This window comes from Eschscholzia californica, unplaced genomic scaffold, assembly GCF_041429995.1.
Source record: "Eschscholzia californica isolate CP2 unplaced genomic scaffold, dmEscCali1.0.p SCAF_6, whole genome shotgun sequence".
Classification (NCBI taxonomy): Eukaryota; Viridiplantae; Streptophyta; class Magnoliopsida; order Ranunculales; family Papaveraceae; genus Eschscholzia; species Eschscholzia californica.
Genome location: NW_028238483.1, coordinates 19,448,320 through 19,520,408, shown reverse-complemented (window position 1 = coordinate 19,520,408; position 72,089 = coordinate 19,448,320). Strand labels below are relative to the sequence as shown.

Here is a 72,089-nt window from a genome sequence, read left to right as displayed (position 1 = left end):
GAAACCTGGACAAGAGAAACAAGTAATTTATCAGAGTAACTGCTCGAAATGGACTAACTAACCCAGTTTAAGAGATTCAGATGGGACATTTTCATGTCTCATCACAGTGTCTTACGCCCAGAACTGGAGAGGCAGTACCGCCAAGCGACCTACCGACTTAATCCCAAAACTTCCAGAAAGATCTCAGTCGGCTACACATCTTGAAGTGTTTAACCCAGTTTGGACTTCACGTATCTAAAGTAGGAAACTTCTCCTTTAGAGTCTATCACATCGGCAAGATATCTACGAAGAATCCTTGAACTTAGGAACTTCCACTTATCAAAGATTCGAGATAGACTCTAAGAGAAACCCTAGATTACTCAAGAGAGGAAACTTCTCCTTCAGTTTGACGACAACCGCCTCACAGGGCCGTGATTGAGATTTTGGAGGCCCAGTGCCGAATTTGATTCTGTGCCCTTCCTACAATAAAAACTGCAAATAAAAATTAATTAAAAAGCAAGATAACTTAACAACAGATAAATGAAAATCATAGATGAATTCAAATGTATTGTGAATAAATTAGTTACATGAAAAAAATTCATTTCAAATTCTAAGAATCCGCAATTACTTGTAAACAAAAATTATGTGTTTATTATACCTTAGATTATATATATATTTATAACCACAAATAACACAACGAAGTTTTAAACTCGTATAGATTGTTTGTATTTAATATAATATTGAATATTTGGTTTAGAAATTATTAAACATGACAAAGTATAATTTATTGATGTAAGACAATTAAAAAAGTGTCATAGAGAAGAAATGAGGATTTAGTTAACCATTGTACCACAAAAGGTAGGTTGATAAGAAAAACGAAAATTTGGAGGACAAGGGATTTGAACCCAGGTCCCTAACATGGATAATAAGATGGCTTACCAAGTGAACTAAGGAAAATTAATATACTATTAACACAGCTCTACCTATTTATAGGCTTATTGAAATCTATAAGAGAAGTGGGCCCGTGATAATGGGGGGGCCCAGTGCGACCGCCCTGCCCGCACTGGGCCTTCCACGGGCCTGTCGCCTCACCACCGCCACTAATCACAGTCGGCCTAATATCGCATATAAAAGGCCCCCCACATCGTCCTTCACAGGACACGATCTCTTTACCCGAAAAGATCACAAGAAACTCAGAATTCTCATAACCCCCCCACCTCCAAAAGGATCAATCAATATTCATTCTTTTACTGCAAAGAGCACCCTGACTGGCTCGAGCGTCAGAGCAATTTTCGAACCCTTTGCAGGTTTTTCCCCTCGGGAATAGACGAACAGGAGCTGGAGCATGGGCGAGGAGTAGGAGCGAGGAGTAGGAGCGAGGAGCTGGAATAAAGAGAAGCAGTGCAGGAAGCAAAGCTGGAAGCAGGAACACTAGACTGAATAACACCCAACATAACGGAATAATCATATATAACGGAGGATGTCATGCATCAACTTCATTGTTCAAGCTGATCTAACGGAAGGCCAATTTTTTACATCAGCAATATGTATTTTTTTTTTTTTTTTGGGGATTGGGCCAAAGACCCAAAACCAAACCGCTAATAAAAGGATAGCCCATGCAGAGGAAAAATGAGAGGCAAGTCCACTTAATCAGATATTATGTTGAAAAGACGAAAAAGGGCATAAATTTTTTGGGAAATCACGAAACTACCATCCTTAAAGATTGTACTAAATCTAAAAAAATCTTGAACAAACTGACTTGTGAGTGAACCGTCCCATCTCATCAATTTTCTCTTACCAATTTTTTTCTTTTCTTCCCAAACCCACTTCCTTTACTGTCATTATTGGAAAAGTTTTCCAAAGCTTTCAAAAACCTAGATTTCTTACTCATTTCGCCTGGATCTGGTTGTTTAACTAGTATTCGGTAAGGAATTGCGGGATCTGGTTATTTACAAATCTAAACTTTTCTCCGACGAAATTGATTTTGTTCAGAACGGTGAAGATTTTAGAGTTTGGGTCATTGTGATCTTTTATAACTCTTTCTCTCTCTCTCTCTCTCTGAAATTAGGACATTGTTAACTTTTATTTATCTTTAAATCGAGCTGATAATGTGTGATTTCTTAGAAGAGTTTTTTGAGTAAAACAAACTCATTTGGGTCAAAAAAAATTTAGAGAAAGAAAGACTTATGTAGGTTGTTTATTTATAGTTCAGGAATTTGCTTGATTAAAAAAATCTGAAGGCATCAATTCATCAAACAAGTTCTATTGTTTGTTTATAGTTCAAAAATATCAAAGAAATGAATAGAGCAGTTGGAATCGATTATTCTCCTTGATTTCATTGAATTTGGACAAAATCAAATATGGGATTTCATCATATATGGTAGAAGAAGTTCAAGATGTGCAGATTAGAGAAGTCAGAGAAGAAATCTGATTTTAGGGTTGATAATAAGGAGAAAATATTATGGGTGGGGTTTAAGTCATTTGGAGAAGGTAAAGATGAAAAATTGAAGAACTCGGTTACTTCTAGGTCTATAATGAAATTGTAGATGATTAGAGAGACAACAATGGTTTTGTTATGGACTTCTGTAGTTCAATTAACAACATTGGGTGAATTTTGGCGTCTTAGGGTTTTGAAAGGATTGCCTGCTACAGTTTGCGACAAAGACTACACCTAGAAATTTTAAGGAAATTGATTTGTGTACATGAAATAAATTTTTGTACAAGAAATATGTTTGTATACATGGAAGAAAGTTGAGTACAGGGAAGAATGTTGGATTTAGAGGGGAATCCTCTACTACAACTAGAAATGCGCTTTCAACTAATATGTATACCGAATGTTCCATTTAGGGAGCAAGATATTATGTACTAAGATAGACAAACTTACATTCGTCTGGACTAGAATAATATGTATACCAAATGTACATTTTTTAATTTACTATACATAAGAAATGTTTAGGAAATAGATTTGTGTACGTAAAATTTGATACTACAATCATATTTGTGTACAGTGAACGTAGCCGAGAATTTGGGGGCCTGGTGCGAAATTTTATTCGTTGGCCCTCAATACTATAATTGAGAAATGAAAAAAATCTCAACAAAACAACAAGAAATATTACATCTAATGAGATTAAATTCATATAAAATAACGATTTTAACACAAAATTACCGTATGAAAAAAGTAATTTTCTATCTAATAAGGCAATATAACATATATATATATATATATATATATATATATAATACTATAGGTATTCATCGTTAGAATTATATAGCTGAGTTAGAGAAAGAAACAAACTACACATACGACACATAACATATTAGCACATGAAACATTACAATTAGGCCAATTAATGTCAAATATTAAAGAACGTTGGAGTGTAAGAGTCTTGGAGAGAATATGATGTAGGGTTTGGCGGAAGCGTAAAATTAATAGAACTCTTTGATAAAAACTAAGATTAAACAAAGAATGACTGAAATAATTAAAGTAAAAGATGCAATCAAGGTCGATTTGTATTTGATGATTCAATTCAATGTTTAACAAGACAGACCGGACTTCTCTTATATAGGGATTAGGCTTTCCTAGATAGACTCAAATAAAGAAAGAGGATAACTACTAAAGATACTTTCCTTGATTGCTAAGATACTAATACATAGAAACCCTAAATACCTAAACCTGGAACTATACTAATGTGGCGACTTGGTCGTTACACCCGTTAGCGCTCTGGTCGGGAGGCCCACTATGATGATGGTCGCCATCATACTCCCTCGCTGCGGAACAACTTGCCCCCGAGTTGGCGTTGTCATAAAGCAGATTGTCCGGATAATGCGGATATATCTCGGCGACGTTGAAGGTGTTGGAGAGATTGAACTCTGGCAGAAAATTGATGACAAATGTATTGTCGTTGATTTTGGTGACGATCTTGAAAGGACCAAATTTCTTCTGACCGATTTTCTTGGACATGCCGACTGGAGTTTGTTGCGTGGAAGATTGATGACAAACGCATTGTCGTTGATTTTGGTGAGGATCTTGAAAGGACCCAATTTCTTCGGACCAATTTTCTTGGACATGCCGACTGAAGTTCGTTGCATGGAAAGAAAGACCATAACTAAATCGTCAACTTCAAAATCATTAGAGAAAGTTCTTCCGGAATCTTTCGAAAAAGAAAAGATTGGTGGTACCACGTACAAAGATTTCACCGAGGCAATCCTTAGTTCCCACTTTGCGCCAGAGTTGCCGGAAATTTGAAAAAGACAAAGAAAAACCATAGCACCAACTACAATTCGTAAACCATGATGTGAAGGATCTCGAAAATCAATTGTAGGAAACAAACTTCCAACAAATTTCTACATCTCCCGTCATCTTGTAGTTTCACGAAAAAGACCACAAACGTCACATTCTTTTCAATGGAAAAAGCAACCATAAATATCTTCCAATCTAAAACCTTTTCTGCTTCTTCCCTTTCATTAACGACGTTGACTAACATCCCGCATTCTTCTTTTGAAAGTCTAAGGAATATCGATTATGGTGGTCGAAGGAATATTGGATAAAATTATGTTCGATTCAATTCGAGATTCTACATAGGATAAGTATTCATTCGAGGGCAGAAAAGCATACCTGAAGATACTTTTCTGTTCATCCCAATCGTCTATGAACTCTTCCTTGATTAACGAGTCTCCATTGCATCTCGTTGAATTTTTCAAAGACTCCTGTAGACAAGTGTTATTCAAGAATAAAACCCTTATCTTCATCACGAACCTCTTGGTTTATAAACCAATCCTCCATTTGTTGAATCCAAAAATCTATATGATATTGACAATTAAACATAGGGCTTTTAGAAACGACATTAATTTTGTTTTGATCTTTTCGATCAACAGAGTTGTTGTGCATCTCTAAAAGGATCCCAACCTAAACGTGGAAGATTTTTTCGACATTCACGATAAAAGGTATCTAAAAACAATTATCTATTCCCAGACTCTCGAGGCTCTGAATACCAGCTGATGTAGGGTTTGACGGAAGCGTAAAATTAATAGAACTCATTGATAAAAACTAAGATTACACAAAGAATACAGGAAGAATAAATGAAATAATTAAAGTAAAAGATGCAATCAAGGTTGATTTGTATTTGATGATTCATTTAATGCTTAACCAGACATGTCAGACTTCTCTTATATAGAGATTAGACTTTCCTAGATAGACTCAAATAAAGAAAGAAGATAACTACTAAAGATACTTTCCTTGATTGCTAAGATACTAAAACATAGAAACCCTATATTCCTAAACCTGGAACTATACTAATGTGGCGACTTGGCCGTTAGACCCGTTAGCGCTCTAGCCGAGAGGCCCACTATGATGATGGCTGCCATCAGAATATTAGAGCGAAAGTACAACAATACCTATTGCATTAAAAAAAAAGTAGAGATATGGAACTAAAAAGGAACCGCATGAAACTTAAATGGTGAGATTACTAATTTAAATACTCTTCTTCCACTTTTTTTTATTGAGATACTCTTTTTCCATAATAGTAGTCTGTTTTTTTTATCTTCCCTTGTTGACCTTAAAATTTTAAAATCCTACAAGGATTCAGGTAATTTGTTCCGAAAGTTCATAAAATACTGTATGTTTCAATTTCACCCATCTAGCATTTAATGCGTAATCAGTGCCTACTCTAGGGAAGGCAAAAAAATTAGAAGCAGGTTCATGGAGTCAGAGACGGAACCTAAAAGATGGGAACAACCCTGAGAATTTTAGAATTTACACTTCGTGCCATTGAAAAGTGCCAGGAAAATCTGACAGTTTCTGAAAAAGAATCTCACGCCTCTCCCACCAGAATCTTATATTTTCCACGAATTCACGGAATTGTGATTGCAAAATTTACCGACTTGTCATTTACAAACTTTATCTCTCTACTCTTTTACTTTCTGTCTCTAATTTTCTTTCCAGGTTTTCCTTTTTCCAGATTTATACTTTCCTCATTTTTGGTAGTTTCTCATTGATTTGTTGCATGATTACCCCGTTGATTTGCTTTCTTGTTTACCAAGAACAAAAGATAATCTTTTACACAATTTTTAGTGAAATGGTTTCATAATTCTCTCCATATATTTTTTCTTTTTAAACAGATTTTCTCTCTCCAATCGTAACTACTTTCCTTCTCTCAACGATATTTTCTTTTTTTTTTCGAATGAAAATGTATAGGATATTTAGTTGTTTACTGGACATTTTTTAACGTACTGGGCATTTTGTTATGTACTGGACACTTTTTGAATAGAAAGTATATGAAATTAGAGGGAAACTAAATATAATAAACCATATTCAAAAAATTTCATAAAACATAACATATCTAAGAAATTGTAGATTTTATTCACACATCTCTTAATTAGAACACAAATAATAACATATCATAAATAACACAACTCTTAATTAAGAAACCTTAGATCTTGATTTTAGGATTTTAAGATCTATGAATCCAGAAAAATCAAATATTTCATTCAGAAATCTCTTAATAAGATCTTAAGCATACGAAACCGATCATAAATCATCAACGATCCTTGATCTTCAGAACCATATGAAGTCGATCTTTGATTTTCTTTTAGAGAGATAAAAAACCAAATATATCTATCTTGAAAAATAAAAATTAAAGAAAACTATTAAACCTGAAAAAGAAGAACCAAAAACTTTTAGATGTTTAAGACCTTTGGATGTATAAATAAGAAGGAATAAGGAACTGAAACAAACTAATGGGTGGGATCGCAAAATTTCGGCCAAATTTCGGTCAAAATTGTGAAAAAAATTGTGCCACAAATCAAAATTTGAGAGAGAAAAAGATGAAGAAGATAAGATTTGAATGTTTTAGAGAAGGAAAATATCTCAGATTTAGCAGAAATTTCAGATTTTTTGGGTTCTTGATCTAATTTTGTTCTGATGATTGGATGGGAATTTAATGTTCTTGCTGTTACCGTGTCAGATTGTCAGAAATGCTGGAAATGTCTCGTCCAAGGGCAAGAGAGGAAGAAAAAACAGGAAAAGTTGTACTTTCCCTGACATTTGGACATGTTTCGAATTTTTTGTCTTCCCTGGATTGGGTTTGAATTCCCCCTCCATTTTTTGGACCTCCAGCTCATTTTTTGAAAAAGAATTAGGGCTAGAAAAGCTTTTATGGCGGTAGAAATTGAAAGTTAGATCATGTTAGAATAGGTTTTTTTATTGTGGGCCCCACCATGTACTGTTGGTATTAAATTTCCTTCCGAACGGATACAACAACAAGAGTGGCGCATGGCTTTGAGGATTTTACGAAGGTCTTAGTGGGTTTTTTATTACCGAACTTTTGTATTGACTGGATTTTTGTTTTTTCATTTTTTTTCATAGAGGTGCCTTTAGTTAATTGAAATTTAGGGCCCTTTCACAAATTGAGGCCCAAAGAAGCCGCTTTGTCTGCTTTGGGCCTGGGCCGCCCCTGGATCGAGCTCATACCTTACTGTATGAGATCGAGGTCATTGAATCAGATCTCTTTCCTATTTCATACATCTAGCATTTAATGCATAACACTGCAAAAAGGAATCGCATGAAACATAAATGGTGGGATTACTGATTTAAATACACTTTTTTCATTTGTTTTTTGTCGAAATACATTTTTATCATATCAGTAGTCTAATTTTTCTATCTTCTCATTTTGATGTTAAACTTTTACTTAAAATTTTAAAATCCTAGAAGGATCCAGGTAATATGTATACCAAATGTACATTTTTTAATTTACTATACATAAGAAATGTTTAGGAAATGAATTTTTGTACAGGAAATTTGATACTACAACCATATTTGTGTACAGTGGCGTGGCCGAGAATTTGAGTGTCCGATGGGAAATTTTAATCATGAGTCCTCCATACTATAATTGAGAAATGAAAAAATCTGAACAAAACAACAAGAAATATTACATCTAATGAGATTAAAATCATACAAAATAACAATTTTAACACAAAATTACAGTATGAAAAAAGTAATATTAACTATCTAATAAGACAATATAACATATATATAATATTACAGGTATTCATCGGGAAAATGATATTGGTGAATTAGTGAGAGAAACAAACTATACACATAACACATATAGTATTAGTACATGACACATAACACATAATTAACACATGACACATTTGAATTAGGTTAATTAATGTCAAATATTAAAAATGTTTTTAGAATTGATCCAAGTTAAAGAACATTGGAGTGTAAGAGTCTTGGAGAAAATAAGAGAGAGAAAGTACAACAGTACCTATTGCATTAAAAAAAAGTAGAGAGATAACAAAAGTTAGAGAGAGAAATCAATACTACGAAGGTACTATATATATTCCCTTCTTGTTACTCAGTAAATATTTTTGGTTAATTGACCAAAAGATAATATTTGGGGCCTGGATAAAGTGGGGGCCTAGTGTGGTGGCACCAGACGCACCCCTTTACCCACACCCCCTGAAGACCATAGTTCGAATCTTATTATTTTAAGACTTTTATCTTTGGGTTGTGGACATAATTTGGTGGTATTGAGCAGATGTTGGAAAAACATTTTGGTGTTGATTCTTTACAAATGCAGAATTTGGGGTTCGCGTATGAAGAAGGTTAATCCTCTCAATCCGTCATCACCACCATCCATGCCTGCAACTCTTCTACGGGTGGTGTTCCTCTTCGAGACTACGATGACAACTCTGATACCTCTCTCAAGTTGGGGTAGGTTCACACATCATTACCTTATCTGGTTAGGGAGGTGTATGAAGCTAATGCAGAGATGATTTTATAGGATGACGGGTTTGTAGTCTAATTTATGTTGGTTACCCTTTTAGCTGAAAATGGAAGCAGTAAAAGTGATTGTATGAACAAGACACAGTGGCGTGACCGAGAATTTGGGGGTCCGGTGCGAAATTTTAATCGCGGACCCTCCATACTATAATTGAGAAATGAAAAAAATCACAACAAAACAACAATAAATACTACATATAATGAGATTAAAATCATATAAAATAACGATTTTAACACAAAATTACCATATGAAAAACGTAATTTTAATTATCTAATGTGATAATATAACATATATATAATATTATAGGTATTCATCGCTAGAATTATATAGGTGAGTTAGAGAGAGAACGAACTACACACATGAAACATACCACATTAACACATATCACATTAACATATGACACATTATAACTAGGCCAATTAATGTCAAATAATAAAAATGTTTTTAGGATTGACCCAAGTTAAAGAACGTTGAGTGTAAGAATTTTGGAGAAAATAAGAGAGAGAAGAAGTACAACAACATCTATTGCATTAAAAAGAGAGAGAATAAAGTAGAGAGAGAACAAAAGTTAAAGGTACTATATATTCCCTTCTTATTACTCAATAATTTTTTTTAGTTATAACTATTGACCGACAGATAATATTTGGGGTCTGGATAAACTAGGGTCCAAAGTGATGGCACCGGAGAGACACCCCTTTACCCACGCTCCTGTTTGTGTAACATATTTGTATTACATTCTAGCTGCTCCTACTACAATCAGAACTGTTCAGGAAATATGTTTGTGTACAGGAAATATGTTTGTGTAAAGGGAAGAAAGTTGTGAACATGGAAGAAAGTTGGGTTTAGAGAAGATTCTTCTACTACAACCCGAAATGCACTTTCAAATAATATGTATACCAAATGTTCCAGAACAAGATACTATGTACTAAGAAAGACTTACACCATTATGTGTCCCAGACGCTTAAATTTAGGCACCCTACATTACAAGACTTATACCATTATGTGTCCTAGACACTTAAAAATGCAGAGTACAATTTTCTGCTTACCAGAAACCGAGTAGTTTACGGTTCATTGGTGTGTGTCAGGCAAATATTTAAACTAACTTAACATACTCGTAAAACAGATACTAAACACCATTAAAGCTACAGTTTTACTCTATCGTATCCGATCAGGTTGAATCCTTCTTGTTGTTGGTCCACAAGCATCAGACGAGGTAGAAATGGAAAATTCTCGGTGCATCCTGCAAAGACAATGTCAAATTATATGTTACTAAAACAAATAAAACATTTGTATGTATAGACCACCTTTATGTTTACCAGAAGCTGAATAGTTTACGGTTCATCGGTGTGTGACAAATAGATAAATTGATGTAGATTGTTGCGGAAGCATAAAAGTAATGGAATCCACCATTATAACAATGATAAAATACGTAAATAAACTGATAAAATACGTAAATAAACTGATAAAATAAAGAACAAAACGATAAACCTGATTAATAATAAACTCGATTGATAATATTCTCTGATCTGAATGACCAAGACAAACTGGACTTCCTTTTATAGGAATTAAGACACTTCTAGATAGACTCAAACTAGGATTCCTAAATATCAAAGATACTCAAACATAGAAACTTCTAAACCTGAAACTCTCAAATCTAACCCTAATAGACTCGGTCGTGAGGCCCAATGACTTGAACGTGAGGCCCATGATGATGGCCTCCATCATACTCCCCGTCCGAGAACGAACTTGCCCTCAAGTGAGACTTAACAATGCGATCCTTAATTCCCACTTTGCACGAAAGTTGGCGAAAATCTGAAGAAGACAATGATGGACCAAATCAATGACATAATCTCATATTGCAAAGAATCTCGCAAAAACAAATGTAGGAAAGAAACTTCTAACAAATTGCGACATCTCCCGTCGTCTTTTAGTTTGATGAAGAAGACCACGAACACCACATAATTCACTATGGAAAAATTAACTATGAATTTCATCATCCACTTCATCACTTTCTCTGTTTCGTCCTTCTCAATAATAACTTGAATAATCTTCCCTCGTTCATCTTCGTGAAGTTTATAAACTCTAAGAAACCTAATATCGAACAGGTGATAGGCATCAACTTCTACACCTTTGTTCATTGTTTCTTTGAGAAAAGAAACTCCTACAAGAGGGAGCATGAACTTCTTGGTACTAATATCTCGTGAAGGAAAATCACTTTCATCTTGTTCCTCGGTCATTGATAGAATTTTGTTCCGTTTGTCAAGAACTTCTTCAATATCATCGATCCCGGTGACCAAAGTAACGTTGGAGAACTGTCTACTTGATTCAATCATTGTTTCAGCATATGACAAATATTCACCCAAGGGTAGAAAAACATACCTGAAGATACTTTTCAATGTCGTCCAATCGTCTATGAATTTTTTTCCTTCGTCAATGAGTCTCCATTGCATTGCATTGAATTGTTCATAGATTCTTTCGGACATATGTTGTTCCACGACAAAAACCTTATCTTCGACATGTACATCTTGATTTATGAACCAATCCTCCATCTGTTGAATCCAAAAATCTATATGATATTGACCGTCGAAGAGAAGAATTTTGGAAACATTATTAATTTTTTCTTGATCTTTTCGATCAACGTAGAATTATTTAGAATCTCGAAAGGGATCCCAACCTAAACGTGGAAAAAATTTCCAGCATTCAAGGAGAGATGTATCCATGAAAAAAAAATTCATATGTTCCCAGATTCTTCAGGCTCTGAATACCAGCTGATGTAGATTGTTGCGGAAGCGTAAAAGTAATGGAATCCACCATTATAACAATGATAAAATACGTAAATAAACTGATGAAATACGTAAATAAACTGATAAAATAAAGAACAAAGCGATAAACCTGATTAATAATAAACTCGATTGATAATATTCTCTGATCTGAATGACCAAGACAAACTGGACTTCCTTTTATAGGAATTAAGACACTTCTAGATAGACTCAAACTAGGATTCCTAAATATCAAAGATACTCAAACATAGAAACTTCTAAACTTGAAACTCTCAAATCTAACCCTAATAGACTCGGTCGTGAGGCCCATGATGATGGCCTCCATCATAAATAGTAAGCAATCATAAAAAATCGTGATTTATGTCTCACCAATGAGGGTGTCTTCAAGCAATGTTCCCAGATACTTCTGATGTATATATATATATATATATATATATATATATGTATGTATAGACCACCTTTATGTTTACCTATATATATATATATATATATATATATATATATATATATATATATATATATATATATATATAGACCACCTTCTGGTAAACATAAAGGTGGTCTATACATACTTCTGATGTATACATATATATATATATATATATATATATATATATATATATATATCGATTGAATCCTCTCGAAACAAATATATGTACACACTGCATATTGTTACAAACTTGTTATGCATATGAGAATGTTAGAACTAAAAGTCGCGGAAGCTATCGAACCTATCCTAGAAATTGATCCGATTATGAAGATTAATCGAAAAGCTAAGCCAAAATCAAATATGCGAACAGAATTTAACGAGGTTCGGCTTTAAAGCCTACGTCCTCGGGCGAACAAGAAATCTTTATTGAAGGATAGATGAAGACGACTCACACAACCCGCAAGTTCGTCCCAAGATGGTACCGTATAGTAATAACCTTCTATACTAAATCTTCGACGACCGAGAAATTTAACACCGCTCAAAACTATGAACAAAAAATTTCTCTCTCACTTGCTCTCTCTCTTTAGCTCTCTCTAAAGAAGAGTTGTTGTTGCTTGTGTTGATGTTTTTAATAAAACACTCAAGCCCCTATTTATAATTATATAAGCCGACTTCAATTTGGGAATTAGGAAATTGGTTTTAGGCATTGGTTTCTAAATCTTTTAGAAACCATCACAAACTGCCAAAGTGAAACCGCCTATTGCCAATCCAAACCGCCTCTAACAAATTGAAACCAACCGCCTCTTACAATTCTCCACCTCGTACACAATTTGATATACTTCAAATTTTGGACGAACACCAGGATACTCCTTGTAAGATATATCTGCTTCTTGTAACTTCTTCCGACTGCACCATATGACCATGGTTGCCTACGTACCCTTTTACAGGATCAAGCCTACCGTAGTTCTACCAATCCTTCACATAAAGTTTATCTTGTCGACATTACGCCCTTTCGGGCAACTTAACACGAGCCGATTTGCAGCAATTCCAGACAATGTTGAAACTTGCTACACGTCACCACTTTAGTCAACATGTCCGCGGGATTCTCATCTGTGTGAACCTTCATGAGAGAAACATCACCTTCTTCTATGACATCTCGTACAAAGTGATACCTGACATCGATATGCTTAGTGCGAGCATGGTGAACCTGATTCTTCGCCAAGTGGATCGCACTTTGACTATCACACCATACATCCACGCACTCTTGCTTAATCCCTAGATCATCCAGAAGACCCCACAACCACAATGCTTCCTTCACACCCTCGGCCATAGCCATATACTCGGCCTCCGTAGTAGATAACGCAACTGTAGATTGTAACATCGATCGCCAACTAACTGGAGCACCATGTACCTTAAATACATAACCAGTAGTAGATCGTCTTCTATCTAGATCGCCAGCATAATCCGAGTCAACATAACCGCTTACCTGACATGTGTCTCCACCAAAGCACAAACCCGTATCAACGGTACCCTTCAAGTACCTCAAGACCCACTTCACAGCTTCCCAATGTGTCTTCCCCGGGTTTGCCATAAACCTACTAACCACACTGACCGCTTGTGAAATATCCAGACGAGTACACACCATAGCGTACATCAAACTGCCAACTGCACTAGCATACGGTACACGATCCATATGATCCTTCTCCACCGTAGTAGTGGGAGATTGTTTTCCCGAGAGCCTGAAGTGTGGTGCCAAAGGTGTTGACACCGCCTTCGCATTCTGCATCCCGAATCGAGAAACTACTCGTTCGATGTAACCTTTCTGATTCAAGTACAGTTTCTTACTTGACCGCTCTCTCTTAATCTCCATTCCCAGTATCTTCTTTGCAGCGCCCATGTCTTTCATCTCAAACTCTTGACTGAGTTGAGATTTCAACTTATCTATCTCCACCATGCTTCGAGAAGCAATAAGCATGTCATCCACATACAAAAGGAGATAAATAAAGTCACCTTCGCAAAGTTTCTTGATGTATACACAACAATCATAGTCAATTTTGCGAAAACCATGCTTTAGCATGAAAAAATCAAATCGTTTGTACCATTGGCGAGGGGATTGTTTCAATTCGTAAAGAGACTTCCTCAAACGACATACTTGATTTTCTTTACCCTCAACCTTGTATCCCTCAGGTTGAGCCATATAAATTTCTTCTTCCAAATCTCCGTGCAAGAAGGCGGTTTTAACATCGAGTTGTTCCAGCTCAAGATCCCTGTGAGCAACAATACTCAATAGCACCCGAATAGAAGTATGTTTCACGACCGGTGAGAAAATCTCATTGTAGTCGACCCCTTCTTTCTGTGCATAACCCTTGGCCACTAGTCTTGCCTTATACCTTGTACCCTTGATCTCGGAAGAATCCTCTTTCTTCTTGTACACCCATTTACAACCAATAACAGACTTACCTTCGGGCAATGGGACAACCTCCCATGTCTGGTTCTTGTGAAGAGACTCCATCTCTTCTTGCATAGCAACCAACCAACTCTCTCTTTCTGCCGCGGCAATAGCTTGTTTGAAGGTGACCGGCTCGTCGTCTTCCACCGAGAGTGCATATTCAACCAGATTTGCCTGCCCATAATGCCTAAGAGGTTTGTCTGACCCTAACCTCTGTACCGGCTTATATAACCGTTTCGGCCTAGTGTGTACCGAAACATCCTGCTGTTGTTGTTGTAAAACTTGTGTACCTTCCCCTTGAACCTCCTCATGATCGGGTTCATCAATTTCCTCATCCTGAGTATTATCCTGATGCTCCACCTGATCATGATTCCTAGAAACCCGTTGGTCTTCGGCTTCTACTTCCACTACTTGAGCTTTAGTAGACCCAACATCACCACAACTAGGCACCGTAGCTTTCGCCATAGCTACAATAGATGACTCATCAAACACCACATCTCTGCTGATTACAAACTTCTTGTCTTCCGTACACCATAGCCGATAACCCTTGACTCCTGTAGCATATCCTAAGAAAATTGCCTTCTTTGCTCTATTGTCAAGTTTGTTACCTTTAACATGGTAATAGGCCGTACAACCGAAAACCCTAAGTCTCCCGTAATCTGCATGTTCACCTGACCACACCTCGTAAGGTATGCCGCCATCTAAAGAAGAATGTGGAGACCTGTTCACAATATAACAAGCTGTAGCAACAGATTCTGCGCACCATTCTACGCCTAATCCCGAATTGGAGCGCATACATCTAGCCTTCTCAAGTAGTGTACGGTTCAATCTCTCTGCGACTCCATTCTGCTGAGGTGTGTTTACTACTGTCCAGTGCCTCACAATGCCTTCCTGATAACAAAACTCCTTGAATGCCCCATCCGTGTACTCGGTCCCATTATCCGACCTTAACGTCTTCAGCTTTCGACCAGTTTTGTTCTCAACCATTGCTTTCCACACCAGGAACGTGTTGAATACCTCATTCTTATGCTTCAGAAAATAAAGCCAGACAAATCTCGAATGATCATCAACGAATGTAACAAAATACCTGGAACCACCCTTGGAAGGTAACTTTGCCGGTCCCCAGACATCGGTATGTACGTAGTCTAATACCTCTTTGCTCCTGTGCTTGCTTGTAGAGAACGTCACCCTGTGTGCCTTCCCGAACACACAATGCTCACAAAACTCCATGCAAGGCTTCTTCATGTCCTTCAACAAGCCTTTCCCGCACATCAAAGATAGACCATTTTCTGACATATGCCCAAGGCGCATATGCCAAAGCCTCGTACTAGCCGTTGGATCCCTTCCACTGATTCCTACTGCTACATCTCCCGTAATTGTTGTCCCCAAAAGTTTGTATAAATTACCGTAACGAGTACCTCTCATTACCACCAAAGAACCCTTAACGACTTTTATGGAGCCATTCTCTATAATTATCTTACAGCCGTTCCGCTCCAACACACCAAGGGAAATTAGATTTTTTCGCAAATCGGGTATGTGTCTTACGTCCGTCAATGTTCTCACCACTCCATCGTGCATCTTGATCCGTATTGTTCCGAGTCCCATAGTTTTACATATACTATCATCACCCAGTATAACTGTACCACCATCTATACTCCTATAGGTAGTAAACCACTCCCTATTTGGGCACATATGGTGTGACGCCCCTGAATCAAGCATCCACTTATCGAAGATCTTCTCAGACACCTCTGTCACCGAGAAACATTCGTCAGCCTCTTCTGACACATATCCCGCCTCTTGCATCTCTTGTTTTTCCTTGTAGCCTTCGTTCTTTTGCTTCAACTTTCTCTTTGGACAAGCCGCTTTAAAGTGTCCAAGCTCACCACAACTAAAGCACGTTTTCTTGAAAGAGCCTCTAGATTTGGATCTAGATTTCCCGCCCTTTCCCTTTCCCCTTTCATTACTCCTCCCCCTCGTTACAAACAACTCTTGTGCTTGTTCTTTGTCTACTCCACCCGACGCCATACTGCTAGTAGCAACCTTACGAAGGTCATCCGCTAATAGCGAATTTCTCGTCTCTTCCATGCTTAGACTATCACCAACAAGCATCAAAGTTTGAACAAGGTTCTCATAGGATTTAGGCAATGAAAGTAACAATATGAGGGCTTGGTCCTCATCCTCAACCTTAACATCAATATCCTTCAAATCTCAGATAATCCTGTCAAACCTATTCACATATTCCTGAATAGAAGAACCCTCTTCCATTCTACATGTGAATAATTTGGATTTTAAGTAGACCCGATTCGTTAAAGTTTTCGTCATGAAACTGCTTTCTAGCTTTAACCACACACCCGCCGCCGTTGTTTCTCCGTCTACTAGGAACGCCACGTCCCTCTCAAGACACAACATAATGGTAGCCCGTGCTTCGAGATCTAACTCCTCCCAATCCTCATCTGACATATCTCCTGGTTTCTTTCCCGTCAACGTCTTGTGTAATTTCTGCGAGATTAACAGATTCTTCATCTGCATCCGCCAATAAGAAAAATCGTTTTTCCCATTGAACTTCTCTATCTCATATTTCCCTGATTTGACCGTACCACTTCTCGATCCCATCTTCTCTTCGTTCAATTTCAACAAGGCTCTGGTACCAATTGTTATAACTAAAAGTCGCGGAAGCTATCGAACCTATCCTAGAAATTGATCCGATTATGAAGATTAATCGAAAAGCTAAGCCAAAATCAAATATGCGAACAGAATTTAACGAGGTTCGGCTTTAAAGCCTACGTCCTCGGGCGAACAAGAAATCTTTATTGAAGGATAGATGAAGACGACTCACACAACCCGCAAGTTCGTCCCAAGATGGTACCGTATAGTAATAACCTTCTATACTAAATCTTCGACGACCGAGAAATTTAACACCGCTCAAAACTATGAACAAAAAATTTCTCTCTCACTTGCTCTCTCTCTTTAGCTCTCTCTAAAGAAGAGTTGTTGTTGCTTGTGTTGATGTTTTTAACAAAACACTCAAGCCCCTATTTATAATTATATAAGCCGACTTCAATTTGGGAATTAGGAAATTGGTTTTAGGCATTGGTTTCTAAATCTTTTAGAAACCATCACAAACTGCCAAAGTGAAACCGCCTATTGCCAATCCAAACCGCCTCTAACAAATTGAAACCAACCGCCTCTTACAGAGAAGGTATACCTATAGTAAACAAAACAGGCTAGGATTAAGAAATACATACATTGGTGATGCATAATCTGAGTAGACATGAAAGAAATATATATTTATCTAAAAGAACAATGAAAGAAAAGTTTATTTATAAAAATAAAAATTATGGTCTCAAATAAAATATCAATATTGTTTTTTTTTTTTTTTTTTTTTGAGGGTAAATGTTTAATAAACCAAATGTAATACATCTCTTGAAACAGAGTATTAAAAGTTAACCTTAATGGGTCAAACCACAAACAAATCAAATGTAGGGACTAAACTCCACTCGCCAAAGAATGAGCCAGCTGGTTGCAGTAACGTGGAGTGAATGAAATGTGGACATGGCGGTTTGTGAGTCTCCCACGCAAGTCCTCAATCTCAGCCGTTAAACGCCAAGGTGTCTCCAGGCCGTCGATGGATAAGAGATCCACCAAAACCCTACTGTCCCCCTCCAATATAAACTCCTCTAACCCTAGATCGTCGGCCAAATCTACTCCCAACCGAAACCCTATTAGCTCGCTGTGAAGTGCCGATTTTGGTCTGAATCTCATCTTCTTTGTCCCAATGATTACTCCACTCGAGTCTCTAGCAACCGAAGCTGCTGATGCTCTAGTTTCCATGAACGAGCCATCACAATTTATTTTAATCTTACCTGTAGCTGGAGGGTTCCAATTTTCTGTTCCAGAAGTTAGAGAAAATGATGAGGGATTTGATTGAAAGAGAGATGGAACATACCTGAGTGCCTCTTTCGTATTCCACCAACAGCGACTGAGATCTACTTCTTGATGACGAAAGTGTTTGTTATTCCTCATCTTCCAATATTCCCATATGAGATAAGTGTAAATGAACCAATTACTCCTGTTTTCTTTATCAAGTAGAAGTCTAGCAAGATTTCTAATGACCTCTTCGCCCATATGTTGCAGATCCGAGATCCCTGTTTGTAGTAACAGTTGGTTGAATGTAGGACAAGCCCCGAAAAGGTGATTCAATGTTTCTGGGTCTCCTGAGTTGCATAACAGACAATCTTGAGGTATACTTTGAACCCTTTTTCCTATGTTGGTAAGAGTGGCTATTCCATTATGAACGATTTTCCAAATAAATTGATGAATATTAGGGTTCATTTCTTTAATTTTCCAGAATTCCTTCCATGGAAAATCAATAGCCTCTTGACTTAAAATAGGGAAAGTATTAATCTCTGTATAATAAGACTTAGTGTTGAATTTCCCATTCTCATTTTGGCACCATATTAGTTTATCCCTTCTCGTGCTGTGAGGAATAGTAATTTCTTGGATAGCCTGCACAGTTTCTTGATTAAAGTAAGTGGTTAGAAGATCATGATTCCAACTATTATTCTCTGTGTTTATCAAATCTGCCACCCAGAATACATTATTTGGTAATTCATTTATGATAATGGGGATTTTGTTCACCAAGTTTGGGATCCAAGGGTCTGTTTTTATTTTAACCCTTGTTCCATCTCCTATTTGCCATAAAACATTTCGTCTCATGGTGGGTTTAGTGTGTTGAATCGATTTCCAGAGAGGGGATGTCGAAGATGGACTATCCGTAGTCCAAAAGTCATCATTTTTAAAATATTTCGATTTTAGAAGTTTAACCCAAACTGCATTTGCATTTGTTAAGAGTCTCCAAGTCAATTTTGCCACTAAAGACTCATTGGCTAATTGGAGATTCCTAATACCTAATCCACCTTTATGCTTTGGAGAACAAATAATCTCCCATCTAATGAAGTGCATTTTAGTAATGTCATTAGAATGACCCCACCAAAAACTTCTCTCTGCCTTGCTTAGTCTGTTAATGATATGCTTAGGAAGTATTTGATAGCCGAAAGGGTATGTGCAATATGATGACAAAACTGATTTGATAAGGACAGTCTTACCTGTTTGTGTTATGAATTTTTCCTTCCAACCTGCAAGACTCTTATCAAATTTATCTACTAACCATTGATGACTATTTATTCTGTTACCTGGCTTGAGGATTAATGCTCCAAGGTACTTAGCCTGATCTGTCATTAGAGGAGCATTTAGTTGGGAGATGAAAGCTGATTTGATATTATCTTGGACTCCTTTGCTAAAGAACAGAGATGATTTGGTGAAGTTAACTTTTTGGCCCGAGAAATCTGCATAAACTTGCATCATATGTAATATTGAATCTAAATTATGTAAGTTAGCTCTCCCGAAGATAATGAGGTCGTCAGCAAACAGCAAATGTGTAATGCTAGGGCTGGACCGATTTATCCTATAACCTGTAAACTGATTATTGATTTCATAATGAGAAATAAGGAGAGAGAGAGACTGCGAGGTAAGGATAAACAGGTAGGGGGACAAGGGGCATCCTTGCCTCAGGCCTCTAGTGGCCTGAAAATCCCCCACTAAATTTCCGTTCAATTTTATATTAAACCTAGCAGTAGTAACACATGACATAATAAGATCTAAGAGGCGGCCAGAAAAACCCGTGGCAATAAGTACTTTTTTAAGAAAACCCCAATTTACTCTGTCATAAGCTTTCGCCATATCCATTTTAAGGGCGAAAGCTCCATTCATAGCTTTGGATTGACTCATAGAGTGTAATAATTCCTGAGTAATTACGATGTTATCCAAAATCTGACGGTTGGGTACAAATGCGTTCTGGGTCCACATTATTGATTCCTCTAAGCAAGGTCGAATTCTATTTGCTATCAATTTAGTGATGAACTTATAAATCGAGTTGCAAAGGGAAATCGGCCTATAGTCTGAGGCCAAACTCGGGTGTTGACACTTGGGGATCAAAGCCAAAGTTGTAAGGTTTAGAGAAGGATCGATGGAACCTGTTTGGAATGCCGATTGGATATATTGAGTAAGTTCGTCCCCTATGATGTCCCAATGTCGCTGGAAAATAAAGTTTGGTAAACCATCTGGCCCCGGGCTTTTTATTGATCCCATCTCCATCACAACATCTTTGATCTCCTCCTTTGTTGGCACCCTCGAGAAGTGGTCCTGATTATAATCCGAGATGACCTTATAAGCATTTAAAATCTCGATTGGCGGATGTCGTACTGGCTCCTCCTGAAATATGTTCTGAAAATGCCCAATAATCTCCTTTGCAATGTCTTCTTCTTTTGTTACTGTCTGCCCCGAATTTGTTTTTATCTGATGGATATAATTTTTCTGTTTTCTAATTGATGCCGCGAGATGGAATGCTTTTGTATTTCTATCTCCGTTTTTAACCCAGTTCGATCGTGCTCTCTGTTCCGCCTTAGTCCGTTGGACTTCCTCCAAGTAGATGATTTGTTCCTGAATAGAGCTTTCAAATGATAGAGAAGAGTCAGTAGGATTAATTGCTTGAATATCCGACAGTCTCTTCCTTAAGATGGCTAGTCTATTTTTAATTAACCCAAACGCCCTTTTACTCCAGAGTTGTATGGAGTTCTTGATAAGTTGAAACTTGTCCATGAGGTTACCTTCTGCTTTATCCCATTCTGTTGAAAAAATAGAATCATAGTCATCATGTTTAGTCCAAAAAAGTTCATACTTTGAGATTGTCTTCATGATTTGTCCCTGAACCTTTAATTTCAAAAGTATAGGGGCATGGTCACTGTTATATCTTGGAAGGTGAAATACTCCGGAATCCGGGAAATCGAGTAACCAATTTGAATCACAAAGTACTCTGTCGAGACGTTCTCTTGTTAAATGATGAATCGATTTACTATTTGTCCAGGTAAATCCAGGACCATTGTATCCTAAGTCAACCAGATTTGCATCCCTAACAAACTTCTGAAATTGCGACATGAACGGAATGTTTGAGGAACCCCCGCTCTTTTCCGATCTATTAGTGATAGCATTCAGATCTCCTATACAACAAAAGGAATTATTAATAGATCTGATTTTATTTAAAATATCATTCCAAAAACATGCTCTGTCCTGAACCCTTGGAGGACCATAAATACATAACATATCCCAAGGGTTTGGACTAATAGAGTTAGTAATAGTTATATGAATATAATTCGTAGAGTGTGAGTTTACTATAACATCCAAGTCGGACGACCAATGTAATAATAAACCACCACTACGACCACAAGACGGTACATAAAAATATTTAATTAGATTAAATTTACTGAAACAAGGTAAAGGACTATAATCAGTAATTCTTGTCTCAGAGAGGAAAACCAGTGAAGGCCGGATTGCTCCTAGGAACTGTGATAAAGTTTCTCTTGTCGGGGTGTTCCCTAAACCCCGACAATTCCAGGCTAAAGTATTCATAATTCAGGCGGCATTTGGGTTGCCGTGACCCTTCCTTCCACATCGGACTGTGAAGTTGATCGAGTTGTCTTTTTGAATTGTTTTCGGACCCGAACATCTGCCAACGGTATATCATCCTCCAGGGAATCTACTACATTTGTGCTTCCTTTCCCACTTGAATCATGTCGGTCTTCTGGGGTGGCAAATAGTGTGTTCGAATATACTGCCTTTATTCCTTTCGAGGTCTGGATCTTGCTTCTTTTGACCTGACAAAGACTAGATATCAAAGTACCATAATTAGCACGTATATTTGGATTTTTGGCACAAACCGTTTCAACTAGATTATCACAATCATTATCTAAGTTCATTTCATTAAATTTAGGAATTAATTCATGCCCGAAGGATCCCAATTCCTTTAGGGGATTCTTGATAGTGAAAGGGACTTTAAAAGTTTCCGGGTATTTAGGAATCATCTCCTTCAGGATACGGGTTCTAACTGCCTCAGTCAAATTTTGTTTGAGGAGATCCCCAAAGGCCAAAATAGTAGGGCAGAATTTCATATTATGGCCAATAAATCCACAATATATGCAGAACCTAGGGAGTTTTTCAACCCTAATTTCCACCGAGACAAGTTTTGTATTTGAGAGTTTAAGATTCACTCTCTGGGTCAATGCTTTATTAATGCACAAATTAATCCTAACTCGCCCAAAGAGGCTCCATTTAATGGCATCATCCGGTGTTGTCGGAATATACACTCCCAAAGTTCCGGCTAAACGGTTGACAATAGTACTGTTAAGATGGCTAGGCGGTATTCCGTGGAATTGTACCCAAAACCACACAAAATCAAAAGAATGATCCATAGGAGACAGTTCCGAAACACATTGTTGAAGAACTATAAGTTCGTCTTGGACTATCCATGGAGAACTATCCGTTGCAATTTCCAATTCTGTTGCCGTTTGGAATTTGATGAGAAATAAGTTATCTTTGACTTCCGAAATTGTATATTTATTTGGTCCATGAATAATTCTCGAAAGTCTGTACATTGCCTGGCCAATATCAATCTTTTTTGGACTTTGAAACCAAAGCACCCCTTGTTTAATGAGATCTGCTAATCCCACTTGATTATCCCCTCCATCGACAGTTATAGGAGAGACTTCCTCTGTTGTAAGTGCCTCGAATTGTTGAATAATTTGGTTCTCTGTAGGATCCATAACTAAACTTCAAACAGAACAGTGATTTGAAAACAAAAAAGAGACTGAATCTCGACTATTAAGACTCCTTTAGAGCGACGAATGAGAGGATTAAGGATTTCTTAATGAAATCCAAATCGAGCAGTTTGACTTTAAGAGGCGGAGAACCGCCCGTAACTGAATGTGATTAGAGAATAACCGACTAATTTAAAAATAACTGACTGCAAAAAAGGAGGGATCCTCCTAAATCGGTGGTGCCGATGAAAACTACTGATCTAAGAAGCCTATCTCCGCCCGGGAGCAAAAACTGAAGAAAAAAGTCAAGATGGGATCAAATATCAATATTGTTCCAACCTACTATTTGTGGAGAAGAAAATACTTCATATTATGTTCAAAATTATTTTAGTTGAGTCGAAATGTTATTGTAGAAGACGAAGTGCTTAAGGAAGACAAAGTTATGAAACATTAAAAGAGGAAAACCTTCAACTGTGTGTAAACAAAAATCATAAATAGATATGAACCTTAAAAAATTCAAGAACGTGCTTAGCGAACTTTAACTCTTAAAACAACTTTGTTGCTAATCTTCAATGACTCTTGAAAGTGAGGGAACCTGTAAAGCTTTGTGGATAGTTAATATATATATATATATATATATACTAGGTATAACCCGTGTCTACGGCATGATAAATATCGAATTTAAATATAAGTAAGGAGAATTAACCACATTGTGTTTATTTCCTTCCCTTCTAACAAAATTTGCAATTTCACGCCATTTATGTAGTTTTTATGTTATGTTATGCAATTTTACATCAAAGTAGTATCTTCATGTTTCTTGGTGAAAAGGAAATGAAGATATTCAACTTAATCATCACTTGTCACCAACCACCATCTTTTCTTCCGTCATCTAGTCCGTCTCACTTGTCTTTTTCTCCCCACTACCGCCATCCCTTTGCCGATGACACATGAGAGAAAGAGGCAATGAACAAAAGCTGTTATGGAAGTTCAATCGGCTTCAGTAATTAGCTATGAGAGAAATTCTACATGCACATCTTAAATGGCTCAATTAGCACAAAATTATATCATTCGGCATTAGAATTTGTGAAGTAAATAAGTCTTGGATATCCTCTCTTTATAAGACGATTTTAAAAGAGAGTTAGGCCTAATAGATTCTAACACGGTTTCATATCTTAGGTTGAATGGATTTGTTTCTTTATATCTCATCGCTTTCCACCATCCTCGAGACTGATATCTCCAATAACAACGATCTCTTGTTTTACAAATTTTTTGTCCATACAACCACAGTAAGCCACTCAAACAATTCATTTGTATATATGCTTAAAATTAGTCAAACCATTGAAGCGATCCCATCTATATGTATTATCATTTTTCAATTTTTGTCTAAGAGGTTATACAAGAATGCATGACGATCACCGAGACGGTCCTGTATGTCATCAATGAACATAAAAAACTTTCCACGATGTCTCTATAGAGTTTCAAAATGTCATTTCATTTGAAAATCCTAAAACTCACGAGTTCATCAAATAAATCATGTTATAGAAGGCGACTTCATGCCATATTTAGAGTATCTCATATAAATAGATTCGTACAATAGCGTTCGACCATCGTCTGTAAACAACTTCCATGGACCCTCAAAAGTTGATAAATATTCTTCTCCTTCTAACCTTGGTTGACGCAGTCCTAAATATGCAAAGTTAACAACATAAAGTGAAAAGAGGTTATTTTGAAGGACCAAACAAGAAGCAACTTGAAGTAAAATTCCAATGTCTTAAAAGAACAATCTGTAAGAGCCAAGATGTCCAAACTTATATTGAACTATATAATCTTCTTCATCAATTATCCTCTCCGAAAAATTACTCGCATTGCATCTTTGGTCGAAGGACATCTCCTTCAGGTGGTGGTGAAAATATGGAGGTACAATAGTGGTGGTGGTGGTAGTGGAGGTATGGTGTTGGTGGTTCAGGTGCGATAATGGAGATGGAACTATGATGGTGGTTGTCGTATAGACGTGGTTGTCAAGGTGTTGTGGTGGTTGTGGTGTGGTACTGGTGGATGTGAAGATGTAGTGATGGTGGTATGGTGGTGGAGATGTAGTGATGGTGGTAATGGTGGCGGAGGCTTGGTGATGGTGGTGGTAATGGATGTGCAGTGGTGGTGGATGTGCAGTGGTGGTGGATGTGCAGTGGTGGGCAGTGGTGGTGATGAAAGTACGGTGGAAATGTTGGTCATGAGGTGGCAGTGGCGGCGGTGGTGGATGTGCGACGATGATGGTGGAGGTATGTTAGTGGTGAAAGTTTTATTGTGATGAAGGGAAAGTAGACATGAAAAAAAATTGTTCAAGTGAAAGTAACTTAAGTTAGAAATCAGAAGCTAAAATTTTGAACTTTAAAGCCAAATTTTAACGCAAGTGAAGTAAGAAAATTTTGTGTTACCAAACTAAGTAAAAAAAAAAGTTACTTATTTTTGTGTTGCCAAACGACACCTAAATGTCCTATAGAGCTAGATACATAAATACTGATGTTTGGAAAAGATATTAACATCCCGCAATTATTGTTGGATCTTGCAATTAAAACTGTTAGCTGGTGCTTGATATTCCACTTTCGAAGATAAATACAACTCAAGACAGACATCTAGTATCAAGATTCTCTGTCTAATCGACGTCAAAATAAGCTGCAAGAGTAGAGATCAGTGTAATGTTTGATCTGATCATCTGATGTATTAGAAAAGTAAAGACCACGACCAAGTTTGCCCTTTACAAATATCAACTTATCAAGATACACTGATAATAGAAAATCATTAAGGTAATGCATAAAATGAATGACTTGATTAACTGAATCGCTAATGTCAAGTCTAGTTAAGGACAAATATTGCATTGCGCCAAGTAAACTTTTGTGTAGAGTAATATCAGAGGAAAAATGTCAGCATTATAAATAAATAAATTTTTCCTTGTGGTTGAGGGTGCGGATATAATTTTTTAATTTTGCGAATCTACTTGTCTGAGTAAATCTAAAGTGTATCTGTTTTGGATAATGGAGAGACCTTAAGAGGAGCGCTTAAGTTGCATACCCACAAAAGAATAAATATTACCCAATCTATCATTGGAAATTCAGAGTGCAAATGACTAATAAGTTGAGAAAGATAAACAGGTCACAACGTGTTGGGAGAATATCGTCAACATAAAGAAGTAAGATAGTAATCGCAGAAGTTGTACGAATGAATAAAGTTGCAATGGAGCCAAACTCGATAAGGATGTGAAACGGTGAAGCCAAACTCGAGAAGTTTGTTTCACATCGCGAAGGGATCTACTTAATTTACATACATGATTAGGATATTGTTTGCATTTGTGGAACCAGATGGTTGAGTCATGAAAACCTCTTTATCTAATGAACCATGGGGGAAGACACTTTTTTACTTCAAGTTGATACATTTGCCATTTTGAAGAGATGGAGATACTCAAAATAAGATGAATGGTGGCATGTTTAACAACTGGGCTAAAGGTTTATTCACAGTTGTTAAACCAAATAATTTTTAGTTTATATAAGTCTAAGAAATAAAAAAAGAATCAAGAAAAGCTCGGTCAACTCATATCCAAGTCACCGGGGAGGTGAATCCCACGAAGCTCTGCCACTTAAGCCCTATACTGATCAACACGAGTTTCTTAGACCCCCTAAGTTCTGCTATGACTCTAAATTTAACAAACCGAGGCATGGCTAGTATCAACTTGTCTAAGTTTTCAGATTCTTTTCAAAGAATCTAAGTGGTGGTGGGTGGGTAGGGGGTCTCCAATGGGATATTTTGGTTAATATTCTGAAGTTCACAAATGTCTAAGGCAATCAATCGCAGATATTTCATCCACTAATATCCGAGGCATTCCATCACAGACATTTTAAAGTTTACAAATACCTGGGGCTAGGGGTGGGAATCGGGCAGCTATGGGCGTCCACGGGCACTTAAAACGTCGGTTCGGTCGGTCGGGCACACAATTTCAATGCCTATTGAGGTAAGCGTATTAATTGGGCAGACAATTTTGAAATTCGCCTTGTCTATTGCCCGCCCAAGCCCATTAAGAAGCTCGGGTAATTCGAGTACGGGCGGGCGGGTAGCGGATAAGTCCATGAGTTGAAAAAACTCATTTCTTCCTCTTCATTTATAAAGTCTTCAAACACCTTTCTTAATTCAAAAGAGGTAATGTGGCACGAAAACTAGAAGTTATTTGTGTTGTTCTTTTTGAAAATTTAATCCCACATTGGAAACTAATGAAGACTTCTCACAGGATTGTGATAATATAAACTTATCCTACTCTTGCTCCCTCAAAGCCAAGCAATACTTCACTAACCCACCAGCAGTTTTCTTAGACCATTGCAAAGCAATGCATTGGATTCGTGTGATTGCCCTTAAACATATTACTTGTTCCCTGAAAGCCAAACGATACTTTACTAACCCATCAGCAGTTCTCTTAGGCCATTGCAAAGTAGTTCTTGCTCCCTCAAAGACAAACAATACTTTACTAACCCACCAAGATTTCTTAGGCCAATGCAAAGCAATGTATTGGATTCGTGTGACTGCCCTTAAACATATTATTTCCATCTCAACAAGGCCAAGCAACACGAATTGTTAGGCTTCATCAACCCAAACATTTGATGGAATTTAGTTGGTTATCATTGGGTGACGCTAAGTGGGTGCGGACATGGGCAGGTGTGCGGGTAAAGGTTTTAACCCATGTCTGTCAACCAAAACTTGGCGGGTTGGGTCGGTTGTGCTCGAGACAGGCGCGGGCGTCCATGATCCTCGTTGGGCTCGGGTGGAGAAGTGAGAAAAGAAGAAGAAGTGTCATTGAGTCTCGCCGGAATTTACGATGAAGGCCGTCGAAGTTCATGGTGAAAGTGGGAGAGGAAGAAGAGGGAAGAAGCTGAAAATAATAAGTGTTTAGAGAAAACAAAAAGTTTTTGTTTCCACCCAAAACTTATTGCCCCGGAAACTTCGCTTATTTCCCCAAGACACTGGGGAAATAAGCGAATCGAGTGGAGGGCGAGATGCTCAAGGCAAAGCAAAAGAGAACGAAGTCCTACATCGCTAGTTAAGGGAAATCTCTTACTCTTATATATAATATATTTTAGAATCATGCTAGGATTAGGAGATATGCATGCATTAAAATGTGTAAATAAGTAGGCAATCATATTTTAATGATTTTTATTGTTGTTTTTTATGAAGTTTATAGCGTTGATTTTGTTTATTTATGTGATAGTTTTACGATGAAGCTTATATGCAAAAATGATTTACAAATGATTACAAATTAACAGTTTTGAACGATTTTTGATATATTCAATATTTTATAAAACTTGAAGATTTTGTATGTTGTCTGAAATGGTGAAGTGGGTTGACATGAGTCACGAGGGTGTCGACAGTCGAAGTGTTCCCCTTTCTGGCCAAGAATCTGGTTGAGTTTAAACACTCGCGCCTCAGAGAACTACTGCCCCTGACTGCTCTGGCCTGATAGTTTGTTATGGTCCGACCCTCGGGGCTCAGGGTTCGGACACCTTAGACCGCCTGACTGGTTGGGAAATTTATTTGGGATCCCTCTACATTGCATGATATGACTCTTTGTTGTTTGAAATTTCATGTTTGATAAGATAAGTAACATACTAAAAAGCCCAATCTCATTCAATGGCGAACGAGAGAGTTTTCGAATCTTACGAGATTGTGGGTGGAGGATGTTTTCTTACATGAAAAGGAGTTTAAATTTATGCTTGTGATATAATCAATACTGATGATCCAAAGAATGGTCATCAATTGACTAAAGTCAATGAGTCAAGAAAAGATCGAAAGCTCGCGGGTCAATCCGCATCAAGTCAACGGGGAGGTTAAATCCGAAGGAGGCATCCCACTCAAGCCCAGAAGTGGGGCGTCGGTACAATGGTCTTATGGGCCTTATTAAACATGTCCTGACGCAAATGGAACCACGTCTGCCCTAAGATTTACGAGAAGACTAGGGGGTCTAAGTCAGCAAGGCCGATACCTCAATCTCAAAATATGGGGGACCGAGCGTGCCTAATGCTTACCGACTTAATCTCGATTCATATCAAAGATTCTAATCGGTGGTGATCTTAAGTATTTATTTAACTTGGGCTTCAATAGTCTTTAAGGAGGAAACATCTCCTAAAAGATCTATTACCTCGGACTAATAATCTATTAAGGATCCCTGAACAAGGGAACTGCTAAATATCAAAGATATGAGATAACCATAAAGGGAAACTCTGATATCTTCTACCCACGAAATAGTAGTTTCAATCTAATGCGATGGATCTCAACTGTCTCAATCACGGCGCCTATCAACAATCGGCTAAAGCAGCTTATAAAAGATAATCAACTCGGCTCGAAGAAGGTACGAAATCCATGGTTCACTCAATTCTTTTACTGCAAGGACAATCTGTCTGCCTTGAGCGTCAAAAAGGTTTTCGAGCTCCCCGTAAGTTTCCCCCAGGTTTAGAGGAACATGAGCGGGAATAAGATTGATCGCAGCGGGATCCATCATCACAGCCTCACCATTCTGGCTGATACCGAATTCAGGGGCGGTACTTATTAAGAGACCGCTGCCCGGCCTGGATTTCGTAATTTTGTTATGTTAATAAGGGCAATTTAGTACTTTCCCTGTTATGATCTCCTTAGGGTTTAATCTTTCCTGTTGCCTAACAAATTTTTGAGCGAGAAAGAGCAAAGAGGTGAAGGAGGTAACGAAGGTTTGGGAGGAGAAAATCAAGGGAAGTGTTCAAGAACCAATTGAAGAGAGAGAGAGAGAGAGAGAGTTTTTGTGGCGACATTTTGGTGATTCTTCAACTACACAAGGGTGTCCCAAGAATTCTGAAGGGTTGGTTTCAGTATCAATGTCTAAACTTCAATTTGGTCATCTCAAACTCGCTATTATAGGATCGAAAATTTTAGTTTACTGTCACTCCCTAAACCAACCCCTTTGTTCCTCGTGTATTTTTCATATTTAATCATTTAATGAATCTATTTACAACATTAAAATTAATTCAATCACAATTGGTTTTCTTGTCGGTTTATTTGATTGATTTGTATAGATTGATCTTCCATTAATTATAACTATATACACTTTTCAGAAACAACAATAGTGGGGGTTTTTGGTTGTCCCTGTTGCTACATAAACTAGATGAGCGGATAGTATTTGATAAAATGCCAAAATGAAAAGTATTAACTGATTGCTAAAATCTCTAAGCAATGCCTCTAACGTAGATATAGTAATTTCTTCTTGTTGCATGAAATGTAGATTTAGTAGGTAGTAGTAGGCTGAAGTTGAAGATAAGTTCCGTGTAACTTAGTTGCAACCTTTTTTGCTTTACTATCTTTTAAGTGAGGGGTTTGCCCTCCTAGACTAAAAATCCTGGTTCCACCCCTGACCGCATTGACAAATTTTGACATCAACAAATACTCTTCACAAAACCCCACAAAGTAATTGCATGCGAGATACGGATGAGAGTAGACATTTCATTCTAACGCAGATACTAGAGGGACGACCTGGCTATTTGAAAATTCATATGTATATATAATTATCACATAGTTCTTTTATAGAGGGATGAACTTGTGCAGGACGGATTAGCAGGAGTTTGGTGGTTTGAGTTCGAACCTGAATTTATTAGGTGATTTACCTTATTTTTTTAGCTTCCGTCATGTTTAGAATGAATGTTGTGTTCAGGTCATGTAAGTTTTACCAAGAGGTAATTTTTATAAAGGTCAAAATAATATAGGAAAGTGAAAAAGCATGAAACATTTGAAAATTATTATTCAGGTCAAAAAGTGTCCAAATACTAAAATACCCTTTTTTGTCATTTTGTGTAACTAAATTCTTTTATTTTTCTTTAAATTTTAAATCGATATAACTTTTGTTTGAGACGTCGGATTTGTATAAAAATTATATATTTAGAAATGATTTTTCATTAGCTTTCTAACAAGATCCACTTTCAATACCTTTTAAAAAAAAAAAAAAAAATTTACGTTTTTTTGCAAACGTGTTTGCAACAATCTGTTATGCAAACGTGTTTGCGACAATCTGTTATGCAAACGTGTGTTTGCGACAATCTGTTATGCAAACGTGTGTTTGCATAATGTAAACTGCAAACAAGTGTTTGCAAACATGTGTTTGCAACAATCTATTATGCAAACATGTGTTTGCAACAATCAATTATGCAAACATGTGTTTGCAAAATATGGATGGCAAACATGATTTGCAAGCTTTGTAAAATATAATCTTGAGTTGCATATCTTGCAAACTCGATTTGCAAATCGAGAATATAAAGTAAGACTATGTATCTAAGAAATCTTGAGTTTGGAATTGATTTCATCATTCAACATATAAAATTCATGTCATCATCATTAAAAAATACTTCCACCATAAAATAGTAGTTACATTTAGTTCCGGTTGGTTCATCATCGACCAAGATTAGTAGTATAACGTCACAGTCGCTACCATCACCACCACCTCCTTTGGTGAATCAACGTGATCCTGCCAACATTCTTTTTCCACAGTTTGACACATTTGGCCCATCATCAATGCAGATTAGTAGTACACCGTCCATCATCAATGTTCCAACAAGCTGATTAAATGGAAATTCTCAGCTTGTTCTTTGTGAGTAGTTACTCGAAGGGAAAAGAGAATGGTGTGTCAGGACTCAAGACATGCTATATAATTCATTAATGAAATTTAATCTCAAATGTCAAATATTTCAAGAAGGGTGTCATAAAATGAGAAAGGATTACCCAGATCAGCTGAAATAAGGGCTTCTCCATCATAATTTGGTCCAGCCAAAACAGTTTCTGATGGTGAAATGATCACACTACCTCCAAGACATACCACATTGTCAGGTGATAGCTCTTCTCCATCTGGTCCTGCATATGTGTATTTCGGAGGAGGTGGGTAATCTTTCCTTCGACAGAACTGGCACGACGATAAACAAAGCATCCTCCCTCTAAAGCAATATGGGTCATGGATGACTGCCATGTTTCCCTTAAATCAACAGTAGGTGCACAGTAGATCTCCACTGCTGTTCAGACTCGAACCGGGCCTGTAGGAGACAATCTTGTGCATTAACTATATAAGTATAGTGAAACAAAAGAAGATATTCACCAGGCACATCAATGACGGAAGCGTGATACTTTCGGAAGTCCTCTATCCCCTTTTCCTCGCGTGAGCCAATCACGACACCAAAGGTCGAACCACGAGGATAACCACCTACGAATGCTTCAGGAAACACCACTAACTGTGCCCCATAACCAGCTGCATCAGCAATCAGTCTCTCTGCCTTATCTGTTTGTCAAACAAGAAACAAACAACAACCCGTAATCCCTTTTCCACATATAAACCTAAAAGTGTCTCACTTTATTTAGTCTTCATCATGAATAAGGAACTAAAACCCTAGTATATTTCATTTGGATCAAAATGACCCTAAACTAAAGAACCTAAAAAGTAATTTTACTTCATCAGATTAACAAAAACTAACTAACATCTTCACTAAAGCCACTTCATTTGGACAAAATTGAAACAAAAAGGAATCCATCTATGAAGTTAATGATTCAAGCCCAATATTAGAACTAAAATCAATCACATATCTGAAGCATAAGAGACTTAAAAATTATCAGTTCAGTCAAAATAGAAGTCAAGATTCCAATTTTCCCGTCCCAATTCAAGCATAAAAATCAATTATCGGATCTCAACCAAAACAAAAGTAAATTACCGCAGTAGTGAACATATGTGGAATGGCTCGAAAGGAGAATAGATTGAAAAAAAAGATGATCAGAATAAGAAGTACCTTGAGAATCAATTGATGATGATTTGGATCTGATATAACTAGTTTCAGTGATTCAAGATCATCTACCGTTTCCTTCGATTCGACCTCCATCGCCATTTCGTTCTCTCTCTAAAACTCTCTCTCTCTATCTCTCTCCCAGATGAGTTTGATTTTCTCTCTCTCGACCTCAACAAGCTTAAGCTGCCGGCTGCCCTGAAATCTTTTGGGGGAAATTGATTAGTACATAAGGATATTTTGGGAACAAAAAAAATAAAAAATTGACCTGATTGATAAATACTCATATTATTTCAAACTCTATACATAATTATCAATAGTATTTTGACAACTTTTAGTTAATAGTAAAAGATGTAGGCTTTTCTAGCTATTATGAAATCTTTTACTACCTAAATAGCCATTTTCTCTTTTACCAATTCAATTTACAAAGGAGACTATGTCAAACTATATTACAAGAATGTCATGTTTAAAGAGAGAAAAGCAATCGGTTTTTATTCTTGTAAAAGAATAGAGCAGAGGAAGTGCCTCTCCCCACACCCACTCCGCTTCTTCAACCAACACAGACTCCGCCCTCTCTTCTCTCTCTCTCTCTCTCTCTCTCTAAACAATAACACACAACCCTCTCTCTCTCTCTTTCTCTCTCTAGAATACCTCCTTCCTCTTTACAACGCCACTCTAAACCTTCTTCTCACTACAAATCGATTTTCTCTCTCTATTTCTGTGACTCTTTTTCGACTTGAATTCATTTTCCTTAGTTCTATATCATTCTTTCTGGTTTAAATCGTTTTTCTTAGTTTGATTATCTGAAATCAGAACCGTCAAAAGTTCATTACGGTTAGGGTTTCTTCACTTGGATCCTACGGTTACGGTTGCCGCCTCTAAGAAACTACCTCTTTTGCCTTTCGTAGGTAGGGTTAGTTAACTTATGCTTCTGCCCTTTTTCTCTATTTTCACCTTCCTCTTTGTCAAGTTTTGATTCTGTATTTATTTATATCTACTACTGCTGTTCAAACCCTAAATTTAGGTTTCGTGTCTTAATTTTCTTAGGGTTCTTTGTTGGGTTTAATCCAATGTTTTGAGAATTTTACTTGTTTCGTAAGCATAGATAAGTAGGGTATTCTGTTTCAGTGATATCCTTGGCTTAATTTGAAGAAATGAGGGTCTTTTGAGTATTCTTTAATCCAACATTTTATTGAAGATGGAGGGATAAGAAGAAGAGCCTGATAAAACCCTAGTTAGGGTTTGGAAATTTGATTGACATTAGTAATAGACAGTATTGTCATTATGTCTTTATATGAACTGAAAGATTAGTTCCTCAGGAAATTTAAGAGATATCAGTGTTTTGCTGAGTAAGTTATAGTGAAAGGTGAAACATTGTTTTTTCTTTGTTCCTTTCTTCTCTGATGATGCTCAATTCTCGTAATGGAAAGAAGTGAACCCGCATTAGTTCCAGAATGGTTGAAGTGTACTGGAAATACATCTGGGGGTGGCAATACAAGCCACCATTCTGCATCATCTTCGTCGCATTTAGGTAAAACGACATTATTATAACTCAAATAGATTGATTTAAAAAAATTGAATTTTGTCCGTATTTAGCATAGAAATCTTAAATTGGACTACTCTATTGTATCACGTTATTGCAGATGATCGTGCCTCCACACCACCCACAAGAAACAAATCATCTTATAGTATTGGCGGAGATTATGACAGTCCTCGGTCTTCTACTATTTCGGATAGGAGCTCTTACTTCCGAAGGAGTTCTAGTAGTAATGGTTCCGTAGGACATGGTAAGGATCCTTCACGATCTTATAGTAGTTTTAGTAGGAGCCACCGAGAGAAGGATTGGGATAAGGACCTCCTTGGTTTTCATGAAAAAGAGAGGTCTCTCGTAACAAACCATAGGGACCATAATTATTCTGATTTGGTCGGCATATCTCCAAGTTGGATTGAGAAGGATATGTTAAGACGTTCTCAATCAATGGTGTCAGATAAAAAGGATGAAGTTTGGCCAAAGAAAGTGGTTGCAGCTTCTAGTGGTAGCAAAACCAAGCAAAGCACTGGCGGTGGTGTTAGTGTTGGGGGTACTGTACTTAACAACATTCAGAAGGCGACATTTGAAAGAGATTTTCCTTCTCTTGGAGCTGAAGAAAAAGGAGTTCCGGAAATAGGAAGAGTCTTATCGCCTGGCTTGGGAACTGCAATTCAGAACACGATGGGTACTTCTGTCCTTAGTGATGGTTGGACTTGGACCTCAGCCTTGATAGTACCTGCCACTATGGCAAGCAGTAACAATGTTCTTGCATCTTCCCAACAAGCTTCTCCTGTGAATTCAAAAACTTCTGCTCCTAGCACGACCAGTAGTCGTAATATGGCTGAAACATTGGCACAGACCCCTTCCCGAGCTTGTACTGCACCCCAGGTACTTGAGGTTGATTTACCTAATCATATTTACGCTTGTTTTGAGATTCTCTTGTTTATGGGTCTGCTTGCTATTGTAGTTGTCTGTTGAGGCGCAGAGGCTTGAGGAACTGGAACTGAATCGATCTAGACAATTAATACCGTTGGTAAGAGCTGGTTCTTTCTCATTATGACTGTTTAGAAGCTATTCATCTAAATATTGACACTTCCGTTGATAGGTCCATGTCATTTCTACCCTGGCGTATGATATGATGTTTTAACTTTTCCAAATAATTCTGAGAAGTGTACAACTGTACATCAGTAAACATGTAGATGCTTAAGGAAGTGGCATTTATTCAATTTAATCAGTTAATATCGTTGGGAAGAGCTTATTCTTTCCCATTATGCTCATTTAGGAGTTATTAGTCTGATATTAACACGTTGGGGATACTTGTGTCAAGGATAACTTAAGATTCTCAGGGGGTAATGATATGTCAATGTTGTTTGGCTCATTTCCTCTCTGACGGGTAACGGGTGGAGTCTGTTTTAATTACTTTATCAAATACTTTGGGAAGTGTGCATCAGAAAACATCTAGACTATTCCGATCATTGTATGAGTTGCATTTTCTTTAGAAATGGCAAATAATTGATAGATTTGACTGCCTTCGTGAGCAGTTTCTTATAAAACAATGTTCCTTTTCTTTCTTGACTTAGCTTGTCTCTTCTTTCCTGTTAAAAGTTCAAAAGGATTAAATCATTTTCGTTCGTAGCTAGAGTCTCCATATTCCATGGCCATTTGTCGTAAAGACAGTTTTAGACCAAATGTCGTTGAAATGTGTATATCTAAAATCAACTTTACTCGGCAACGTATCTTTTATGTCATTTGTGTGTAGGCGGTTCTTTTACAAGAGATTTCTATTATCATGAGATGTTTTTTGACAACGTGGATGTGTTTGACCTTGCTTACAGAAGCCACTTGTGTTACCTGATATTGGTCACTAATGAAGAACTGTAGTACTATGACTTGTCTCGCTTATTATTTAGTTAAAGAAAATAAATAAAGTGTTTTCTCATGGAATTAGATATGTACCGAGTTCTTATAGCTTAAAGGACCAACTTCCTTTTTCCTGGTTTTTGGGTTTCCGTGATGTCAACATCTTGTTTTATGTGTTTTTTTGTTCTGCAAGCTTTGGTGTCATTTGCAACTTGACAATGTGTATATGGTCAACCACCAACAAATGCACATTAACAAGTTATCATTTGTAATGACTTGTGAATACATGCTTTTAGTTGTGAGTATTGGATGAGTTTTAATTTATAGTTCGCTGACCTCCAGATTTATATGAATAATGAACGTGGCATGGAGGAAGGGTCTTAGTAGCAATGATAATATGTTGAGTGAGTAAGGAGAACTTGGGAGTTAGGACCAGCCAAGTTTTCTTGTAAAGTCGCAAAATCTCGTGCTTGTTGAAATTATCTATAATATCTCTCACTCTACAAGTCCAATGGATTTCTTTTTTAGGTTCTAAATTCTGAGAAGCAGAAGCCTAAGGCAACAGGGAGAAGTGGTGAATTGACTATGGCTAACAAGATTGGACAGACCCAGCTTGCATCTTCACATCATGTGAACCTCCTGCTTCAAGGTGGATCTGCCAGAACTGATGGTGGAAAGGCATCTCATGGTGGGAAATTGCTTGTGCTGAAATCAACACGAGATAAGAATGGGATCACATCTTCCACCAATGATGGCTCTAGCCCAAAAAGTTCCAGCATTGTAGCAACTAGTCCACTCTCAGTTGCTCCATCTGCTCCACTAAGCCCAAAGATCGTGTCTGGCCAACGTAACTTATCTCCTTCACCTTCCACCCTTGTATCTAGCACGGAGAAGAAACCCTCACAAGCCCAGAGCCGAAGTCATTTCTTCAATCTTGTGAGAATGAAATCTTCTTCAAACCCATCTTCTGTCACAAGTGATTCCAACCCTTTAGTCTCATTAACTTCCCCAAAGAAATCCAGTGAACTGATTAGAGAAGCTGGTTCAACTTCTAGCCCTCAGAGTGGTGATGATAACCATCTGTCAGATTTAAATGGTCTTGACTGGTCAGCTGAGAATGGCGGTGACATGGGTAGAAACGGAAACATTTCTGAAGGCGCTCAGCAATTTCTTGGCAGCAGAGATGACGAGAATTTGAGTTCGGACACAATTGTTTATCCAGACGAAGAGGAGGCTAAATTTCTTCGCTCACTTGGCTGGGATGAAAACGAGGAAGGAGGAGGCCTTACAGCAGATGAAATAAACAGTTTTTATCAGGTAATGAATCCGTACCACGTACTTTGTTTCTCTTTTATTTCTTTCTCAATTATACGGATAATCAATAGTCATTATGTTTGACAGAGTGTGCAGGAAATAAAGACTAAGCCAGCCCTGAAACTGTGTCAGGGTAATCAGCAACTTAAGTTGCAGACATTGCTCAACCCTCATATTGCTAGTGCTTCCTCTGGATTCAACTCCTACGACTCAAAGTCCGAAGCTTAATCCGCTCCAAGATCCATCTTTCTCCTGTTTATCAGGAAGAAATATAACAAAAGTTACCCATTTTCACAGCGGAGGATTCCCTTTATTTATATTTGTTTTGAAAATTTGAATTGATATCTGAGTATGGAAAGCAGAAAACCGACCCGAGGGTATGTGGTGATGGAAGGTTGAATGGAAGAAAACACCTTGAAGATGTTCATATCTGTTACAAGGCTGCCAAAATGCTGTTAGGGTTCTCGTAAAAGTTTTAATTGGTTGGAGGATGATAATAGCTATATAGGTTTAAAGCCATTTTGATGTTCAATGTTTGAAGCTGAAAGAAAAACCAAAATGGAAATTTAGGTGCTCCTTTTTTACTATCTATTTTGTTATTGTGTTTTCTTTGCTTCAGAAAGGATTGCTCCATTAAAGAGAGGAGCTAATTGGTGTGATTTAGTCATACACTGATGACCGTCGATTGTCATCAATCCAAGAGAGAAAAAAGAAGAGATGAAAGGCATTCATGGAGGAAAGAAGAAAAATGAAGAGAATCAGAGAAAAAGAACTAGGTAATACCTATACAAAGAGAATAGTTGAGATTGGCTAATATATATCCTCAGTGAGAACAACAACAATCACAATTTCCAACAAAAAAAAAAAAAAAAAAATCAAAATAGTGGAGACTCCATAACCCCTGGGTGTGACATGTTCATCCGCAACCTCAAAGTTAGACAATGCTTTTCAACAAAAAAAAAAAAAAAAAAAAAAGTCAAACAATCCTCTTTCTCTTGGAAACACCTTGGTACTAATCTCTTCATAGGCTCCAAAAAGATCAGTACCTTCTCTTACATCCTCTCCCAAAGCCAACTTAAGTTGCAAATACCTTGGTACTAATCTCTTCATAGGCTCCAAAAAGATCAGTACCATCTCTTACATCCTCTCCCAAAGCCAACTTAAGTTGTCCAAATAGCAGACCTCTCTTCTCTCCCAAGTTGGCCGTACCATCTTGTTTTCCACGATAGCTGCGGTCGTTCTCCGACATCAAATGTAATGCTTCGCAGTACTTAAAGGTGTATGTAATGCTTCGCACTACCCAAAGGTGTAAGCAATAACATCGAGATCGCTCAGAGGTCTTTCTGGTGTGGAAAATCTAAAAACCATTCATACGAACACGTGGTCCATGATTTTGTCTCCCCAAAAAAATGGGAGGTATTGGACTGCGTCTTCCCTCACTTGACAACCAAGCCTTCTTGGGGAAATTAGCCTGGCGTCTCCATAGATCCTAATGCGACCAGAGTTCAAATTATCAAAGCCAAGTATTATCACAGCAGTCGGTGCCCGAGCCCAGCTAAACAAAACCACTCCTGGATTTATAAATCCATCAGAAAACATTTTAATGCCATAAATGAGCTTATAGTCTGGGATGTTCACAACGAGGCCCATATTAATATCTGGTCCGATAACTGGATCCTCGGACACCCACCACCCCTTACTAATCATATCAATTCTAAGGGTGGCACAACCCATCACTAAGAACAACAAGAGGAATGAAAAAATTATTACTAATATTTTTAACAATGATATATGTGATAGTATCAGAACTCTGTGCTTACAGGAACAGGAAAACGACACCATTAAATGGCCTCTAACGAAGTTGGGTAACTATACTATAAACTCTATGTCCAGATACCTTCGCATTAATTAGGAAAGTAACAATACAACAAACATAAAACGGTCCGTCATATGGAAAATACAAACCATTCCGCGCATAAAACTATTTTTGTGGAAATGTTTGACCAACAACCTACCAGTGAAAACCAAAATAGAAATGTTTATAAGAAATACGGCAAATTGCGATCTTTGTCAACTACAAGAAACCAAAGAACACGCACACTGCACTTATGCTAGACTAATATGGTTCAATGTTAACATCAGAACAGATAACCTTCAATCTCTAGAGGAATGGATCACGACCTGAGAATTATTGGAGCCAAAACAAGCAAGAAAGAATGCAAAAATCATGTGGTTGATATGGAAAGCGCGATGCGAATATTGTTTCCAACGGCAAGCACCAGAAACCCATAGGATTATTCAGAACATCCAACAGATGCCAGATATAACCATCACCCACCCGAAACAAACAAAGCATAGAAAGGCAGAATGGGAACCACCGGAGGAGACATACATAAAAATCAATGTAGACGCGTCGTTCACCAAACTCAAAGAAGCTGCGGGAATAGGTTGCATATCACACACTCTAAACAATCGATGCATCGGAGCTATAGCCGAAACAACTAGAGCAAGGAATTCAGAAGAATGTGAAGCAAAAGAGATTCTTAGAATCAAATGGGCCGAGGAATTACAGTTAGAATATATTCACATAAAAAGTGATACAAAGCCTTGATAAGATACCTACAAAAAGCATCAACATCGATTCATTGGCACTCCAATTCACTTAACCCAAGTTCAAAAGGCCGCAGATAAGTTTAAAGGCAGCCGGTTCACCTATCTCCCATGCGAAGCAAATGTACATGCGGACAAGCTGGACAAATGGGCCCGACAAGGCAACAAATCCTCTACTTGGTCGTCCAAGCCGTGTCTTCTTTGTTTTTAGTCTATTTTTGTTTTCCTTAGTTTGTACAAAAAAATGGGTTTTAGTCAGGCTACAATGAAGTGTTTTAGTTAGGCTAATAGGATGGCTTTAGGTTTATATGGTTTTTAGGCTCAAGATGTCTTTCACAATGACAATCATACAGTTTGTACAATTTATGATGTATTTTCATATTACAGTTTGTACAATTTATGATGTATTTTCATATTACAGTTTGTACAATTTATGATGTATTTTCATATTGTATAGGAGTATTCATTATGTAGGCATGTCATATAAAGATTGAACAAGGAATGAATAACCCAAAATCTGGGTCCAAATAAGAAAAAAAACATCCAAAAATAATAATGTAATAAAAAAACCTATCCAAAAATTATAATATATGATTATGTTGTCAACAAGACTTACATATTTTTTTTCATAATCCCCTTTTTACGCTTCTATGTTATGTCGTTATAAACTGTTGACAACATATGCAGTAATGTCTCGACTTTCTATAAAATGTTAACAACATACACAATTGCCCCGACTTATTTGACAACATACGTAATTATGTTGTTAACAACATATACAATGTATTAGCCAAAATATTATGTATCCGTTAATAGAGTTGTCAAATACAAAGGATAATATGCATGACATTTTAATTTTTGCAAAAAACAAATTAGAAAATGCCTTAGTCTAAATGTCTATGTCAAAAGCATAACAGAAAGTGCGGAAACCATTTCTCTTTTCACAAGACAAATCGAAAAATGTTATAAAATGTGTTTGTCAAATGAAAAAGAAGAATGTAAAACATTTTTACAAAAATTGCAAACCCAGTTTGTAGAAAAAGGGAAAAAACGCCATTTTTTTCTGAATCTTTTTTGAAAAAAAAAATGTATTGAATGTGAATCTTGTTAGAAAGCTAATGAAATATCTTTTCTAAATATATAAATTTCATAGAAATCCAACCCCCAAGAAAAAGTTATATATACTTAAAGTTTAAAAAACAAAGGTTATTTCTCAAATGGCCCCCAACTTTGTGACCAGCTTCCTGCCTGGCCCCCTACTTTAGCAAATATTTCCATATGGCCTCTTTTTTCGTTATCTTTAACTGTCCGGTACTCTCACTCCTCCACCTCATTTCCTCTCTCTGCCAAGTCACCTGCAACGCCACGTCATCATCTTCCCCGGCCAGCCAAATTTCCGGCCGGCGACCTTCAAACCTAAAAAAAGAAAAGAAAATTTCTCTTCTTCTTCCTCTCTCTCCTGTTTTCTCTCTCCTAGTTTCTCTCTCTCATCTTCTTCCTCTCTCCCTCTCTTCCCCTGTCTTCTCACTCTCTCTAAAATGGTCGGCGAAGAGAGAGAGAAAACAGGAGAGAGAGAGAGGAAGAAGAGAAAAAGAAAATAGTTTTTTTTTTTTCAGGTTTGAAGGTCGCCGGCCGGAAATTTGGTCGGTCGACGACCCCTGCCGGGGAAGATTATGATGTGGCGTTGTAGGTGACTTGGCAGAGAGAGGAAATGAGGTGGAGGAGTGAGAGTACCGACAATTAAAGATAACGGAAAAAGGAGGTCATATGGGAATATTTGTTAAAATAGGGAGCCAGGCAGGAAGCTAGTCACAAAGTTGTGGGCCATTTGGGAAATAACCCAAAAAACAAATCAAAGAATTAGTTACACAAGGTGAACAAAATGGTATTTTTGTCGTTGTTCGTTTTTTACCTCAGTAATAATTATAAATCTTTTGTGCTTTTTTTTTTTTTTTTTTTTTTAATATTATTTTGACATGTTTAATTAATACTTCTACAAGATTTTTCTTTGTACATGCGATATAGACCAAATTTTCTAAATACAAATTTCTGATTTTGGAATGTAAACGTTCTCATGGATAAATTTGATTTAATAAGGAAACTCTTGTCCATAAGATTTCGTCCTCATTCAAAACAACTCCCTCTAAACAGTAACCAACTAGGACTCTGAGAAGGGCGGGTAGTTTCAAGTTTGAGAGAACTCTGAATTCCTCACAAACTAGGATTCGATTTATATCTATCTATCTACCTATAAATACCACCCATCCCTTTCAATCCCTCCTTCCATCTAACAAACTCTTCTCGATTTCACATCTTGACATCTTCACCTCCTAATTTCAAGATGATTAGCACCAACTCTATTCGAAATATCGTTGGGATAATCGGGAATGTCATCTCTTTCTTTCTGTTTGCAGCTCCAGCTCCTACTTTCTACCAGATTATCAAAAGAAAATCGGTTGAAGAGTTCTCTCCAAACCCATACTTGGCTACCATACTAAACTGTGTCTTATGGGTATACTACGGTCTTCCGATCGTACACCCACACAGCATCCTTGTCACCACCATTAACGGTGTTGGTTTCGTCATTGAGCTCATCTACATTATCATCTATTACCTCTACTCCAATAAAAAACAGAGATGTTATGTCCTTAAAGTCTTAGCTATCGAAGCTGTTTTCTATGCTGTCGTAGTTGGTTTTACTCTTGGTTTCGCTCACACTACCGATAAGAGAACTTTGATTGTTGGTATTTTCTGTCTAATCTTCAACATATTAATGTACGCTATGCCTCTTGACATTATCCGCTTGGTTGTTCGAACTAAGAGCGTCGAATATATGCCCTTTTTCCTCTTACTTGCTAACTTTGTCAACGGTGGTATCTGGTTGACCTATGCTCTACTCCGCTTTGATCTCTTCGTCACAGTAAGTCACCAATTAACCATAAATTAATTGATATCTTCCTCAACTTGTTATTGTATTGTTCTATAATTTCGAATTGTATAGAATTTAATTTCATTATCATTGATGATTTGACATAAACTTTTTCTTTTTGTAGATAAGTAATGGCTCGGGAGCAGTTCTTGGTGCTATCCAACTAATAGTTTACGCAATGTATTATAAATCAACACCAAAACGCGTAGAGAACAAGCCAACCAACGGTGTAGAACTGTCCTCAGTTGTACGTCCTGAAGTTTAGAAGATGCATGGGTTTGCTAAATTTTTTTTATTTTATTTTATTTTGATTTTCTATAGAATTTTTGTTCTTTTATTGAGTTGGAATTTAGTTTGTTTGGTTAGTTCAGTCATGTTAGTTTCGTTTAATTTTGACAAGAAATATAAACAAAAGTTCTCTTTCTGTTAATATTTTTTATTAATTTTAATATCTATTTATTCTTTTAACAATGAAGAGATTGGCCAATAGGTGGTCTTTCTTCTTTTGCCCCTTCTTTAAGAGTTTGAGGAAGAGAAAGAAAGAAAGATCTAAAGTGGAAGAGGGATAAGAGGAATGGTAAAGAGAAAGAAAAAGTGTAAATACTTTAATTTGCTAGGGTTATTTCAATATTTTTCGAGTGTGTAGTTCAGAATGTACGAAAAGGGCATTCCTAATTGGACATTAGGGTTGTGGTGAAATTACCGTAGAAAGAATAACTATTATTTATGCTACAAATACTGCATTAGATCAAAATCAAACAAACGTAGTCGAAATTAAAGATAACAAAAGCTTTCGATTCAATGAAAGCTACAAGAAAAAAGCCTACTCAAATCAAGCCATCAATACAGGGCAAACAGATCACCAACTTAAATTATGAAAATGTCATTAGAAATAATGTTCTCCAATAGCAATTTCAAAAAAGTTGCAAGTTCTTTGATTCGTATTTCGCCTACTAGACAGAGTTCAGACGTTAAAAAAAAAAAAAAAAACCCTAATATTTATATGCTTAAAACTCACTGGCTAACAGTGAAATTGACAAACTCTGGTGGCACAGAACCTCTGTAAGCATTTGCAACATTTTCAGCAGTTACAGAGAGATCCGTCTTCATTTCTGCAATTGTTGATTCCATGTATTCTTTATACCTTGAAACTGAATCAACTAACCCTAGCAGTTCACGAGCACAAACCTGGATTGCTTCCTCACTTTGCTTTGTTGTATCTTCTAACTTTGCCTTAGATACCTGCCAAGAAACTTATGGACTGATCACCTTATACATATGGAACAGCGATACTCCTTTTTAAAAAAAAATTGCCATGCCGGACTTTTGATATTCGTAGTTACTTTAATGGGTACAATAAGAAATTTCTTGTGTACAATATGTATATAATTGTACATATCGGATTAGAACCATGAAAGGTTGATCTTTTCTGTATAATTAAGCAAAGGTTGACCTAGAAGTAAGAAATGGATGACCTAAACTAAGCCTTTTGCGGTTACCGTATCCAATACCTCTCGCCGGTGTCGGATACCAATGCCCACATCAGTATCTGTGTCGCATACATAAGGATATACCGATCATCGGTTGTGCAGATTATTTTACCGCCTTTAAAACAAAAGGGCACATACCTTCACAAATTCTTCTGCTTCTCTTTCCATCGTCTCCAAATTATGTCTCTCTCTTTCAACATTGTCCATCATTCTTTTAGCTTCTGCAGCACATTTTGATATGAAGTCTTCTGTTTCGTTCTTCATCGAACTTAACTGAGCTTCACCCTAAAATGGAGTCAATATTCTCAGTGATTCTGTTGATCTATGATTTAGTTTAGCTACAAGTTACTCATTTACTTCCAAACGACATTCTGAACCAAGTAATATCTAAAACTCAGCTGTATAGTACTATTCTTTAAAGGAAAGGCAAGTCTTCATGCAGCTAAAATTTTACTTTCGAATACTGTACCAGTAAAAGTATTTTCTTTACCCCATTCGAAGTCAACAATCTAGTATTCAATAAGGTAAAATAATAGGTTCATATTTAGGAATGAAATAGGTCTGTGGGAATGGACAATAATTTCGACCAAAATAATATTACCTTTTGAGTTTATAAAAGTTTTGGCTGAATCAGTGTTCATGTCTAAATAAACACTGGAATCACAAACCAACAATGTTTGTTGAATAGAGAAGGTTCGGGATTTGTGTTATACTTGTGCTGCAATGGACTAAAAGCGGAAATATTGCAATATTCATCAGCATGCATATAATATACAAGCATAAATAAAAGAGTTCTGATGTACATACTGCATCAATCTTGGACTGAAGTTCTGCGAGACGCTTTCTTTTTGCGTCAAGTTTGGTAGCATTTTCACGTGACTGCTGTCGTAAAGAAATCAACTCCTCCAATTTCCCAACAGAGCTTTTCTTTATGTCCTCTGCTAACGCATTCAGAGCGACTTTGAGAGTTGACTTGTAGTCAATGCCCAAAACTTTAGCAGCCGTGGATCCGTTGGCATTCAACACATACTGAAGATCATTCCCAAGCTTTAACCTAGAAAGATAAGTATGATATCAACCACAAACTCTTTTTGATACAACCTCAAAACCAGTGATGTATGACTGATAAATAAACAAACAATAAAAGTTTCATAGAAGAAAAGGGTTGATAGAGAGTTGCAAAGGAAGTAATAGCTACACAAGGTCACATTTCTTTCACGCATAAGACTCTTTTGACATGCTATCACGCAAAAGAAGTAATCAGGGTATCAGTTAAAAGTAATAACTACTAACCGTCCCACACACTCCACCTAGATGAATCATCCAATACAAAGTTATATATGCCAATAGTCCAATCGAAACAAGGTTTGACAAAGCATTGCCCTTTCATGTGCTGAAATCCTTCCAAACTACGTAATTATGTTAACCCTAACTTTACATGAATTATGAAACATGTAATGTGTCTACTTTGGACCGTGTAAAACCTTTCCAAATTATTGTGTACAATGGGAAACCACGGAGGCCACTAACACCCAAATATTCTGGCTTAACAATTCAGACTGTTGAAACATAGCATATCCCAACTCTAGTATATTGAATCTATATATCCACGTTTCCTCATAAAATAGCATACAAAGTAAACCAAGAAAATAAGTTTCAACTTGCAACATATAAAACAATGTAAGCAAACTCAAGGAAACCAATTGACGCACATAACTTAACATATTACATATGTATCAAAATAAACCACAAACCAATCAATCGTTATACGGAAGAAGACAAAGGGATAATGAGTGACAACAAACGATAAATCATAGGGTTTTGACCTCAATTAAGAGATATAGCAGCGAGATGTTAATCTAGAAGAATCCTGTACTAGGGCAATATCATTTCATGTGATTGCATTTTATTTAACAAGCGAGTACCGAGGAAAAATGAAGACAAGACGAAAAAAAATGCAAGGAAACAAGCACAAAAAGTTTTACCTCCTAATAGCCTGATTGCATTCGACAGATAGATTCTCGAGTTCCTTAAATTTATGACTAACATTTGCAGCAATATCCCAAGACTTCTCTTCCCAAGCATTCCTCGAAACTTCAGCCTCCGAAATCTCTCTCTCCACAGCCTGTAACTCCCTCTTCATCCTCTCTGCATCTCTCATATTAACCGTCTGAGCCTCAATACTCTTCTTCAACTCTTGATTTTCCTCACAAATCATTCGATTTTCCTGATACTTAGTTTCTAATTGCTTTTCTTTCTCTTCTAAACCCTTTTCCAAAGTCACAATTCCACTCTTATACCCATCAACAATAACATGAAATTTCTTAACATCTTCTTCCAACACAGATTTTTCATTCTCTGAAGCTTCTCTAGCAGATGGTGCTGATCTCAAAGACTCAACCTGTTTCTCAAGATCTTGTACTTCCTCTTCCAATGACTTAACCCTATTAGCAGCAGAATCTCTCTCTCGACCCATAACCTCATTAAATTCTTTATCTAGGGCATCAACAGCATCATCATCACCACGAATATACTCAGCGTAACTATCTAGGGCATAAGCAAGAAACTTATTGTTTTGTAAAGACGATCTAGTAGTTGAAGAAGTAGATGAAATATGATCATTATATAAACAAATCTGAACTAACCAATGAATTACAGAAAGAAGTGAAGGCCAAGCATGAGGAGTACCAGGAGCTTTAAGTGCAGATTTATTAAGTTTAATAGGGCAATTAAGATTTTTAAGAAGAAGTGGAAAATCTTCTTCAAGTTTGAATGATTGAGAAGATGAAGAATCAGAAGGAGAAAGATAATCAAGGTTAGTAAACAAGAACTTAATCGTATCAGTAATGTCTTTAGCGGAAGGAAGAGGTGGTTTCAAGAGGAAAGAAGTAGAGTGAGAAGAGAGATAAGAGTTGATTACTCTAATGGCGTGAGTTTGATAAGATCTATCGTTGACGGCGACGGTTGAATTCCGGCCGATTGAGGCGTTTGAACCTCTGTTATTAGCGGTGTTACTGGTAAAACTGACGTCGGAATCTCGATTGCTACCAGTACTGATTAGTGAAGGTCTAGGAATTGAATCCCTAACTACTCCTCTTCTTCCAGCGGTTCCTCCTCTTCCTCCTCTCATTTCTCCCTCTCTCTCTCTCTCTCTCTCTCTCTAGAATGATAATAAGTTCTTCTTCCCGCCTTTGTTCAATCAGTAGATTTAAAAATCAAAACCCTCGAAGAATAACAGAAAGGGGAAGTTCGCCCAAATATGTAGGGTTGTTAGAGCAAGTCCAATCCCAGTCTGTCTTAGGCCGAAAAAACCACTTTTTCACCTAAAATTATTGGCCTCAGCTCAGCCTCTAAAATTCAGCTCCAACCCCAGCCTCTCTTGAGGCCAAAAATTTGTTCATGTGGGAAACGCGTGTGTGCACTTTTAGTTGGTGTGCGAAAAACGTGTGTGATTTTATGTATATATAAAATACGTGTTTGAACTATTTTTCGAAAAAAAATATATTCGGGGACCGACATTTGGTGGGATGTATTTTAATTACTAATATTTATGTTTTTCTAGAATTTAAAAAAAAAAATTAAAACTAATTAGAATTACAAAAATTGTATTTTGATTTTTAAGTTATTTATAATTTTTTGATTTTTTTTAATTGTTTAATTTTTTTTTTTTAAAAATAAAAAGACAAACAGATCTGGCCGTTGGATAAACCAACGGCCAGATCTGTCCCCCCAAGTGACCGTTGGGGCCCCAACGGTCACTTGGGGCCCCAACGGTCACTTGGGGCCTCCATTCAGTCGCCCCTAATGTTAGGGGCGACTGAATGGCCGACCCCAGCCTCCGCTCCAAGCGGCTGGGCTTGGAGCGGGGGGCTGAGGCCATAAATTTGAATTTATGGCCTCAGCCCGGCTGGGGTTGGACATGCTCTTAACGTATTATCCCCCGACGGCCCGATCCAAATATATCCAACGGGTTTTTTAAAAGGATTTGTGAGTGAGAGTCCCAAAAATAGAGGGTAAATAAGCATTACCCCCAGCCCAATAAAAAATGAGAACCCAGTCCAAATTGTCAGGACAGCTCACACTTTTCTGACGTAATGTCAGAGAAACATTCAGATTTTTTGAAAATTCAAAAATGGCGCCATTTTTTGACGAAATTTCAGCCAATTTTTTTGGATCCCGCCCATTATATTTTATTTCAACTCCTTCTTTCTTCTTATTTATCATCCAAAAATCTTCTTCACCATTTTTATTTTGTTAGACATTTTATCTTTTTCATTTCTTTCAATCTCTAGAAAACTAAATTTTATGTTCTTTCTCTCTCTAAAAGTTTTATGTTCTTATTTTTGGATGTTCATCATTCTTATTTTGTTTCACATTTTATCTTCTTCATCACTTTCAATATCTAAAAACATCAAAGTTTTCTGTCTTTCTCTCTCTAAAAATTTTTGTTCTTATTTTTGGATGTTCATCATTCTTATTTTGTTCCACGTTTTATCTTCTTCATCACCTTCAATCTCTAAAAACATCAAAGTTTTATGTCTTTCTCTCTCTAAATGTTTTATGTTCTTATTTTTCTTCTTCATCATTCTTATTTGTTTCACATTTTATCTTCTTCATCTCTAAAAACATCAAAGTACAAAACCAAATGGCCAGTCACAGAACCATTTCCGGTACATAAGAAAATTCCTATTTCAAAAGTGTCCAGTACTGAACCAAATGGCCAGTACACAGAACAATTCCTGGTGCACAATAAAATTCCCAGTACAAAAATGTCTAGTACATAACCAAATGGCGAGTACACAGAACAATTCCTGGTACACAAGAAAATTCCTACTACAAAAATGTTTAGTACATAACCAAATGGCTTGTACACAGAACACTTCCCTGTACACAAGAAAATTCCCAGAACAAAAATGTCTAGTAGATAACCGAATGACCAGCACACAGAACAATTCCCGGTACACAAGAAATTCCCAGTACAAAAATGTGTAGTACATATCGAAAAAATGGCCAGTACACTAAATAATTCTTGGTACACAAGAAAATTTCCTTGTACAAATCAATGAAACACTACCAAAAATGAAGAAATTTGTTGAGATTGGAAAGAGATAAGAAATAAATCTGAAAAAAAGAACGAAATTTGTTGAGATCGAAGAGAGAAATTTAAAAAGATTGGAGAGAGAAATATGTGTGGGAGAAAATAAATAAGAAATAAGAAATATATCTGGAAAAATGAACGAAAATGGCAAGTTGGTAAATTTTGTAATGGCAATTCTGTAAATTCGTGGAAAGTATAAGGTTTGATGTCAGGTGCGTCTGACTATTTTTCAAAAAATTTCGCATTTCCCGGGAATTTTTTGGTGGCAATTTTGTAAATTTATGGAAAGTACACAGTCTAATGAGAGGCGTGTCAGATTATTTTTCAGGAATTTTCGAGTTTCCCGGGAATTTTTTCGATGACCGTTTAGTAAATTTCGAAAAGAAGAAGGGTGTTTCAGAAATTCTACCCCCAGTTTGACTTTTTGGACCTGCCCCTCATTCTTTATCTACAGTGGGCCTGATACATATTGTTGGGCTGGTTTTGGGCCTTTTGCCCAATCCCTCTTTTTAAAATGATGCTATGCCTGGTCGGGTGAGTTGGCGCTCCAGCCGGGCATAGCTGCTGAGGTGGTTCTGAAATTAGAGTGAATGCTATGAATTTCTGAATCAGTCCCTCCAAATACCTGATATTACAAAGAAGGTCTTTTTGTAATTAGAGTGCCATGCTATGAATCTCAGAACTTCAATTCTCGCTATCCTCTTCTCGGGTTCAGCTAGGGCAGCATGAAGAAGGGTTTCTGGGAGGGTTTGAAGCTCGATATGAGGGGAAATCACCACCTAGGGCTTCATCATCAGATCAAGGTGAGTTTTCATGGGTTTCCTTCTTCAATCTCTGTATATCTCTCTTTCTCTAGGAGTGGTTCTCTTGTGTAATTATCTCCTGAACATAAAGAAATCCCATTTCTGAGGGCTTTACAAAGAAGGGTTTTTCGGAGGGTTTCAAGCTCGATTTTGAGCGGAAACCACCACCTAGGGATTGATCATCATATCAAGGTGAGTTTATGCCCTAAAAGTTGAATCTTTGCCCTAATTTTTCTAGTTTGTTAGTTAAAAACTTAAAAGTGCATGACACCAAATGATGAGCCATGAAAATGTCTCATTTGAATCTCTTAACTTGGGCTAGTTAGTCCAAGTCGAGCCGTTACTTTGATAATTTGTTTGTTTCTCTTTCCCAGGTGCCTTTTACGGAGTTCAGTGTGAGAAACCGACAAAAACGGACACACGAGAGGCATTTTGGTCATTTATTGATTCAGGAAATTTTGGCAAATGTTGATGCTCGGATGGAAAGTAGAGTCCAAGATGAAACCGTAGACGAAAACAGAAGTCAAATCGGTGTTCGGATGAGCAAAATAGTGCAAGTCAAAGTTGGGGGTAAAAAAATCAATTAACCAAATCAGCCGAAGACACGTGGTGCATATCCATGAGAAAACGAGATTTTTGGTATACTGTTGGGTTACATCGGTACACTCTCGGGATGATTTAAGAGGCAGAAATCCAGCACATCCGACCGTAGGTAGCTACGATGATCCAGGGGATTGGGTCTCTTCATCTCTGCGCCCTCATTGATCTGACGGTTCCTGTGCCACCCGTTCTAGCCAGCGATTTAGATGTGAGCGAGTTACCTTCTTATGCTGCTTCCGGTACAGTGTATCTTTTCACTTGAAGCCTATGGCTGATCCCACGCGACAGCTAACAACGTGTATGAGATTGATTGGGTCCCATGTTGTGGTTATCCTTCTTTCTCATCACCTTCTCTTGTTTCTTTATTTGAGAAACTTCTCTATTCAGAGAAGGTTATATATTTATAGAGGAAACAGAGGAGAGAAATTTAGAAGGAAATTTGAATCGAGAGAGATCAAACCGTGAAGGGTACCTCTCTTCTCTAATAATGGATACTTTACAAGAGAGAGATAAATGATAGTAGAGAGAGAAAGATAATGGGAGATGGATTGCTTTAGGAAATTCTTAGACGGAGATATCTTCTCGGCTTCTATAGAGAGAGCAAGTCGTTCGTCTCGGGTATAAGAGAAGACAGGAAGAGAGATTAGAGGGGAGCTCGGTTTTGGAATTTCTTCCCACGGCCATTAACAGTCAAAACCGAGAGCTAGAGAGAGAGGGAGAGTTTGAATCTTTATCTTTTTTTGTTTCTTTTTCATCTTTTAATTCTTCTCTTTGTGAGAGAGAGAAGATCAGATTGAAAGAGAGCTAGAGAGAGAAGGCTACTGATTTGTAGAGAGAGAGAGAGAGAGATTGAATCAATTATAAAATTTCATTATTTTTATCTTCTTCTTCTCCTTTCTTTACTGTTCGGTTAGAGAGAGAAAGAGAGAGTTATATTATTGTATTAGAGAGAGAAGGAGAAAGTTTAGAGAGAGAAAGAAGGAGAAAACAGTAGACAGAGAAAAAAAAACCAGGTGAGGAAAATAATTTTCCCACAGGGAATCCATTTCCGGGAGAAAGAGAAAATCGTTTTCCTTGAGGGTGTGTTTGGCTGAAATCTGGAAAAACAACAGGAAAATACATCCTATAGGGTCTGTTTGGTTGCAAATCAGAAGGAAAATTTGCGAGAAAAAGGTTGTTTCTTCTCCAATTCTTTCACCCTCACTTATTTTATTGATTTTTATCTCTCCTACCATGAGTATGATCTCTTTAGTGATGAGTAGCTAATTTTCCTTTAGTCTAGGGTTTTGATGAAGTTCTAATTATGCATATTAGACAATTATTTTGATAAATTAAATGCTTCATGTATTGATTTCTTTCAAACTTTGTTCATGATTTATTTATGGATTAATATTCTTGAGTTGATTTATCATATTTAGAGTGACACCTTTAATGATTTATACTTCTTAGTTGTTAGTCGATCATTGAATCGTGACTTGTCTTTCATTACCTATGCTTCTTGAAGCTTGATCCACCATGTTTAGGTTAGGTTCTTTAATGGTGGATACTTGCTAGTTGATAGATAATAGTTAGAGTTGATAAGAACTTAGTATTTTGATTCATAAAAGATAGAAAATTTAATTCGAGGTCTATGCATGATTAGAATGGATTCTGAACCCTAGGCTACTTCTCCCATAAAATCATTTACCATTATTATTTGTCTTTGTTAGTATTATTGTTTAAATTGCAAGAAAATCGAAATCCTAAGAAAATCCAAATTAGTTATAGGAGTCAGAATAGATTGACTTAGTCTCTGAGGAACGAACTGGTCTTACCGGAACTATTACTTGACGCCCGTATACCTGCGGGTGGTCACCTATTTAGGAAACTTTCTAGGCCCATCACCAAACACTAGTCGTATTTTGCAATTACCGAATTCAAATCCACAATCAAGGTGGTTAGTTACCGACTGTGACTATGATAGTCGGTGGGAATTGGGAAATTGCTGTTATTTGTGGAATCCGTTACTTTGGAGAAGATTCAGTTACCTAGTCTTATATCCTCTCTCTGGTTGAGTCAGAACAAGTTTGGTCTTACTCATTCTTCAGCTAGTAAGGTGCCATAATTCTTTTCACTCATACAAACTATATTGTTTCATCTTCTAAGAGTCGAAAATATAAACACTGATCTAGAAACTATTCATCTAATAAGGTCCCAATCACAAACATCACCATCAACTAAATGATTGTCTAACACAAACTGAATATAGGCTTTTTATCTTTTGAAGTTTGCTTTGCGTTTGTATAATATGTTTCCGCTTGTTTTCTATTGTCTCAGAAAATTCTTGAACCTGTTCTTGAAGGGATTCAGTGAATACTTTGCGGGTTGATTACTTAGGTCCTTAATTGAAGTATGCAAGGTCGCGATGAAGAAAGCAGCCATCTAAGCAGGTGCCTTTGGGTGCACTATAGGTGGAGTTGGTCCTACTACAGTGCTGCTACTAATGATAGCGAGGAGGGCAATGAAGAATAATGTGTAATTTGTGATACAAAATGTTTGAACAATCGAGATCAAATGTAATGAAGAGGCTGATTATATGGCTTGCTTTGTTTACTGAATGTAGTTAAATGTCATCATCTTTCAAAAAGAGAAGAGAATGTAAAGTTAGAAGGATCCGAGATAGGAATAAATGTAAAGTTAGAAGGATCCGAGATAGGAATAATTGTATACTTCAATTATCAAAGCGAACAGAATGACAAGAACTCTTCTTAAATGCAATATTTGTACATAACCTTGTATTCTTCAATTAAGAATTGGGAAATGACTCGCCGTATCTTCCGTGCAATATTTTAATAAACACACACAACCACACTGTTACCCTTCTATTTTGGTTAGTCGAACCATCGTTTGCAAAAGAATATCCTAAGCGAAACAAAATATAGCATGAGATTAGACCCTATTTGAGACTAATTTGACCAATTTCATCACATTAGACACAATCTAGACCAAAACATAAGCAAAATCAGAATAATTTCTCCAATTTCAGAACAAGATAATGAAATGTCAAAGCTTCCAAGAGATCATCCAATCTCCCTTATATAACAACACACTAAAAAAACAAGAAAATTATGATCCCCTTTGGCTCCCTAATCGGGTGTTTAATGCTACTCCTTATTCCCATCCACAGTTCCAAGACTCCTCATAAGAATTCATTGATAGGAATGAACTATCTCAGAAGAACTAGGATGGCGTCAGAGAGCACTAAGATTGATTGTTAAGGGGCAAAAGACTTTCAGAGAAAGTAGTTGAAAAGCTACGAAGGCGTAGTTTTGGAACTGAGGATGGGATTCCACTTACATCAACCTTTGTCCAAGTACTATTTTTCCAATTGTAACAATAAATAGACATACGTTTCTTACCCGAAGTAGATGATGTTACAAGAATCTTGTCATCTGACCCTATGAAAGTATGAAACTTGACATCATGACCGTTCATCATATAGAAAGGCAAGTTGATCCAACTCACTTCACTCCATCTTCCGTTCTTAAGAGAAGAAGTAGAAGACGTTTCATTGAACTTCTCATCCCCGTCCTTGTAATAATCATCTTGATAAATATACATGTTGAACGTACAATCGTCCAGTTTAACAATCATAGTTAAATACCCATCCACTTCAAATAACTGAGCAATGTCTTTGAAATTTGAATATTCGTCAAGAACCCGAGGTTGATCAAGCATGAAATCAGGAATTGTGATTGTTCTAAATTTTTCAGTTCCTACGTCAAACGCCACTAAGCATACAGGACGGTAACTAGCTCCCCGCCCCCAACGATCAAGAGAATGATTGGACCAGTAAATAACACCATTCACATAGACATAATCATCATTTAGTTCATACGGTGGGATCTCTTCAATCCTTCTCCATCTATTATTATTACATCTGCGTCCAATGGTCAAAACCCCACAGACAAAAGATTCAGAGTCTAGATGACCTGAGTTTACAGTCAAGACAAATACCAATTTATGTTTATTAGTAGCAGGATCAAAGCCAAGTGCTAAAAAGTTTGGAAAAGTGACACGTTCTTTTCCCATGACTATCGAGGATAATTCAAACGAAGGTGACATATCTCCCGTACTGATATTATATATACGAACAACACGATTCATACATGAGTCAATGAGGCAGACTAAGCCGTTCACTGGCTTTGATATGAAATTGTAAGATGACGAGTTTATCTTCCTTACTGTGTCAACAACTAGTTTCACTTTTTTTGTATAATCTTCTTCTTCTTCTTCTTCAAACAAGAGGTGAGCTGTAAGATGGAACTCCTTGTATGGCCAACGGTCGGAGAAACAAGTACCTTGGAAACTTTTTAGGACTTCTTTTTGTTTCCGCGTGTGAGGTAGAGGAACAACTATAAATAGACGAGATGGGAGGCGTGTTTTAGAACGGGTGAAGTGTAAATCAATGAATTGTTGATCTCTTTCGATTAAGTAACGCCATCTTTTACTAACAATCTTGAAACGAGTTAGGGTTTTCACCGGAAGTCTGTTTAGTATCTCAAATACTAACCAATCATCACCGGAAGTCTGTTTAGTAATAACTTTTCCTGTGGAAGTATTCTTATTGTCGTTGCTGTTGCTGTTGCCATTATTATGTCTACTACTTACCTTCTTCTTATTCTTCTTCTTGTCTGACCGCCACCCCATCTTTAAGTTTCTTTGTGGGAGAATATATAAAATCACCACCAACGGTTTAAATTTCAGAGATTTTTTAGAGAGAGAGAGAGACAATCACTTCTTTGAACAAGTGATTTATTAAGCTGCTAGGTCTACGAATTGGTGGAGGATCTGGGGGTTTTATTTGCCAAGAACTATAAATCTAACCCATCCATTTTCTAAGGGCTGGGATTAAAAACTATTGCCGACTTCATGTTATTTTAGTAATGCCAATCCAATCTTACTATTTTAGTTATTTTACTATTTTTTTGTTATTTTACTAACAAAAAAAACAAAAACAATTGATAACTTCCCTGACTTTAACAAAAAATTGGACACTACATTTTCTACCATTACCACCAATGATATAATTGTTTGATATTTTATGGAAAAACGGTTGAATGGGTGGTTACTTGTTTGACCTCCCATTTGACATTAAATTATCAAATAGACTTTAATTTCACTACTTGGACACTTAGTTTGGTGTAAGTTCTTTTTTAACAAAAACTTATTTTGGTATATGTGTATGTCTTTTGGGTCCGTGGGGATGAGACCAAAATAATAATAAAAAAAGGTTTAGGGTCCAATCTTGTTAAAACATGGATATTTAGTCCTTTCACTCTATGGACAAAAAAACCTTATAAATCCTATAGGATTTACGTTTGTGTCCCCTAAGCAATAAAGCCGGAAATATTAATGTTGGCTGCGCGAGAAGATTTGGTAACGGAAAAAATCCGTAATTTATGAGTTATTAATAGGATATTTCGATTTTTTACCTACCCAACTTTCTCTCTCTTCTTTTAATGTTTTAGGTAAAAAAGGGTTTTACCTAAAACGAAACGGTGAAAAACCCTAGAGAAAACACTGAATCGCCATCATCGAAAGCCAAGAATCTTGCTGTTTCATCAACCTTCTTAGTCTTTAAACATTTCGGTTGAGATTTCCGGTTCAGGTGAAAAGGTATTGATGAAATCCCTCATCGTTTAGTTCCGTCGTTTGTTTTTTGAACCATCGTTACTGTCAGGTGAAAACCCTTATAAATCCGATTTTGCATGTTAGATTTTCATCATAAAGAAGATAGTTGCATCGTTATGGTAAGATTTTGGTGCGATTGTTAGGGTTTTTTCTGTTCTGATCTTATTATTGAAGTTGTAAAGCTTAGTAATACATCTTAAAATTTGGGATCAGTATGATAAATTATACATAATCTTATGTGATAATGAAGAATCGTTTTGATATCATTCAGTAAATTTATGATTCTTTGTTTTTTGGGGGCTAGGGTTAGTATTGTGTTTTGGCCGATTTTGTGAGTTTGTAAGGGTTTTTGATATGATTTTAAGTTGTTCGGTTTCATGATGTTACTATTCTTCATTTTATAATGTATAAATTACATGAAATTTCCTATAAATTGTGTTTCTAGGGTTCTAGAAGAATGAGAACATTTTAATTTCGCTTGCAGGAGAATTCAATGGCACCGAAGTAAAAAATGACACCTAAAGCTACCAATGATTCTACACCACTCAGAAGAAGTCCATTAAAAAGGAAAGCATCAGAGGAAGAAGTAGTTCCTGCAAAGAAATCCAAAAACAAAGAAATCTCATCCAATGTAGAAGGTGAAGCTGTTAAAAAGTCGAAAAACAAAACACTTTCTGTCAAAGAGGTATGATTTATGAGAAAGTTTTAATAATTTCTATCCATTATCTTAATTTATGGTAAAGTATAGATAATTTACATGAAAGAGTGTTATTTTTACATATAAATGTTTCAAATTTATGTAAAAGGTGGGAGCAAGCTCAACAACAAAGAAAGGGAAGGAAAAAGAGAACAATTGTCGTACTGTTGACATAGTGGGGGAGAAGAAGATAATACCAGAGGGGAAGACTTTCAATCCATTCAGATACAGCTTGAGTAAACCAAGTTGATAACAAGCCACCGTCAGTACATGACGGAAGAGATGAAGGAAGAGATTGGCAATACACCTTTCTCAAAGCTTTTTGATTCCATGTCAGAGAGTTTCATCCTTAGGGAAAACTATAACACTCGTCCAATAAGTCCAATAGTAGATATTCTATGTCGATACAAAAAATCGACAAAAAAATTCGTTATTGGTGGGGTTGAGTTAGAGTTTAAACCAGAAGATGTATCCCTATTGCTTGGTATGCCAATGGAGGGTGCAGAATACGATGCTTTTCCAAAGTTTCATGAACAAGATCCCTTCAAGTGTTCCTTTCTAATGAAATATTTTGAGGAACCAATAAAAAAGTCAAGTAACAAAAACAAGGGGATTTCAAGTGCTTATGTTGCAATGGCACTACAGAGATGTATTAGAAACCATGAACCAGCAATCGAATTTGTGAGTCTTTTAATCATGTTGTTAGCAGCCAATTTCCTGTTTGCAACTTTGGCTGGTTTCACTGTTTTGCCAAGCATTTATAAGAACATAATGTCGAGAAGGGCTATCAATAAGATGTCATGGCCAAGAGCCATACACTCTTACATGATGGAAACCATTGACAAACATGCTGAAGAACCAACCAAAGCATCTGGTTGTCTGTTACTTTTACCTGTAAGTATGCATACTTTACATGATCTCTGTTAGACTTTATTTAGAGATAATATACTTTACATAAAATTATGTTTATAATAGTTGTGTGATGTGGAAATTTTACATTTTGTTTTATAGTTCTGGATATGCATACACACATCACTTTATCCTAAGAATCCTTTAAATGCAACAAAATATCCAAGGTTCTTGAGGTGGTCAGTTGATGCTTTTAGTAATGGAATGGAGATCGATATTGCCGGACTTGAAGAAGATCAGGTATAATTTTTATAACACTAATTTATATTTTAGCATAAAGTATATATAATTTATATTAAACACTGTTAAATTAACATTATCTGATTCAGATTGAATCATGAAATATATGTTCTTCATAATAAATTTTGTATAATTTACATTCAATAATAAGTTTGGCCATGAAATTTTGGGATGATGATTAATGTTCAAATGCAGGTAATTGTTAGTGTTGAAGAAGAAGAAAATGAAGAAGAGCATGGTTTGCTCAAATTTACTGAAAAGGTTGATATTGAATTAACCTATGATCAGAAAATTGATATGCTAGAGATGATAGAATCTCTAAAGAGTGGAATGAAGTCTAAAGATGTTGAAATAGAGATGTTGAGAAAAGAAATAGCTGAGTTGAAGGAACAACTTAAGTTGAAGGAAAAAGTTAATGTGGAGGAATGTGAAGATCAAGGTAATGATGGAAATGATGAAAGTAATTTTGGTCTTGAAAGTAATGTGGGAGATAAAGATGTAGGTCAAGAAGATGGAATGGAAGGTGGTTATGAAAATAGTGAAAAAAAAGAAGATAAAGATGTTGAGGAAAATGTTGGTGATGATGGTGATAATCAACAGGATAGTGAGAATAACAATGATGGTGGCAACAACTTTGGTGAGTCATTTTCTATTAAAATTTATTAGAAATGATGGTATAACATTACACATAGTATGCATAATTGCAACATCTGTTATTTATCGATATCATAAATTATAGATACTTTAAACGACATTATAATTTGTTTAGATGATTTATTTCACTACAAATGTATAAATATGCATGATTTATCTAAAATTCTTTTTATTATTTGTTCAGAAGCTGATGAAAATGTACCATGAACAGCCATAGTCAAGTATCAAATGGTTGAAGACAGAGTTTATAGTAGCACACCAACATTTGACCTGGGTATTGATGATAATGAGCCAAGTGACTTTGCTGGTATAGCAGAAATTGCAAAATCTTACAAAGGAAAAGATGTACAAATAGATGAAGATGATGATTTTGTAGAGCCTTCACCAAAGACAGTAAAGAAGCCAAGGACAAAGTCAAAAGCATCAAAAGGAGTAGGATTAAAACAAGATGATGCTGTTAAAACACCTAAGCAAAATTCTCTTATCAAGAGAGTGAAGGAAGCCCCTAGGACAAGAAAGCATACTGAAAAGGCAGATCCAAAATTAATGGAAGGTAAGGTTACTAAGAAGCATGCTACAATGTCGAAAAAGGAGGTCGTGAATGTCGAAATTGTGGAAGATACTAAGGGGAAGAAACCAGCATCAGATGAGGACGAGAAATTGTGCAACTGGAAGAAGAGCAAAGTATGGAAACAAATTAAAGATGATGAAAAGGGGCTGTTGGAAGAGTTTAGCAAAGAAGGAAAAAACACGTAATTGGTTTTATAGATATTAAATATGTTATATTTTGTGAACAATGTTATGTTGTTGAAGTATTAGTATTGTGTTTGTAACTGACATTTTGTGAGCTTTATGAAATATTATACTTATGAGTTTTAGCAATATTTCTATATTGACTAACAATATCCGACATGCAGAACACTTGTTTGGACAAATTAAATCATGAGTGAGATCAGAGGGAGACAGTTGGACCTACTAATGATGAATTGCGAGACAGGTGCTCAGATTATAAATTTGTGGGGAAAACATTTATTTTCTGAAGTAATGGTTGAAGCTGGACAAGTATTCATTCTTGGAGCAGAGTTATGGGTAAGTGTTCAGATAATTTATATTATGTTATGAATATAAATTTATAAAGTATACATAATTTACATGAAATTGTAAGTTAGGTTATATTATGAAATGCATAATGTATGATAAAGTATGGAAACTTTTACCCAACAACATGACTGCTGCACTAAAACAGTAAACATCTTGGTGCAGATTTATGTGTAAAGTTATGTTCAGACCATAACTTTTAGATTATAGACTGTAAATTATTTAAGATTTACATGAAATATATCATATTGTTTAATGTTTAATTTAATTTTTATATGATACAATGCAAACTTGGTGTGCAAATCTTGAATGGTTATTGTACAGACCATGATAAAATGCAAGACAACCAAAGCAAACATAAACGCATTATTCAAAGATCGGATTTTAAATGAGGTTGATAGAGGGCTGCTGTCGTATTTAGTTGCACCAATGTGTCATGCGATGATTACAGATGTAAGTAGGGGTATCCATTGGACGTTGCTTGTTTTTTATTATTATGATCAAACTTGGACACACTACAACTCGTTGTTCTTCGACACCAAACTACGTAAAGTTTGCGAAGAAAATGCTAAGAAGTATGCGCAGGAGATACTTGATGTGCTTCATGAAATACAATATGTTAGTCCTGAATTTAAAAAGAAATGTAAGGAGTTAAAAACGCTGTATGATCATCAACAAGGAGAGAAGTAAGTAACAACCTTGTTATATTATTTTACATATTATTACTATACAGCTTGATTAAATGATACTTATTTCATGGTTGGCAATTTTTCATTAATTTATAAATGATGTACAGTGCGGATTGTGGTCCATTTATTATGCTACAAATGGAGTTGTTGTTCATGAAACATTTCAAATGGGGAGTACAAAAAGAATTTCTTAATGATGATTGGACGGATTTAGCACAACGAAAGAGGGCGCAAGTTACGTACGAGCTTCTGAATGAAACGAAAGATCAGTGGAGAAAGAATTTATAATAGTGTAGTTTTTAATAATTTTGGAAGGTATACAATTATTGGTCAAATGTAATATCTAGCAGTATTTGAACCCAAAATCAATTTAATGACAGATTCTCTATATGGTTATATTTTATAAATGTTTGGATTGTGATTTAAATTATAGTAATTTATGTTAGTGATAATCCAGATAAATCAATTTATATAGTGTACTGATACAAACTCAGTATGATTTCTTCGGAGGAATTCATCATGTTCCATAAATTATTATAATTTATGGAATAAATTATAGTGTGTATGTAAAATCTTGACAACTTTCTACTAAATTATGTATACTTTAAAGTAAATTGTGCAGACATTTGGAAACAAAATGACACATTTATCATAAACAATGAAATTTTCCAATTTGTTTGTCATTAATAAGAACCGGAGATACATTGTTTATACTGTAACTGAAGAAATAACATCAAACATTAACCCTACATGTGGAGCGATTGTGGTAGGAAGGTTGCTTACACCTACCACATATCCTCAATTTCTTGGGAATGTTCCCTGAGCTCTCGATCCGTACTGTTCTTGGCCTACCCGGTCTACGACGAATCAACGGTGGAAGTGTTTTTTATTCTTCATCAAATGAACGAGGCTCATCATAATTTGGGATTGGCATTATATGTTCCTGGTAAGTCTTAACATAAGACTCAGTTGTCCATATAGGATCATAGAAACAATCTTGTTGATCGTCAGCCAAAGTTTTTATGCACAACATGGCGTGCTCACAAGGAACCCCATCTACCTGCCACCTTCTACATGTACAAGTCAGATTTAGAAGATCAACACAATGTGATGGATCGGAATAAACCTCAAATATGAGTGGTGCAGCCTGTGCATAATTTCAAGTAGCTGCACTATCATGTTTAGATTTCAAAAGATCAGTGATGGTTGGACACAAGAACGTAGTCCACTTCTTGGGCAATTCACGTGCTACATTCATCTTGTTCATTATATGGGTACGTATTGCATCCAACATTGCTGTAATTGGGAGTACACGAGCATATCTGATTTGATTATTAAAGGACTCCGATAGTTGAGAAGTTATTGCTGTGTACCTGTTATAAAAACCAAAATAATATAGTTATATCATGATCTAAAGAATTATAAAAGGTGTTTACAATATAATTTAATTGTTCAAAATTACGATGATGTATCTGACATTATACATAATGTCGGTATAGTATGATTTCAAAATCCTAAATCATGAAAAATGTATTAAGAAACATATGTGATTTGCACCAATGTATTTTGTAAAGTTATATTGATCAAACCTTGGACCGGGGAAGAATGAATCTGCCCATGATGCAGGGTCTAAGGATTGAAAAAATGCAGCAACTTTGGAACCACCCATCTGTATCATATGGTTAATAGTATTATTATACTCAGACTCGGGAATAGCTTTGGCTGCCTTGAAAATCAAAGATTGAAAGAACTTAGATTTTCGAGCTCCATTAGCGAGTCTTAAATTGAGATTGTTCCTTAGATGCCAAACACAAAAAGAATGGTTTGCTGTAGGGAAATTTTTTTTAACACCGTTGATAATACCGTTGTGACGGTCTGAAATAAAAGTATATGTCTTCTCCATATCCACAACATTACGTAAATGACCTAAAAATCATTCTCAATTAATGTCATTCTCGGCGTCAACAACAACATAAGCAAAGGGAAACAGACCTGGAATTACGAATTATGTTAGATAATTACATAATACTGTAATCATATATGTCTAAATTACACGTAAAGCATAAGTAATGTAGGTTGGTTTTTCAAACTTCTTTCTAAATTATGGAGGGAATATTAAAATTATGAATAATGACAAGAAAGTATACAAACTGAAGACATAATATATTATATTTAGAAAAAAGTTTGGGAACTAACCATTGTTTCCATCCTTAGCAACAGCAGCTAGAATGCAACCGTTAAAACGAGTTTTGCAAAAGGTTCCATCAACGTATATAACAGGTCTACAATATTTGAATCCAGCCATACAAGCATGTGGTGCTATAAAAATTCTTTGAAATCGACGACTAACATCGTCGATTTCTAATTGGACTATGCTGTTTGGATTTGTACGTGAAAAGGCATCAGCATACCATTTAAGTTTTGCATATGAATCTCCTTCCTGGCCAAATGCTTCGTTCATTGCAACTTTCTTCCCCTCATAAGTGTAGTAATATGGAAGTTGAACGCCGTAGTTTTTCAAGAAATCTTTCGTCAAACTTTTAGTGGAACGATCGGGACTTCTTGTTACATCATCAAGAATAAGTTTACCAACAAAAGAACTGTTGATTTTGGGTTTTTTGATCTTCTTAATGAAATCAGCACAGTCATATTTCATTTCCAAATCTTTCAAAATGAACATCGATTCGCATTTTAATGGTGCCGATCCATGCACTCTCCATTTGCAATCTTCCACAGGACACACAGCAGTAACACGCGTTGTATCATTTTTTAAGAATTTGAAATCATGTCCTGTGTTAATACTATATTGCCTAAGAGCATATCGAAATGCTTTGGCACCACCGGGAAAGAGCTGCCCTACTTCTGTAAATATCTTATCCCAACCCTCTGATTTCAATTTGATTTACTTAATTTGATTTGTTGATTCTGCCTGGGAATCCATCTGTGATAACATGTTGAAATATAATAAATACAAAATTTTGCATAAAGTATATTGATGTAAGATAAATCAAGCATACATTAGAATAAATTATATATACTTTATTGAAAATCAATCATTAGGTGTAACAATATTGCGAGTATTTTATGTTAAAGAAACGAACACTGATTTATATTAAAGCATACGTAATGTTGTATTGCAAACAGGTAATTTATGAGCCATAATATAACATTCATTAAAAACCTGATAAAGTATATATAATTTGTTAGAGAATTATAAAATGGTGTTTACAAGCTCAAAATCATTGAAGTTCTGATGTTTGCATGATTTACGACAATATATGATACTTTATGATAAAGTACAGGAACTAATAATTCTGTTACGGTGAACCGTACGGTAAAAACACGATTCAATTATCCAAAAGGATTGAAAACCGGATCTGAAGAAAAAGTACAAATCTCATTAAGCTTAATCTACATATCTTTAGATGATTGAATCTTTCTGTATTAAACTGGATTTGTAAGATTCAGTAATGAAGAATTAATTCATCAAACCAGCTATCATTCAATCGATCCTTAGAGAGAGAAAGAAAATCCTAATTTCATATCCATATGAAACAGAAACATTAAATAGAAGATTGCTTACCTGATTAAAAAACTTACGGAACTGATTTTGATTAGCTCTAATGAAGTTTTAACAATTTCTTTGCATTAATGGAAGATGTAGATAGATAATCAACATCTTCATAAACTAAAACAAAATCAAATAAAGTTATAATCAGATGAATGTTTTACCTGATTAAGAATGGTGATTATGATTGCTGCAACTCAAATGATTCTGTTTTAATGGAGGATTTACGTTCGAATCAGATGAAGGGAGAGAGAGAGAAAGATGATTAGAAAGAAAACGATATCAGTTACAAAACTTGCTTATTATGATAAGATCACGATTGCTTAATATAAAACGTGATTGGAGAGAGAAACAGTGAGATAAAAATGGAAAATATATTAACCGATTTTGATCTTATAACTGTTTAGATATTTAAGAAAGGTTAGTCTGGGTATTAATAAAGTATAATTATTCTAGAGATTTGTGATTGCTCTCTAGATTGAACCAAAAGGATTAGATATCTATTTCTAATATTATTTTGGTTTTTATACCCTTTATGGGATTAGAGGGGACTAAATCTCTTATTAGGGTCAGTTTTTTGGGCCATATAGCCAAAAATTCATGTCTTTTTAATAGTGACGTGATATAATTGAAGTATAATATGAATTTGAAACCTATATAGTATGTACTATATGATAGTTTATAATACGTTATATGTGGTACATATGTTCAAGCGGAACAAACTTACTTTTAGTCGACTTAAGAGTGTTTAACTAAACACGTATATTTTCTCATTTACACAAATTTCGTTACATAAAGCTCTTCAAGTTTTATCTAACGTTTATATTCATTATGTACTTAAATTTGGTTTCATCACACGTCTATTTTGTATATGTAATACTTTTTTTTGTTGGAAGTTGTATATAAGACGATTCCTAACACTTCTACCTCTTTTGTGATAAGGGAGAGAGACCCTGTCAGCATCGCTTGTCACAATTTAGTACATGACCAATGTTGTAGCGAGAAACTAAATTACGTGTTGGTTGATGGTGGTGGTTTGGCCATTAAGGTATTGTACGGTTCTTTAATATCGTATGGTGGTAGTTTGTTGATAAAATAATAATAAAGTGTTCGGTCGGAACACGATGAATTTTGAACTTTTTACTAGACGGTAAATGCGGAAAAGAAATTTATTACTTACTTTCCACTATTTTCCAAGAAAAAGTGTACGGTAGTTTTGATCGTACACGTGTGACATAGATTGTGGTTGTCAAAGTGAGTTCGGATGGTTGAGGTCCTAAATATTATAAAAAAAAGTCTCACTGGGTATAGGGCAAAGGGAAATGATAGAGTGCCCAGCTACAATGCCCGACGGGCATGTTTGGTTGCCAGACGGGAAAATCAGCAAGAAATTCAATTCTCTTCCCATTTTTTATACTTTAAATTGTTTAAATATTTATCTCTCTCACCATGAGTAACTAACCTATCAATCTAGGGCTAGGATGAAACCTTAGTATCGCGTAAATGTCTGACTTTTTCAACTCATACCAAAGATTTTCGAAGTACTTATAAATGAAAAATTGATTTCTCTCATTTAAATTCATGATATTTCTTTCATTAACTATACTTATATTTTGATGATTCATGTTTAGACTAGGTGTCTCTAATGCCTCATGCTTAGGATTTGATAGTGAATAGTTAGATTATCGTTTGAATATTTATTTTTGAAATCAAAACATTATATTTTGTTCTAGAAAGTCGTATTTTCCGAGGATGATAGAATTGTCTCTCCTTGAGTTATAGAAGATCAGGTTGTCACTGATTAGGAAATAGTTTACGCATATTTAGGTAGATTCTGAAACCCTAGACTTTCTCCACATAGAACTTCTCTGTACACTTTATTTTCCCGTCATTTTGAATTATTTATTATTTTTCCCACCACAACATCTTACACCGAAGAAAATCCAAATTAGTTATAGGAGTCAGAATAGATTGACTTAGTCTCTGAGGAACGAACCGGTCTTACCGGAACTATTACTTGGCGCCCGTATACTGGTGCCCTTTTAGGGTAACCTTTTAGGTCCATCAACTGCCTCCTAGTTTCCTCATTCAAGAAACTATTTTTCACTAAATCCATTGAGATAACTCCTTCGGAAGTAGAGTTACAAAGAGACATCTGGAACACCTCCCAAAAATCTGGTAACGTACCAAGAAGTCATAAACCGTGAATTTGCTCATCAAAGTTTGTACCCATGTCAGATAGTTTATTGAGTAACCCTTGAAACACATTCAAGTGATCAGTCATGGGAGTTCCCTCTCGATATCTCAACTCGAGAAATTTTTTTATCATATACATCTTATTGTTTCATGTCTTCCGAGCAAATAACTGCTCGAGCTTCAACCAAAACGAACTAGCATTAGTCTCATTCTCAATATGATGCAACACATTGTCATCTACCCATTGCCTCATCAAACCGCACACTTGGCGATTTAGCAATGTCCACTGATCATCGGGTTTCTTCTCATAAAACACTGGAGCGTGAAATTCCTTCACAAAGAGCAAGTCTTCCATCTTACCCTTCCATAGATGATAATTATCACAATTCAAACTTATCATTCTACCCATATATATTTTCCATCATTAACACAAACAAACCGATAATCAAAGTTATCACAATCCAAAGAACTCTCTAATCTGGAGCTCTGATACCACTTGTTGGGAAAAACGGGTTGAGTCGACGCAGCGGAAACATAAGTTTTCCCTCTTTATGTTAGTTATGAGGATAATATAGAAGAATAGTGGGAGCAATAAACAAAGAACTGAAAGTAAATAAGAAAACGATTTTTAATGTGGAAAACCTCCTCAATATGAGAAGTAAAACCCACGGGACTCGTAGTCCAACCAAATCAATTATATATAATAAGCAAACTAATTACAGACTACGTCCACCCGAGACTCGGACTCCAAAAACGAATCAATCTTAAACACAGAGAAACCCTCACAAGAAAGAACAAAATACGACCCTAAATTCACTAGGTTTCCGGTCACCAATCAACGATCCCACCGTACAAATAGTAGATGAAAAAGTCAAAGAATATTTTTGACAAATTTTAGCTTAATCGGAGAAGAACTCACGTTGGATTTTTCGAACAACAAAGACTGCGCGTGCTGAAAAAATTCGGCCTCGCTCTTCTCGGCAACCTCCTTCTCTCCCCTCTTCTCTTGTGCGATTCTAATTGTCCTCACCCAAAGAAACTCCACTTGGGTCCGGATTTGTTTCCTAAACCAAATCCAACTAGGTTTCCCCACTAAAAGAAAACAACAAAAAATTGATTGATTTAATGCCTCCAGTGCCATATTTCGTAAGTGATGACTGGAATTACTAGCAAGCTGGAAGACACTTGAACGTGTCAAGAAGAATGTAGCGCACCCATTGCAATTTAATATATGTAATTCAGCTCATTATTACCTCAAGAAGATGCCCAACAACTTGATCCCACAAAGGCGCCACTCCTGGTTAGCAAGCAAGTTAAGAGCATCTCCAATGCAACACTCAACTTACAAAACTCAATTTGACACATAGGACTACTTGAGTTTTTGACAAAAAGCACTCTCCAATGCAACACTCAACTAGAGTCTCAATATGATGTGGCAACAATAAATATCGAGATACTCAAAAGAAAACCCAATTGTTGAGTTTTCGTTTGAGTATCTCAACATTTATTGTTGTATCTAAATTGGTCCACATCAATATTTTATATATTAAAATAAGAACCAAAAGTAAATCTAAAGTAAATGTTGAGTTTTTTAATGTTGCATTGGAGATGAATTTTGAATTGAGTATCTCAATAGTGCAACCTAGGAAAGAGAACCCCAATTCATACTTGACGCATTGGATTAATTGAGTTTTTATTGAGTGTTGCATTGGAGATGCTCTAAGCTTAAAGTGACGGTGTAGACTAAGATGGAGTAGCGTTCGTGCGTGGATTCGAGAAATTTGAAAGATTAAATATGTGAATGCATTTATTTTATAGATACATAGGTCTTCACAAAAGTTTTATATAAAAATAACAAAAAACCCAAGAATTAACTGATACAACAGAGAGTATGATCTAATTTATTTATTTATTTACTTTTAGGGAAGTATGGTCTAACTTGGAATATACTCCAGAAACACATAGTAAGCATGTTGGCAAAGAATTTATTTCTGCCATAATAGTATGGCATAAATAATAGTATGTTTCCCTTTATACTCAACCAAGAACTTTTTGTAGATATCATCGAACTGCCATCGAGGACCGGCAAGAACTTCCTTGAACGAGCGACTATTAGTCTTAAAAGTTTTGTTCCTCTGGTTATGGTTTGACTTTAACTTCGTTTGGTCTTGATTAAGCCAGAGTCTGGGTTGAAGTAGGGAACTTCCTTTCTCTAAGTTATAGAGAGATAAACGATAAGCGAATACCGACTTTATCAGTAATTCCTTCTTTCGGATTAACCGTGATAGACAAAAGATAATGGAGTCGAGGCGAGAATAAATTCTCTTTCCTTAAGACATTTTACACCCCTATAACAGTACCAAACGTTAGGGTGTATGCCTTCGGGATACAACGACTATCCTTTCAAAATTATAAGATGGTACTTTTATATTCTGAAAGCGGGCGAACTTTCGTAAATAATAGGAGCTCTTGGACTGATGCGATTGGATCTTCTAGACGCATTAAGATTATAAGTTCACTCAAAGCTTCTTACTTCGTTTTTCTAAATATTCCAGACACACCAGAATATACTAGAATGACTTCCCAATAAGATATTCCAGACACACCAGAATACTAATTGTTAGAAGAGAAGAGAAGAAGATAATGAATTGAATGTAAAATGAAGTGGGTTTGGGTTATTTATATAGGAGTTGAATGGGTGCATAGTGTCTATTGGATTGTTAAGACACAACTGTTCGGAACTAAAGGACCAAGCATGAAGTATAACTGAATATTAGAGTCGGTTATAATCTGGGGCGTCCGATTTACCTAAAAAATGCGGACAGAACGCCAAGCGTTGGATGCTGACCGAAACGTGCCCAATAGATCAACAGATAAGCCGTTGGATGAAGATCTCGGTAGATACTGCCACTTTCCCGAAGCAGAGTTGATGCACTTTGTTGGATCCTTCCGCATACTGAAGAGGTCCCGAGAGCTACAACGCGTAACCGTTCGATCTTCATAGATCCCGCGGAGTGTACGCGAGCCGTCCAGATCTAGACGTGCTCGCTTCACTCAAACGACCCTCAATCCGACTTGTCCGGTTCGACGCTTTAGTCCCTCATTTGACCGATCATCGTCCAAACTTTAAACTTGGATTTCTCATTTATCCGGAATCGGATTCGAGTGATTTTTGGCTCTAACTTGAAGAGCTCGACGAGACGAACGCAATGGCGCGTTCCCTTTCTTAGTTTGACTAGTCGGGTCGAACCAAAATCAACTCCGATTCCAACAAAAAGCACCCATACTTCCATTATAATCTAAGCAATAAAAAGCCCCGTTGCAGAAAACTAAATTATTAAAACAATACGTGAATATATCCGACTTTGGGTACTTATAAGACCACCAAGTATTCTTTCCCCATCGAGTGAAAATAACAAAAACATTTTCTTTGCAATCTTTTTCATCTAATAATTGAGTGATGCCAATAACTTTGCAATCTGATGAAGTAGGTGAGGACGAGAATGAACGGAATCCATCATAAACAACAAAACTAAAAGTAGCAGAATTCACATAAGAAGAAATGGCAAAAAATAGAGACATTGAGATGAAATATTAGGATCCAATGGACGGATTCATACCCGACCCTACTGGGCCAAGAAGAAGACCTACTAAATTAATAAATAGTCAATGTAGATAGTTAGGATTTAGTTAGGACTAGGGTATATCTCATGCCCTAGGTCACGGACACTTGTATCAATCAAATGTTACGAAATTTATTATTATATTTTATTGAGAGAGATAGAGATTTTTATTAGTTACTATGTTTTTGTATTATTTTTTTTTTGTTTCTTTTCTTATAAGTTAGTTATTATTTTATTGAGAGAGAGAGAGAGATTTTGATTTCTTTTTTTAACCCTTGAAATTTATTTTGTTTTCTTTTTTTTAAATTAGTTATTTTATTTCTAAGAAGAAAACGATTATTGTTTTTTAAATAGGTAACTTTATTTCTACGAATGACTATATTTTAAATTTTGAGAAGGGCTTCTAGACAATATGCATAACTAAATAAGGATGTTTGTCTCAGTCATCGTTTTCCCTTCTGTTTTATTATATAAATTTTCTATTTCATCTATACATATATATGTATTTACCACTTACAAAATCAATCAAGAGAATATATTTGAATCTCAAACTCTCTCTCTCAGTCGTATCTATCTCTCTCTCCATTTCGTTTTATATTAACAGTAAGGAGGAATCTCTCTCTTCACATAAGCTTTGAGAAATTCAATTAGAAACCCATAATTTATAACATAGAGTTCCTCATAGGGGTGTTCGTTGGTTCGGTATCCGGTAATTTGGTATCATCCGTTACCAAACCGCTCATGGTTTGGTTAGTGATTTTTCAAACCATTACCAAACCGTTCATGGTTTGGTTCGGTTACTAACCAAACCATCATAAGCGGTTTGGATACTACTGGGTAGCAAACCATCCATAAAACAATTTGTTCTCCATGAAAATTGGCGAATCGAGTTACTTTCTTCGTACACTGACGTATAAAATCAAGAAAACACTCTTTAAAAATCTGGAGAAACAATTAAACTAACATAATACGTCGAAAAACGTTTGAAACATTAAAGACATGTGCAGACCACCGACCGAAATATTATGTAGTAGCTAGTAATATTATCGATACATGAATTGTTTTAATATAATACTAGCTAGTAACATTATATTGTAGTGGTGTTGTTGTATTTGTATGAAATTATGGAGATATGATATATATATATATATATATATATATATATATATATTTTAGAAAAAATATGTAAATATACAATTATAAATATTAATTGAACTTAAATGGTTCGGTTTGGTTTTAATGGTTCCTAAAAATTACATCCATTTATCGAACCAAACCAGTTGCTTTTTGAAAATCTACAACCATACCAAACCACTCGTTGTTTGGTTTGGTTAGAAAACCGACTGGACCGGTTTGGATCGGTTTGGTTTGATTGGTTCGGTCTATTTTCCCACACCCCTAGTTCCTCAAAAGTAAACTGACTTTCTTGGGAAATAATTGCACTGCACCCTAGCTCTGAACGGATTTGTACTTGCTGAATTTTGTTTTGACGAATTCTCGTTTAGTCCCCTCCAAGAATCTAATTCTAGTTTAGCCCCTCAAATATGACAAAAGTTCTCTCCAACCCATTGTTGTTCAGCATTCCGTTGTAAATAGGAGTCGGTCAAAACAAGGGGT

The 72,089-nt window shown here is 36.3% G+C and overlaps 5 protein-coding genes and 1 long non-coding RNA gene across 8 annotated transcripts; 3 read left to right on the top strand and 3 right to left on the bottom strand.

Annotated features, from left to right (window-relative positions):
• The first annotated feature begins 33,287 nt into the window (after positions 1–33,287).
• On the top strand, positions 33,288–38,184 carry LOC147532252 (uncharacterized). 3 transcript variants are annotated; one of them, XM_086648609.1, is made up of 6 exons: positions 33,359–33,798; positions 33,938–34,421; positions 34,534–35,309; positions 35,389–35,454; positions 36,810–37,598; positions 37,683–38,184. In XM_086648609.1, the coding sequence occupies exons 2-6, from the start codon at positions 34,313–34,315 to the stop codon at positions 37,821–37,823; spliced, it is 1,881 nt and encodes a 626-aa protein (XP_086504735.1). In that variant the 5' UTR covers positions 33,359–33,798; positions 33,938–34,312; the 3' UTR covers positions 37,824–38,184. The 3 variants fall into 3 exon arrangements, with proteins under 3 accessions (XP_086504734.1, XP_086504735.1, XP_086504736.1); XM_086648610.1 differs by having other exon boundaries at positions 33,390–33,798; positions 37,692–38,184; XM_086648608.1 differs by having other exon boundaries at positions 33,288–34,421.
• A 4,340-nt stretch (positions 38,185–42,524) lies between these two features.
• On the top strand, positions 42,525–43,401 carry LOC147532251 (bidirectional sugar transporter SWEET6a-like). Its single transcript, XM_086649126.1, has 2 exons — positions 42,525–43,125; positions 43,259–43,401. The coding sequence occupies exons 1-2, from the start codon at positions 42,547–42,549 to the stop codon at positions 43,397–43,399; spliced, it is 720 nt and encodes a 239-aa protein (XP_086505252.1). The 5' UTR covers positions 42,525–42,546; the 3' UTR covers positions 43,400–43,401.
• Positions 43,402–43,978: 577 nt separating this feature from the next.
• On the bottom strand, positions 43,979–47,949 carry LOC147532250 (kinetochore protein). The gene is made up of 4 exons (XM_086649125.1): positions 46,610–47,949; positions 45,432–45,678; positions 44,763–44,909; positions 43,979–44,376 (listed from the first exon to the last, which is right to left on the bottom strand). Exons 1-4 carry the CDS (start codon positions 47,752–47,754, stop codon positions 44,149–44,151), a joined length of 1,767 nt encoding a protein of 588 aa, XP_086505251.1. The 5' UTR covers positions 47,755–47,949; the 3' UTR covers positions 43,979–44,148.
• Positions 47,950–51,529: 3,580 nt separating this feature from the next.
• Positions 51,530–53,928, top strand: LOC147532249 (uncharacterized). The gene is made up of 2 exons (XR_015227724.1): positions 51,530–52,298; positions 53,442–53,928. It is a non-coding gene; the product is annotated as an uncharacterized LOC147532249 (long non-coding RNA).
• A 437-nt stretch (positions 53,929–54,365) lies between these two features.
• Positions 54,366–55,814, bottom strand: LOC147532248 (F-box protein At2g23160-like). The gene has a single exon (XM_086649925.1). It carries the CDS (start codon positions 55,812–55,814, stop codon positions 54,366–54,368), a length of 1,449 nt encoding a protein of 482 aa, XP_086506051.1.
• A 7,462-nt stretch (positions 55,815–63,276) lies between these two features.
• LOC147532247 (uncharacterized) lies at positions 63,277–63,741 on the bottom strand. The gene has a single exon (XM_086649924.1). It carries the CDS (start codon positions 63,739–63,741, stop codon positions 63,277–63,279), a length of 465 nt encoding a protein of 154 aa, XP_086506050.1.
• Between the last annotated feature and the right edge of the window lie 8,348 nt (positions 63,742–72,089).

Bases quoted from the DNA above. Each gene is read 5' to 3' on its own strand.
- LOC147532252 (XM_086648608.1), top strand. From the start codon at position 34,313: ATGGAAAGAAGTGAACCCGCATTAGTTCCAGAATGGTTGAAGTGTACT. The intron at 34,422-34,533 runs GTAAAACGACAT...ACGTTATTGCAG, and splicing joins ATCATCTTCGTCGCATTTAG to ATGATCGTGCCTCCACACCA. The intron at 35,455-36,809 runs GTAAGAGCTGGT...TTTCTTTTTTAG, and splicing joins CTAGACAATTAATACCGTTG to GTTCTAAATTCTGAGAAGCA.
- LOC147532251 (XM_086649126.1), top strand. From the start codon at position 42,547: ATGATTAGCACCAACTCTATTCGAAATATCGTTGGGATAATCGGGAAT. The intron at 43,126-43,258 runs GTAAGTCACCAA...TTCTTTTTGTAG, and splicing joins GCTTTGATCTCTTCGTCACA to ATAAGTAATGGCTCGGGAGC.
- LOC147532250 (XM_086649125.1), bottom strand. From the start codon at position 47,754: ATGAGAGGAGGAAGAGGAGGAACCGCTGGAAGAAGAGGAGTAGTTAGG. The intron at 45,679-46,609 runs GTAAAACTTTTT...TTATCTTTCTAG, and splicing joins TGCAATCAGGCTATTAGGAG to GTTAAAGCTTGGGAATGATC. The intron at 44,377-44,762 runs GTATGTGCCCTT...GTTTCTTGGCAG, and splicing joins AAGCAGAAGAATTTGTGAAG to GTATCTAAGGCAAAGTTAGA.
- LOC147532248 (XM_086649925.1), bottom strand. From the start codon at position 55,814: ATGGGGTGGCGGTCAGACAAGAAGAAGAATAAGAAGAAGGTAAGTAGT.
- LOC147532247 (XM_086649924.1), bottom strand. From the start codon at position 63,741: ATGAAATATGACTGTGCTGATTTCATTAAGAAGATCAAAAAACCCAAA.